The 72089-nt window shown below is 36.0% G+C and overlaps 2 protein-coding genes across 2 annotated transcripts; both read left to right on the top strand.

Annotated features, from left to right (window-relative positions):
* The first annotated feature begins 22659 nt into the window (after positions 1 to 22659).
* Positions 22660 to 41286, top strand: LOC144445603 (putative peptidase C1-like protein F26E4.3). The gene is made up of 10 exons (XM_078135211.1): positions 22660 to 22848; positions 33013 to 33292; positions 33860 to 33926; positions 34990 to 35094; positions 35705 to 35940; positions 36377 to 36527; positions 37522 to 37678; positions 38275 to 38320; positions 38983 to 39143; positions 40273 to 41286. The coding sequence occupies exons 2-10, from the start codon at positions 33046 to 33048 to the stop codon at positions 40507 to 40509; spliced, it is 1407 nt and encodes a 468-aa protein (XP_077991337.1). The 5' UTR covers positions 22660 to 22848; positions 33013 to 33045; the 3' UTR covers positions 40510 to 41286.
* Positions 41287 to 43323: 2037 nt separating this feature from the next.
* LOC144445806 (potassium voltage-gated channel subfamily B member 1-like) lies at positions 43324 to 58164 on the top strand. The gene is made up of 2 exons (XM_078135445.1): positions 43324 to 43941; positions 56410 to 58164. Exons 1-2 carry the CDS (start codon positions 43381 to 43383, stop codon positions 58162 to 58164), a joined length of 2316 nt encoding a protein of 771 aa, XP_077991571.1. The 5' UTR covers positions 43324 to 43380.
* Positions 58165 to 72089: the final 13925 nt, after the last annotated feature.

Genomic DNA, 72089 nt, shown 5'->3' with positions numbered 1-72089 from the left:
TGAACTTGATGTTTGGTTTTAGGTGTTGGATATTAATGTATCACAAGGTGGTACTGAGTGGGTGGGATATTGACTACTCAGCAATCTTTATCCGTATGTTAACACAGTGATCAGCCCATAAGCTTTAAGCTAACGAGAACCACTTTATCAGTTTGTTTTGTGTTGTACATCGTGATAACCAATGCCTTTATCGTCTTAAGGTTAAAGCTGCAATGGGGACTGTTTTTGAATATTTATTTATATATTTATGTATTGTTTTGTTAGATGTAATGACTCACTTATAATATCGTACATCCTGAACATTAGTTGATTTGTGGGTCCGCACACTAAAATTAGCGCCCCCACGGTGACAACTGCAATCTGTTACTGTAATGATTATATATGGTTCAGGATAAAATTGAATCATATTAAACATGTACAGTGTATAATTATTGGTATTTTAACACAATTCAGTGAATATATTGTTGGTTGCCTGATCAAAAAATAAATATTCAGTTGCGGGTTTAATTAACTAGGTCAGGTTTAATTAACTAGGTCAAACCTTAATCTGTTCATAGTAGATGTATTGTTTGACTTAGGGAGCCTTCAGTAATCGCGGGCGGAGGGATCATTTTTTTCACAAATGGATGGATGGATTGATGGATGGATTGATGGATGGGTGGGTGGATGGATAGACGGACGGACGAACGGACGGACGGATGGATGGATGGACGGACGGACAGACGGAGGGACGAACGAACGAACGAACGAACAAACGAACGAACGAACGAATGAATGAATGAATGAATGGCGAGTGGGCGGACAGACGGAGGAACAGACGTGTGTATTGATGGGTGGATGGTTGGTTGGTTGGTTGGTTGGTTGGTTGGTTGAATTGATGTATTAATGGATGGATGGATGGATAGGTGGTTGGTTATATCAATGAACGGATGGATGGTTGGATGGATGGTTGGATGGTTGTGTGGATATGGCTGGCTGGATGGCTGGCTGGATGGATGGATGGATGGACGAATTAATATAAGTTAATTTGATTGAATGCATTTTAAATGTCAATGTCGAGTTACTATGGAATATTAACACGGGTGTAAACCATCACGTATGAACGCCAAATGGCGATCGACGTACAGAATGTGAAAGACATCCGTAGATATGTGTGTACTGCACATCAGATAGTACTAGAACGTAGACATTACAGATTATCCTACTTGTAGATAGCGAGATATCTTAAACTATAAAAATGATGCTAAAACCAAAAACGCGATTAAAATGACAGGCAATAACAAGATAGTATCAAGAACAGACAAGATGAGAGTATACAGCTAGAGTGTTCATCGCAAATTTAAATACACTTTTAGAGGAAACGTCTAAATCTACTCACTTGACATGTTAGGCAACACATATAGCAGGTTGTTGTATTTTGTAAGATATTACCATACCTTGTTATTTGGCGATGCTTTGTTTTGGACCGGTAGTTCGCACATCACAATCTTGCGCCGAGAGCAATAAAAATCGATGAAGAATGAATGGTGTCAATATGATTAAAAATTGAACCGCAGTTCTGTCACGTTGGCAAATGTTACAGTTGAAGAGACGTTGATGTATCTTACAAACCAAAAGGAGTCGTCTGCACAAGCAGAAAGTCGAACAGATACAACACTGATATCAATTTCGCTCGTAGCTTGAAGCGGCTATGTGTAATCCGGCGATATTACAGACAGTATGGGCAAATAATTCATGAATCGTAATATTCAGGCCAAACTGACAGCATATCACTTTCTGTACATCGCCAAACGTGGCTTAGGGTCTTTTCTCTGTCGTATTCCCCATAGACTACGAAATACCTTTCCCTGTGGGTTGCTCCAAGACAGTAGTAGTCAACGCCTCTTGTATTTTCCCTTACTTACTTTTCATTTATCCCCTACTGTAAAAGAGCGGGAAGTAAAGGTCAGTTTCGACGTCATTCGAAGGGATTCTTCAGTTTATTTGCATATGCGGCTGACTTAAGACATGAATAATCGTAAATCACGTGATCACACGAAATTTGTAGTAACATGGTTGCCTTCAAAGTTGGAACTGTTTTTGTCTTGTCTTGTCTTGTTTTGTTTTGTTTTGAAAACAAGTTATCAATTGCTAGTGACTTTCGGTGTTCCTGTGATACTTGGAAGGTGATCGTCAAAGGAAGCAAAAAGTCAGGGGTAAACTTCAACTTGTTGACTTAATCATGCAAAAGAGCATCTATACACGGTACATACACCGGATATAGCTTAGCCTTTGATGTTGCCGCTATTGGCGTATCCTGTTCACTTCAGGGTCTTTGGTCTGACTTAGCGACCCCTAATGTCTGACAACCTAATGTCTGGTTATATTATTGTATAAATTGATTTATGAGTACATTATAAAATGCCATGATTTGAGATCGGTTAACCCAAAACAGCCTGTTGTCAGGCGCATATTACCAACTTCGCCATCGTACTAACATTACTACATTTTATCGTCTGGCTTCACAAAATATAGTGTATTAACTTTACTAAATTTGACCGTCTTGCTCAACAAACAAGTTGAACACTTACATGATATATTGCTATTCTGCCTAGACGAAATCTTACCAAAATTGCTACATTACTATTTACCGTCTGATGTGACAGACCAATATTACAAACTTTTCTTGTTTTGTTAGACAAAAATCTTATTAACATTGCTACATTTTATCTTCTGGCTTGACAAAAATATTACAAATATTGCTCATTACATTTCACTGTCTGGCATGACCATTGCTCCATTACAATTTATCGTCTGGCATGACATCATCTAACATTGCTACATTTTATAGGCTTGCTCCAAAAAAAAACCACCTTGTTTCAGCGATTGCTACAGTTTCTATGCATGAGACTAACTGGCGTCTGCTTTAAAGATATCAAACAACATATAAACCTTTTTATCGACATCGCTATCATTTATTCCAATGACATCTAGTTTTCCAGTGGGCATTCGTAATACACGTAGTGTGTGCTTCAAGTGTTTGTTGTATGCTGTATACGTAAATTATTCAATCATGTACATTTGAGTACAAAGGTTGTAATTGGCAAAAAGATAAAGAACGATCACTATACCCATATCAGGTGTTTCCCTAAGGATGCTATGTATTTTGTCTACATTAAAACGAAACAAGCCATTACACCTAACCGGTGCATTTAAGATGTTACCATATACTGCCTTATCCTTTTCTCATCAATTTTTCATCCATCGTCTCTTATGAATATTCTTAAGGAATGATATTGAATGTGGTAAATTACACATACTCTGGACATGAAGAATAATGAGACTGATATTTGCATCAGACGTCATCAATATTTTCTTAAAAGGTTATTTTCAGTGGATGATACACTAGTGATTCGTGAAGTCCTACTGAGATGATCGGATGACAGTATTATATATATATTCAGACTACAAGGAGTCGACTAACACTTATACACCATTCATTACTTCCTCTGATCTGCAATATTAATAGCTATACTTAATAGTTAAATATTCATTATAATAGTTTTATAACTTTTTTATCAGTAAGGATGATATACGTAAATATTAATTACCTTAAAATCTGCAATATCTCCTTTAAAATGCCCAGTTGTATATATGCATACCTGTATTTCATGTACATTACTTGTAGGTATATATAAATAGATAGCAGGTAGATAGATAGATAGATAGATAGATAGATAGATAGCAGATAGATAGATAGATAGATAGATAGATAGATAGATAGATAGATAGATAGATAGATAGATAGATAGATAGATAGATAGATAGATAGATAGATAGATAGATAGATAGATGGATGGATGGATGGATGGATGGATGGATGGATGGATGGATGGATGGATGGATGGATGGATGGATGGATGGATGGATGGATGGATGGATGGATGGATGGATGGATGGATGGATGGAAGGATGGATGGATGGATGGATGGATGGATGGATCGACCGATTGATTGATTGATTGATTGATTGATTGATTGATTGATTGATTGATTGATTGATAGAAAGACCGACCGGTAATTGTAATTTGAAAGCTTAGTTTCATATTTAATTCATATCGACAGTTTGGTCAGTAATTCCTATTTAGTCACTGAGTCATTGCCAATATAATTGCAATTATTATTAGCTAGCAGGTTAGTGACATTATTGCAATAGTTTAGAAACTAAGAATAGCTTTCCCGTGTAGATCAATCCTGGCCATGACTTGTGCATGCTTTCAGATCAAAATGTCTAAACTTTAGCCTGATACAAGGACATACAGGGGATTACAACTACTCGCGTGCGCAGAAGCATGCGCAATGCAAATCCTACCTACGTTGACTTTCACTTGTGATCTAGACTGTTTGGGTGTTTTCGATTTTCTTAGCGATTTTTTTTCTGTTTTATTGTCTGTTTCATTTACTTTAATTCTATTTTAATCAAAAGTATTGACAACTAGTCAATGTGTATGCTATCAATTAGTACAGCTTGAAGCTAAACACGTATATATGATGTAAGCCGTATATTGCTATTATACATTTATACTTAAGATGACCCCCAGGGTCAAGAAGAAGACAAGTAAGAGAGGAAAGATGGTTAAATCTAATAACGTTCTAAAAATATATAATCTAGCGCTTACGCAGTCATGTCAAGTGGCCATATGGATGCCATAATGGGTATTTAGCTTAGTTTAGATTTTTAGTTGAGAAAATAACGCTAATATCTATGTTTTGTACTTGAACACATAATGTGATATATCAAATGCAAAGTCCATACTTTTAACTCAATATATTGCAAACAGTCTTTAAAATGTCCAGACAATGTATTTGTATGTACGTACAATGGCAAACTTTAACACCCTGTTGTAGGTTTTTGCAAATTATTCACACACAAATACAGCATTACTCTAGTTTGATTAACCGTGATAATTTTTGTATTTAGAAAAAAAACCCACACAGTATGAGTTTTTAGTATAAATACTCATTTCATCCACGTAACATATAGGTCAATTTCCATCAAAAAGTCTTAGACTTTATAATATGCAGATACATAAAACTCTCTAATCATTATTATAACCCTATTGAGTACAGCAGTACAAGGTCTGTTACTAAGCATGTAAGTAAACGTTATTTGAGACGTAAAACACATCGTACTGCCTGATTGAAACTGTAGTCACTCTATCGTCGTAAACAACAGCCTCTTTTACGGCACCGTCTAAGACGTATATTTTCCGTTGCGCATGCGTCAGCGAAAAACTATGATCTGCACAGTAGGCTGTGTTTCTATTTCCAGCGTCAAGATGGCATGTTGATCACGTCCAACCTCCATTACTTATTGAGGAAAAACCTTGTGCCCGAAAGATTCGAAATTGCCCACCAACCACTCTTTGTGAATTTTCCAGAAATCATTCAGTCAGAAACATCACAAAGGGAATATTTACGGATAAATATTAATTGGCAAGACATTTAGTGTTCAAAATGCCTGCAGACACGAAAACTAATTTGTGAAATAGTAAGCCTTGCTTCCCGAAGCGGAAGATGTACTTTGAAAGTTGATCTTAATTGACTGGGCGGGACTTGATGTTACTTTCAAACTGTGAATAGCTTAGTCATGATGACGCCATCGCCAAGTTCGGTTAAAATCATCCATGTTCATCATAAATTCTTTATAAATGAATCAAATTCCAAATAATTATATATATGGATACAGGTATATTTATTTGTATATGTTTATTGTACTGTACAATAAGTAAAAACTCTACATTTGCAGCAATTGTTCTATATTGTTTCCCAAACTCGAAAGACTGACCTTGGCAACGTTAGCGACTGGAAAAAATAAATAACAAACCTAGCCGAATATATAGTATTTCAGATGAAGTCAACTTAATTAAGCAATACTACACGTTTGGCATAAACCGAAACGTGTGTATAACTCAAGAGAATATATTATAATGAAAGACTTATCAATCATTTTTATAAAACGTACATAATCTACAATTGCTTTGAACAGAACCCCCCCCCCCAAAAAAAAAAAAAAAAAAAAATGTTTGAGCAAATTTTCTCCAATTAGCTTAATTTGCATACAATCCCTTCTTTCAATAAATCGTGATGGTTTTAATACAATAGCGCCACCAGCGCTCATCTTAATTCACGCATTTGAACATCAACGTGACACCGTAGCCTGATTTCGAAGAAATCGTAGACTCAGGTTAAAAGCCAAGGTTATGCGAGCATTTTGGTGTAAGTGTGATTTTATTTCAAGTCTATAAAGATTAACGATCACCAGTTCAGGCTAGTCTTTATCATATAATCTGTTATACCTCCTGTCATTGGTGGCTGAGGTGCGTACATAATTATACATACATGCATGCATGCATGCATACATACATACATACATACATACTTACATACATACATACATACAATGTACATACATACATACATACATACATACATACATACATACATACCTACCTACCTACCTACCTACCTACATACATACACACACACACAGAGACATACATGTACGTACGTACATTACACATACATACATACATACATACATACATACATACGTACGTACGTACGTACGTACGTACATACATACATACATACATACATACATACATACATACATACATACATACATACATACATACATACATATCTCATTATGTTTATCTAACTGGGAGAACAAATCAACATCACTGTTGGATGGAATAAGGAAGATTCAAACACAAGACTGTTAATTTGTGTTCATAGTGCGATAAAATGCAATATTTCGGTGCCTAAGGTTCCTTTTTTTTGTAATTCGTCACATAAAACGTTGTGCTCATAATTGAAAGTCTAAAGTCATGTATATTGTGTACCCAACTTGACAGATTGATATCTTTCCATGTTTGAACAGATGTATATGTAACTTGACTTGGGAAAACATGAATTTGTTTAACGATTTAGTTCTTGCACGCATCGATGTTAATAGTTGATATCAGGAGCGATGGCATATGTCACTGTACATTCATCATCATTGTGTACATGTACATGATCACGTCATCTGAAAGGAAGTCTGTGAAAAACATGATGTCAATGACATCAGCATCGTAGGTGTTATTGACCTTAAAGTTATATAATAGTTCAACCATCACTAATTGACAATGAAAGACTTTGTATTTATGTTGGTTTGTGCCTTGCAGATCTAGATTATCAATCAATCAATCAATCAATCTATCTATCTATCTATCTATCTATCTATCTATCTATCTATCTATCTATCTATCTATCTATCTATCTATCTATCTATCTATCTATCTATCTATCTATCTATCTATCTGTCTGTCTGTCTGTCTGTCTGTCTGTCTGTCTGTCTGTCTGTCTGTCTGTCTGTCTGTCTGTCTGTCTGTCTGTCTGTCTGTCTGTCTACTTATTGATCTGCCTGCTCGCCTTAAATTACACCTTGTGTAAATATAAAGGAAATTTAAAGACTTGCATTAACTAGACCGGAATGAAGTTACAAGATGGAGGATAAAATCTCTTCCATAGCATCCACTGGTTTACGAGTGTACTTTTTTTTCTTCAAAATCTTAATGATGTCAACAACAATGCATTGTGCACTGTCAGCATTTTTCTGTAACAATATATTATGTCAGTATATGGTAATTTTAAATATCAAATTGGAATACCTTATGAGAATAAACTGTATCCCTTTAATATTTTTTTGATCACACAACCAGCAATATATTTACTGACAATAGACAAAATACCAATAATCAGACGTTGACCACGTCAATTAGAGATGAATTTTATCTATAAGTATAGTATTATATAGATAAGTTGAAATCGTGATATATCGGAGGTGTTGATTTATTGGGTGCGAACCCCAAATAAATTTGATTAGCTATATTGCACCATATTATGTGTTATACAAATACATGTATGTGTACCCATAGATAATCTAATAGTGTTCAGGGTGTACGACAGTACACATTATATCTAACTAAATATTTCCAAAAAACGGTTTCCCCTGAAACCCGTTTTATATTAAGATTAAAGAATCGAAATCTTTGTAACAACAATGAAGAAATTCGTAAATACGCCTAGCTAGGAAAGCGTAGGACGATTGACGCAGGTTTCTTAAAACTTTAGAGGATGCGATAAATTGTGTGTTCCCTAGTGAGTTGGAAACGTTTATAAGGAGTCGTTGTTTTGTTTTAGGTCAGTGCAAAGGGTAATAATTGTTAAGTACCTTGACTTGGCACAGTGTGGAAAAGCGGTATAACGTTATCAACATTGTTGTTAAGTGTCGGGGAAGATGGGGGTGCAATTTGTGTCTAAGACGGACCGTGTTTTCTTTGATCATACAATGTTGGCCTCCATCATTCTGAGATTGATGTGTCACGGCTTTATGAAGTTTAATACGTGCTTGCCGCGTGACGTCAGAATATGCACTGTTTTGAGACGACATTTAACATGATGTGCATTTCGACAACTTATCTATTCTTTGATGTCATTTCACCTGCATGAAATCGACACTGAGTCTTACAAGTGTTGTTAAGTAATCATTTCTTGGCCGGGTTCATAGCTGATTGCCTTTTTTACGCACGCACGCACGCACGTACATACGTACGTACGTGTGTGTGTGTGTGTGTGTGTACATGTGTATGTATGTATGTATGTATGTATGTATGTATGTATGTATGTATGTACGTACATACGTACGTACGTACGTACGTACGTACATACGTACGCACGCACGCACGCACGCATGCTTGCGTGTACATCCATGTGCATTTATTTATTAATCTTTCATATACAGACACCATTTCAGTGCATTAGCACTGTTCTCCCAATGGAACCTGCATAAGTGTATATGTGTGTGTATCTGTGTGTGAGTGCGTGAATATTGTATACGCGCGCGTGTGTGTGTGTATGTGTGTGTGTGTGTTTGTATGTATGTGTGCACGTATCACATCTACAAAGTAAGCTGTCAATGTCATTTGTGTTAGTTGAGCAGAAATAGAAAATTATGCTACATTTTTGTTTTATACGGTAAAGATCATGCAAAGCGATGAAATATAAAACGAGTAGTGACATCAACAATTTTATTTATTGAAAGCAGACTAAGGAAAGCAACCAATCAATAGACAACGTAAGCAATTTATAGCGGTGCTCTGAACATAGTGGGACAATGCCTTCAAGCTTTACAAATTTGTAACACGATAGAGTTGGGATTTTTTTTACCGCCACAAATCGTGACAGTTTCTGAGTGCAAAATTACCTTTGACAATATTATAATGTTTATATCATTGGCAAAGAATTGCTTCGAGACTTGCAAGATATACCCGGCATGCGTAGATTATATCACGGATTATGGACACACCATCTTTAAGAATAAATAGCCCAATTTATAAGTCCCAAAACCTAAATTGCCTTTAACAGTAACATTGTATATTTATTCACACATCGTACCACCTTGCTAAAGACTACCGTCTCCTAGGAAACCGACTTATTGAGATCAAATGACCTCATTTGGGGTTGGCGATAAATCACGAACTAAACGGCGCAGTAGTCTTGTAACTATATATTTACATTTACGTAAACGATAGGATATAGTCAGGAAGAACCTTAACTTCATATTTTTTGTGCGAAACGATTTGTAGGTACAGGTCGAGTCATGTATTGAACTAGCATTGGCTAGTGACAGATTTGACTTCATCATTTTGTAAATATATCATTTCTATATTTATGTGGCACAGACACTATTTAATACACTACATATTTCCACTTCTAATCACAACATACCAGCATTCCTCGAGCCCCCCACCCCCGAAAATAAAATAAGAGGGGGATCGGAAACGATAAAACGATATAAAAATATGACTAATATTGTTATATTTATAATGACATGGGAAACGTACTTTGAAACATATGCTGATCCCGAAGTGATTAGTTGGCGACTATAAAAACGCCGGTAAAGATATATGGTATCATGAAGTATGCAAGGCTTAAAGTATGGAGATACAGTAAGTGGTATCAACAGCTTTTATCAAAAGATGGGAAAATAGAACAAAATGATATTATCAACAAGAAAGAAGTTCATAAAGATATTTGATTTTTCAATTGAAGTTACTATAATTTATTTTTCATCTCTATGTGTGCTCTTGTGCTATTTAGAAATTACGAGAAATAAAATTGTCTAATGGAAACTTCGGGGATCCCCCCCCCCCCGTGATCGAGTCGGTGAGGGTCTCTTAATACTTCCCCTGTCTGTCTGTCTGTCTATCTGTGTGTGTGTCTGTCTGTCTGTCTGTCTGTCTGTCTGTCTGTCTGTCTGTCTGACTGTCTCTCCACACGCAACACATGTAATGTAGAGAATTTTTTTACTCTTCAATTTTTTGTTACGTGTGCTTCGAATTCTCCCCTTGAAAGTTCATCACGCAGTTACCACGTGGGAATCAAAGCCTACATAAACATAGATTTATCATTTTTTGAAGGTGTTGCCCCGGGAAATCACGATTGGTAACTTATTAGGCGACAAACTGCATCTTAGAAGTGCTGGACTAGAGCCCGTAAGATATAGGTTTGTCTAGCGAAGTGGGCGATGTATTATCACTACTGGCATTGCAGTCACCGTGATATATCTTACGTACTTCCAGGTGTTTTCAAAGTGATTACAACGACTGCCATTCATAGCTAAGTAGTCGAGAACACTGTTCACTGTTTCATGATGTATAAATTCTACGGTGCAGATAATATCTAGACTATGTATTTTGTTTTTTTCCTACCATTCAAGCTGTATGTTATAAAAGTCTAATGATTCATATGCTTGAGTTTAACATAAACGAATCATAAGGAAATTCAAATTGCTCGTCCATAACCTGATTACAGCGTAAAGGGGAGGGCGGGGCGGGGGGGGGGGCTTACTAGATTTCTGCTTTTATCATTAATGTTATTTTTTATATCTCTTTTAGACAATTTTTCATTGCCGTTCTGATGTTTTATGTTTAGTCACCAGAAGAATAGCATGGGCTCAAAACACAGAGCTCAAAGTCCAAAGATCTTCCGTTAGCAAGTTTTATTTAAGTTTGCTCCTTAACCAGGTCAGCATATTCAATACATATTATAATGATTTTAAGACGGGCGATTGGTTAATATTTGTGCCAAAACACTTTAACTGATTTTTAATCAGAAGTGTGATGGTCAATCCAAAGAACAGTCAGATTATTTGTAGTTGTGATAATACCTAATTATAATCTGGGGTGATTGGAAGGATAGCCTTCCTGTAAGTGTCTGGGTAACCAAGACTAGATTATTTGTAGTTGTGGTAATACCTAATCTGGGATGATTGGAAGGATAGCTTTCCTATGTGGGTCTGTGTAACCAAGACTAGTTTATTTGTAGTTTGTTGTAGTAAGACATAATCTGGGGTGATCATAGACGGAACTTCCTGTAATGGTCTAGATGACCAAACTGGACTATTTGTGATTATCAATATACAACGATTGATTCATCGTTTTTATGAAATTAATGATACTATATTTCGCATAATGCACCTTTCAAAATGGCTAGTTTATAAGCTGGGTCTCAATCAGAGTCGTACGTGAAGAAATAATCATTGTAAATTAGACAGACACAGATGAATTTCATTAAACGTTATAATAGCAATACTGCAGCTGTGACAATACCTATATGCAATACCTACTTGAAATACATAGCACGCATTCATGTGTGTACGTTCAGTACGTTTCTAAATATTAGCGAAAAAAATCTCAACAATACGTACAAACCCGTTATTTGAGAATACCCTATGCAATAAGGCGGATCAGAGCTGGGCAAAGCTTTGTCAAAGAGATAAGTTCAAGGTTAATGGAATCTTTAGCTAATTGGCCATTAAAGTGCCCTCTCTATGATATATCCGTGTACTCAGCAATTATTATTTCCAAACGTTGCAATCCGGCTTAATATTGCCATTATTATAGCGATTCGATAAGCATACATTGTATAGCTGTGTGTGTGTCCGGGTTCACAACAGTTAATCCCTGCTTATCAATTCGTAACACAGTAAGCTGTATTCAGCCAATACTCAAGTGGGAGTTTTCTGTCCTAGTATCTCTATGTAATAATGATGGTTATGTGAGACCTTATAGCTGATTAACATATGTATTTTACACACTTACGATTTTCTCTCTAACGCCGCAATACGAGTACCCCCGTCAGTCCCTCTTAATCATTACCTCGCGTTCCGAAAACCAACGCAATAGAACCGAGGTCCTTCCGACAAAGAGATATATTCAGATGAAATAATAATCTCACGGTTAGGAGCATACCAATTAGTGCTATACCCTAGGGATATGTATGAACGGTGCAATTGATTGTGATATGATCTAATATGTTATACTCCAACTACTACATATATACCGACAATTCTGTGGTGCCCTGTACACTATTTGCACAAATGATTAGTACACCGTACTGGCGCGCTAGTGAGTGATTTATTTAACTTTGCGCCATTCACGTCAAAACACAGTTTACTGTACTTTCTGGTTCATTCATATTAATCCATAATTTTGTACCTCGTCAAGGTCATTATATTTTAATCATCTCCAATTTTTGGATTTTAAAGAGTTTGGTCAACACATGTTGTGTTTGTCTTTGGTAATAGTAAATCTCTGCCGACGTCGTGACGTCACATACAGATGCTGACTGACAGATGCAGACGACACGCTATTTTTACTGAATTTTGAGGACCTGTTATAACCCTATTCCTGGTAAATCAATTTGCTTGTCATAGATCTTACATTGGCCTTTGTGTAGCAATACTTCATTTTGAGACATGTCGACACCAATTGTAGTTGTCCAGTTTGTATATTACAACCACCTGTTGATTTCCGTGGCTATCTATTTCTCAATTCAATATGCCCATTCTTTCAAGGCATTAATAATTCATTTTCATCCTCTCAGTCTCCATACATGTTGTAGATCTGTCGTATTGCCTCTTTGTTGGTCAATTTGTCTGTCTGTCTGTCTGTCTGTCTGTCTGTCTGTCTGTCTTTCTGTCTGTCTGTCTGTCGGTCTATTATCTGCGTGTCGGTCTATCATCTGACTCGATCTGACTGACTAAGTCTCCCCCCCCCTCTCTCTCTCTATCACTCGCTCGTTCTCTCTCTCTCCCTCTCTCCCCCTCTCTCTCTCTATCTATCTCTCTCTTCTCTCTCTCTCTCTCTCTCTCTCTCTCTCTCTCTCTCTCTCTCTCTCTCTCTCTCTCTCTCTCTCTCTCTCTCTCTCTCTCGTTCTCTTTCTCTATGTTAGTAACCCAGAATATTAATGCAGTCATAACGATATATGACCATACAATGTAGGTGTCAACACATGACACAGGTGTCAAAACATAACGTTTCTAAGGGCTTTGAACTGGTTTCCCTAATTTGTCTGTTTTCTGTTTTGTAGAGTTCTCTAACATGGCTATGATAGTCTGTTAGCCTAGCTGGTGTCTTTAATGTTGATTATTACCATAAGGGCAAAAACCGTTGATGTGATGTAAATGCAACTCACCTTGTTAAAACCAAGGCACTCCATCTGTACTAGTAGTTATCAGATCAGGTATTAACGATTGGCATTTTCATGTATGTTTTGAAGGTTCAGGAAATCCAACAGATAGCGACTCAGAGATACTTGACACAAATTGATAGTGTTAGGGATAGAGCGGCAATTCCTGACAAATATCGTTTCAAAAAGATTTCGATGACTGTTTCACATCGATTGTTTACGTGTCAGCTGCTATGACGAATTCCGCTTTTCGGTGACACAGATTTCGCCACCTCCTTGACAAATACCACGTTTCACTAGTGGAAGTCAATCAGAATCTGGTATATCCAAAATAACATATCCGACAGATTGACGCGGTGGGTTTCGACAGAACAATATTCAGAACTTCAAACAAACAAACATGGAATATTCTTGAATCAGTACAAGTTCTTGGTATTTGGTGACGTGTCCCTCACAAGAGGATGCGGGGTAATCGCCGTTGACAAGGTACTGAAAATTTTGGGTTTACGTCAAGTTACTTATTACTTCGCTTATTGCTGGCTAGCATATGCAGACACGTGTGCACACTTGGCGCGAACACAGTCCTGATTCAGAATACGACAGTGATCCCCTAAGTTAGTTGAAATTTGCTGATGTCAACAACGGTTAAAACCCCCGTTACGTTTTTAGCAGGCAATCTCAAAAGTTAATTTGGCCTTCGTAATGGTTTCACGGCATAACGTTAACAAAACCATCACCTACATACCTTCTCAGAATTGTATTTGATGATGTATACGGTTTTACCCGCGCCAATTCACTTGTGTGTTAGTACATACAATGTACATGACTAAGTTATATGATGACACACGCAAAGGAAGAAGTTAGCCTGGGGCAGTTTCTGGAGTAATATGTTTTCTTTCTAAATCTGTAGCGTTATTTGCATTTTCATCTCCGCTATATATGAGAAATTGAAGCCGTCGGTGTGAAAACAGCAAACGTAATCGTATGACATATCGGAGCATGAATCAATGACTTTACAGATAGATGAACAAAATTCTAGAGTAGACATGGCAATCATCATCGAGAGTGATATAGATAGAAATTATTTACATAATAACTGCTGAAATATCAGCCTGAATTCCTTACGTGATCTCTGGGCTACCGTGAATTGAAAAATGGCTTGCCTTCTAAGTTAAGTGTGTGAATTGCAGTTAGAAATAGGATAAAAGATTTATATTTGAGGACAGCTTCTCGTGTACCAGACCTACTAATTTAGCACCGGGATTTGTATGTTACATTGTAATAATGTCTGACGCTGGGTAATATATTGTTGGCATTATATTTCACTCGAAGTAACAACCATGTCAATATCACAGACAGACAAACCAGACAGACATACCAGATAGACAGACATACCAAAGAGACAGACCAGACAGACAGACAGACAGACAGACAGACAGACAGACAGACAGACAGATGAACTTGTGGATGAGATTATTACAAACATGTACAGATACACCAAGACATGACATGAGATATTTTTCTTGTAGTGTATAATAAGGATATTACTAAACAGGTTTTTGACCTCAGATCGGAGTAATTACATTGTATACACCCACTGTTACTATAGGTGATAATCTAAAATTACCTCAGTGTAAAGTGTTGACCTCAATAGTAACACGTGTCGTCTAAATCAAACAGATATGTGTACTTTTCACTGTAACCCAAGACCTTTAAACAAACTGTTTTCGCAAATATTATCAACATGTTACATATTCTATCGACATGTTTATTGTTGATATAAAAAAACAACTTGGGTTTGTTGATATAACCATTATTTCAACTTGTAAGTGGAAAGACTCCGTTTCGAATTCAGCGTCCCCTCTTAACTTTTGTGTCAGATATTACAGCAATCAGAGTGTGTTGAAATGATACACTCGATTTTCATCCATATGTTAGTATTGTATATGCGTGACAGAAAAGGATATTAACCCTGTGCTAAAAGCGTCTTAATTGTGTAACCTTCCTTTCCTTGCAGAGATTTCTGACCAGACGTCTTATATCATTATACCCTGCAAATCTCGTCTATAAATAGACGTCTACTTTGAATGGTAGCTGTGACGACATAGGTACAATATCATCGAACTTTTCTGATTCATTTTTTTTGTATTGTAACTGATTTACTCTATGCGTGGATATGACGTCATAAGTGGAGAGTGGTGACGTCATTATCAGTAATGTCAACACACATGTTGATGAAAGGAGGTTCTGTTGGGGTTAATTATTCAATGACACTACACAATGTTTGCATTTAACATTAGTTGTTACAAACATAAAATAGATGCCTAATGATACAATGGTTAATGTATTAAAGGGTAGATATGGTAATTGAGATAGTCAATTCTGTGTGTTTTTATAATAGAATTACTTGCCGAGAAATATATTAGTAACGTGGGCATCACATATTATACATAAAACACAGTATCAAGCAAGATACACAAGAGCCGTTACACTAAAATATCACAATAACAAGATACATACAAATGTCTATAAAATAAACTCAGTATAGCACTGTTTACTCCAGCATAGACATTTTACATATACTGCCAATATATATATATATATATATATATATATATATATTGGCATTATAATTTTTTATTGCCTGTCTGTTAATCAATCAAATTGACCGCAACTGGTCCAAGTTATTTGAAAGTGCATAAAATGAATTTATACAGTTTTTTCCTTATTGATATGTTGTTTTGGTAATATATAGGATGATAATTAAGTTCTCTCGCCTACCTACAATTGTATTTAAATTTAATTATTTCTTGAAACCTTAAGGAGGGATTGTCGACGTAGTCCTCATACCTAATAAAAGTGTGATAATTCATAATTGCTACTTATTTCTGTAATTCTGCAATTAACGTCATTGTTATAGTAATTATACTATATGACTACATAATTGGCATGGAAATGTACTCAGAACAACAACATAATGCAGTGAATGTAGTACTAACACGAGTTGTATTTCTGAGTACAGCCCGTTGCAGGTTACTGTTCATTGGCTCTGTTTGATCATAGACCCTCTGGTTTGATACAATAGGGAACTGGCAAACCCGCCATGTTGAATGTTGCACCATGGGAAATGGGATAATAAATGTTAATCAATTAGTATTGTAAACAATATTGTTACATTGTTTGTAACCACAGATAATCAATTCATAGTTACCCTGACCTTTGTGGGAGGTTTATTTTATCGATACCTCCTGATTAGGTATTACGATAACCACAGATAATCCCATAGTCTAAGCATGCTCAGTCTGGATTGCAAGTTCCCTATTCAGAAATCAATGACGTATACTTCATTTTCTACACGTCCAGATCTAGCAATTTCCTTCTACATTTAGACTTAATGAAATCAATCATTCCAAAACGTACAACAACTAGACGCATGCGCAGATACGTGGGCACTAATATTTTGATGTCTGCATAATGATAATGTTCGTCCATTTCATTTCAATAACTTGTCAAAAGGAACTGTACTCATTCAATCTTGGTATCTTAAAGTGTAGCATGTCTTGTTTCTTATTGGTTTTTGCATGGTTGTTTCCAGCAGAGCCAGACTGAGTGAACACTAAACTGCAACGGGCTGTATATGAATAATAGAACATGTCAACGAGGGCTGTGCCTACACAAGGGTTGGCAGTCTTTACCAACATTTTGATAATGAAAGTTTCCTTTTCATGCATGGTGCATTTGAAGATTGTACTTTATAACCATTGAATGCGTACATGATGTCAATTGTAGGAGCTTTATAGACCACACAGCTCATTTATATTCATTCAGCTTGTGCAAGAAATAAGCTTGTGTGTTTGACTGTCATGATTTTGTCATCTTGAGCGCGCAACACTAGAATACACCATTGTTGTGATGCGCAGAATAGATGCTGATCGGTCGAAATAAATCCAGCTAGCGGGCAATAATGCAGGGTAATATAGTTTCTGCACGCGCGGGTATTGTCTAGTTATTAAAAAAGGTTCGATTCGATTCTGACCAATAACAGCTTGTGTACGAAAGTTAATGTGTAATTAAGTTTGCCGCACCTCTACATAGTGGTTCAAACTTGAACCCCATTACCCCCTCCCCCAACACACACACTTTACATCATAACTTACCGGCACTGCATTGATAACGATAACTTGTGAACAGCGCTGAGTAACAATATCTCGTTGACACTTTGATACTTCTTCATAATCTGCAAGGAAAGAAAGCTGCCAGTAATCCCGCGATGATGGATACATTACTATCACTGTGGGTGAGATCCATGTGGGTTGCAATGAAAAATATCAGCCAAAAGATATATAAGTCCAAGATTGCCTCTAGCGAGCGAAAAAAACAAATCACGATAGAAACACTAAGAATGAAACCACCAGTGGGATTAGTGTTCGTCGGTGATTTCATGTCTCCAGTGTAACACGTCAGCATATATATATATAACGTACATAGAACAAGATCAGTTATCAACTTGAAAATCAGTTATTTCTGCTAATCGTTTTGTCACTTCGTCATTCAACTAATGGCTTATTTGTATGTCATATTTTAGAAATCTAACACGCACAATCCCACAGGAATAGAGTAATAAGAACTTGGAAACAGGTTCATTGTATTGGAAATCCACGGGGAACCTTTACATAACACATGTATGTCAATTTGGATGCGAAGTTGCTAATTAATGCCAGCAGTTTTCAGGGGTGTCTCTAAATTAGCTTGGTTTGGATGTATATTGCAATTATTTTGTAATTAACCAGGTCCTTCTTATTTTCTTCCATAATTTCATATTTTTTCTCTCTTCAGTGTTTTTTGATATGATATACTGGTGATTCAGTATAAGTGCTGTGTGGTATGATTAACTGACCTTATGCACACGATTCCATGGAATTCGAATCCTTCCAAGAGTTTGGTAGCACCATCATGTTGGAAGTTGTGCAAGTTTGCAAATAAAATTTAATGTTATGACTGCCTTTTCAGAATTATTTAGTTATTTGGAACGTGGCTTGTACTATCAATGAGCAGAGTTTCTTTTAAAACGAGCACATTTCTCATACGACATGGCGTATATCATTGTTGTGGCTACCTTAAAGTGGCCATATGGATGAGAATTTGGTATTTAGTTTGGATTTTTATTTGATAAAATAATTCACTATGTTTTTATACTTGAAAAAATCATGCGAAAGAGCATATACCAAGTCCATGTTCATAACTCAATACATTGCAAAAAGATGGAAAAAGTGTAAAGTTTGTTATTGCACGTACAATAATAAACATTTTATACATTGTTTAATGTTTTGCAGTTTATTGAGTTATGTACATAGACTTAGTAATGTATATGTTATTTCACATTATTTTTTCAAGTAGAAAAACATAGTGAAGCTGTTTTATCAAATAAAAATCCAAAATAAATACCAAATTCTCATCCATATGGCCACTTTAAAATATTCATTGATATATCACTCTTGATATTTCAAGATAAACGTCATCCGTTGAGTTGTAGTGTATTAACCCGGGACTACATTTTTAGAATACAGTCATCAGGATTCAAGGTACTCGCTTTGCTGCCAAACATTATTCTCGCAAACCAGAGCTGTTATATTTTCTTCTGTACACTCTTGGCGGTGAGTCGTCGACGGTGTCGTAAAAGTGGGTATGCTTTACGACGATGCCAAACGTTCACAGCCAAAGAAACTAGGAAAGGGTAAGTAAGCTAACGTGGCAGTGGAGTGAGCAACTGAGGAGGAAAAGATTCAAAGGGAATCGTCGGTCGCAACACCCTGAAGTCTTTGTTCAATGCAATCTGGCTTGATCAATAACACGAACATGTCATTAACGTTGGGGTTGTGTCAGGTGGCGGAGAAGAAAAATATATTTGAACGATAGCAGATGATAACAAATCTTTGCACATTCAATTTGGAAGAAACTACAACTGGCATGGATTTGAATATGTCACAATTTCAGCTGAGCCAAGGTTAATGTAAGATAACTACAACCGTTACAGCAATATAAACTGCTAAATAAAATATAAGGAGACAACGTTATTATAGCTACATTGCGCTATGAGATCACGCGACAGCTGGCCTGGTAAGTTCAGGTGATAAGCCCAGCACTAGTAGGCTCCCAGCTTATTCCCTATTTGTGCTGAATGTGCAAAACGAAGGTTGTACGTTGTACTTGCAAATTAGCGCACGCCTTAAGTCACATTTTAATACCTGTGTGCAAATTTTGACAAAATATTACCAGGAGAGAGTCAAATGATAACAATGTTATCACCCAAATGCAAGGCTAATTTTTTTGTGTGTGTGGGTCTGTCTTTATATTATACTGGTGATGTCGTGAGCTGCATCACATACGAGCCGAGTCAATGTGACCAGCGCCCTCTTCGCCAGGAATAACAGGAAACACCCTTCGTAATTCCTGTGTATGCAAGTATATGCATGAAGATCTCACCAATGATTTGATTAAAACCGAAGTCGCCAAATAGTAAAAGTAGTTTCTTGCCAAAGATTTCAACTAAATCATCAACTTTACAAGTAAACAGTCGTTGAAGTCAAAACATACATGAAATTATCAAACATATACTACATGTATATGTTTCATTTCCGTCTGCTCCCTGATAAGAATGTCCAAGATTTTTTTTGAAGAGTCATATAGAGTTCACAATCTCGCTTTAAGATGCATTACAGATCTGAGTACACTTGTCATTGGATAATTTATCGGCACCATAAGAAATCCTCCCACGAACCACCGTTCAACAAAACATACCTGCCATCAATACTTTCATTTACCCTCGGGCCTGAACAATCAGAGTATAGAACCTATCACACAAAATGTTCGTGCTGCTAAGGACATTAACTCTTTCAAACTCCTACGTTGGCCAATTTAAAAGAACTGCACACAAAATCCATTGTGACCTGTAAACACATCACATCATTTCGGTACTACTATTTATACGCTGAGAGAGAGAGAGAGAGAGAGAGAGAGAGAGAGAGAGAGAGAGAGAGAGAGAGAGAGAGAGAGAGAGAGAGAGAGAGAGAGAGAGAGAGAGAGAGAGAGAGAGAGAGAGAGAGAGAGACAGACAGACAGACAGACAGACAGACAGACAGACAGACAGACACAGAGTGAGAGAGAGAGACCGAGGCAGACAGACAGACAGACAGAGGGGGAGGGACGGACATACAGACAGACATACAGACAGACAGACAGACAAACAGACAGACAGACAGACAGACAGACAGACAGAGGAGGAGGGAGGGACAGAACAATGCATGTTAAGGCGGCAAACCACAACGTGTCATGTCAGAGCACTGGTGTTATTCAAGTCTAGAGTAAGTGTGCTACACTTATAAGTTTGTTAGTTCAATGCGTCATTATACAATGACGTAAAGTGAAGTATAAGAAGTACCATGTCGAGGACACAGAAAATATCAAAGTGTATTTTAAGCCCACAGTCAAGGATAGTTGAAATGTTCAAAATTCTTCTAATTCCGGCACTATCATGAGGGAACATATATGTCAATTTAAACGGTATAGCTATATAGAATCAGTGCCATACTTTCTCCTTTAACTCCGAGGGATGTTTGTCACCAGTAGTAGTTAAACCCTTTTTGTAATCCCCCACTATGCCTTTTAATCTCTGACAGATTGACAGAGACATTCACTGTATACGGAGTTGTTTTCTCGGTCATGTTTTTACTGAGTATTCAACTCCGGGCTTTATATGCCAAACTAGGGCCAGCTTTAATAGCCCAAAGATGCGGGTTCTATTCAATAAAGACACACCTCTACCTGAGTTCAAACGCCCACCTCATGTTTTCCAATCATACCAATGTTATTAACCGAATTAACATTTCTATTTCAAGTGCCTTTCCGACGACAGATTGGATGTTTTCAATTGCTAACACACTCACCAGGATTCTTACATCTCATATATACTGTTCCATGCATGATATAATGTATGTGAAATATTCTCCGGTCAATAATCAAATGCAAGTTCGATAACATCCAATAACGTGATACCATGTGAAGTCAAAACTGTATGTATGTATGTATGTATGTATGTATGTATGTATGTATGTATGTATGTATGTATGTATGTATGTATGTTCAAACATCATGAAATAATGAATGAATGAATGAATGAATGAATGAAATAATGAAAGGACGAATGAATGAATGAATGAATTAATTAATTAATGGACGAATGAATGAATGAGTGAAATAATGAATGAATGAATGAATGAGTACGTATGTGCGCATTTGATTATCTTACTATTAGCAAAGTAAACATAACATGATATAAAGACTTATTGTTCTATGTGTAAACTGTATACTCTACATATCTTGAATTCTATTGTAATCTTTTACTATGACTGTAGGCATCGCCATGTTTACCTTTACTTTCAGATCCCAGTTTGTATATTCCGATTTATCTTTTTGACATCGTTTTTAAGGTTAAACGTAGTCGAGATTGTGAGCCATGTAAACGTTATGTTATGTTTCTCGAATGGAACGTGCTTACCCTTTCGTCAATTGAATCATAAATTTCATGCACACTTAAACTCATAGAAAACAACAAACTGCTATAGTATTCTCAACGTATGAAGTAGTTTTAATAGTTCAATGATAGCGGCTACCTAAATAAAGTAATGAGTTTCAATAAGGCGTGCGCAGTAGGTTGTTGACATAAAAAGTCTGTAAAAGTAACCACGACAAAAAAAAGTTACAAGCTACATATACAATGTATGTTTCCTTCAATAACAAAGATATATTTAAGACTGAAGACAATTACACAATTCCTCCTTTTTCCCAAGGAGGAATTTAGCTGTAATGGAGTAATTATAATTACCATTTGGACAAACACGATTAACATGAAAAGCGTCAGTATCCGAGTCCATTCATCACCGTGACAATTATACATGTCGGATCTCTACACAGAAACAAAAAATATTTTCTTAGTTGCTTCTTTTGGAAACCTGACAAGAAGACATTCTCAAAAGCTGACGTCACCAACACTCTTCGGAAAGTAGAGCACGGTAAGGCCTATCACTTCACTCGGAGCAACCTGACCACACTGTCAACAGCAGCCGACTAAACCACCGAGTGGTGTTGCTCTCTGGGGCATATTGATTTAAATGTTTTGTCTTCTGATTTACGTTAGCAGCCTTCTCGTCAAGTGAGACGATTTCCTGTCGAGAAGTGGATTTGACTTAATTCAAACGATTTTTTTTTGTACACATCGGACTAGATCAATCAGGTAGGTTTCAGAATGACGTCACAAATATCTTAATAATACATTTTTGTTTCGTCCCCTGACATAATTTCGAGATTGTCGAAACAAAATATGGCATATATAGGTGCGTTCGACCTGTCGCTGGAAACGAATATCTTTGCGGACTGCGTACGGTAAATATCTTAGCAATGACTGAAACACCGCCGAGTTTGTTTTACTTATACCAGACGGCATATCTCTATTGCTGAGCGTTTAATTTACACGAGCGAAATATTTTGTTTGTACATGTAGCTAGTTTTGCCCTTTTTTATCGTAATGTAATCAAAAGGAAGACATTTCATCAAACATTCTGTAAGTATAACCATAACTTCCTGGAGATAGGATCGTCACAATCGGAACAAGTATTTATTTAGAGAGCGACTGAATTTGTAACCCGTGTCCAACGACATGCTTCACATTTCGTTTTCTCTATGAAATTAATTTGATTTCAACTTAACGCCGTTATGATCGGATTCGGATATTTTGTAATTATAAAGGGGAATAACATTATGTTACCATGGAAACCGATTTCATTGTCTCTACGTAAAACAGTAGGATTAAAAGCGGCCACTAAAAATAGTCCAGGCGTACCGGCTGCGCGGCTGTAATCCGCGCTTGAAATTCGTTACATTGTTGTTTATCGCTCTGTAGAGTTCATCGTAAGGTCACTGCTTACTCCACAGGTTTTTTAATTCAATGGATATGTTAGATTGCATACACCCTAGGGGGTTGGTAGAAAGATGACTTGATGGAAATGTTTGTCTTGAGTGGCAGTGCACGTCAACCGTGGCCTTTTGATACAAATTAGTATTATTAACCCAGCTCCAATCATACAATCTACTTTTATTCCTATGTGACTGATACATAGCTCTAGTTCGAATTCTGTATAATGTAACTAAGTTCATATCAGGACACCGTACCAGTGCTCTCTGTCGTTGATTTCAGAAAACTGTGGACAACAGTAACTTCTTTGGAAGTAACGACTTTAAAAATGATTGTTATGTGTGCGGACTACTCAGGAATTGTGTTAAAAATAGAGTTTTACTGGCTCTGTTCCAGAACAGTTCTTATAAACAGTCAACAGTTTCGATGAAAGGTTTTTATGGACTTAATTATCACGATAACTACACACTAACTGAATGAAGTAGCTTTGGTTACAGCATACGTGTCTGCGATCATGTTATAATTTACAGTTATGTTGTAATACATGTTGAAGCTTGTCACTTGGTGGATATTTGCATATTTCATTTACAGCATATACTTTCAGACCGGGTGAAGAGTGTTCAAATAATAGTTAGCTAGACTACCACATTCCTTGGAGTAGTTTTGGTAACAAATACTCAGAACACAATAGTATCTTTTTACTAGCGCTATGATATCGTTTGTTTTATTCCTAGAAGTTATTAGCCCCTCACCCACGAGCCACTCCCTGGCAGTACTTAGGTTTTGTATTTCAAGAATAGAAACGAGGTTTCACGATCTACATGTGGCTGTCTCACAAAAGACAAATAAATGGCGACATACATATTATGTACAGTAAGTTTTAAGGGAAACCAAACAAGATAAAATGCATCGACCTCAGCCGTTCTTAGCAATGTCAACTTTGATATCGTCAGTCCTTTTCTGTTCTTCTTGGGAGAACCGAGGGCGGCGAGTTGGGGCTGGGGGGTTAGTGAGACCGATAATAAGAGCATGACTTTATTATAAGTTCTAGGTACCTATAAGTAATTTATTGCTGAATATTATGACTACAGTTCATGCTATATCTCCAGACTATGTGTTGTGTCGTAATACTCTGGTTGTGGTATCTGAAAACAACTCGTAATTCAAGATACCGTGGTACCGAGACTTCAATTCTGTTCATTATTTACACTACTGCGACAAGGTTTTACGTATTTGACATCTAACAGTTCATTGTTCTTTAATCATATACATCAGTAAACTAGCGTGACAATTTGAAAAATCTTCAGAAGACTTCCATGTCCGACTCGATACCAAGGTTTTGGCTATTCCCCAAAAAATGTGTAAAATATTTTTTATTTATATATATAAACTATAAAATAAGAAGAAAAATTGTTCGTTCTATGTCTTTATAAACTTAAGGCGATTTACATGTTTTCTTAATAACATTAAAAAGAAAAAAAATTCTCACTTTTACGACCGAAAAGCAGACGTTTGATCATGGCTATGTTTAGATTGTGGATCATGTTTTGTGTGTCAGGCTTTTTAGGGGATTGCAATATTTCAAATATTACAATGTTACTACCTTCTCTGTTTACACGTACAATTGAAAAAAAAACATTTCCCACGTGTTACAAGTACAGAATACGTTCTCATGGAAAAGAAGGTTTTATTTCATATCATTGTATTAGGACAAATTATTCAGACGAACACTTCTAACAAAATTCATTCAAATCTCTTCCCTCTCCCCAATCAGGTGTAAAATTGTCTTGCGTTTTGTCTCCTCGGCTGATATTTTGTCTGAGTTGTCTCAAGAATCTCAGTTCAGAAATCTGTCGTCGGATATCTGACCCGAAGTTTTGTCTCTATGTCGTCAATATGGCAAACAACTATATATATATATTGGTCTAAACTCGGACTAAGAAATTAATACATGATGTGCGAGTTCCGACAAATAAAGAAATTGTCAGCGTTCCGTATGCCAGTTGTGGTCCGGAAACGATCAATGGGTGACATGGTCTGTTAAATTAAAATTGTCACAAATATTAGCAGGTGTCCGGATCTAATGTCTTAAGACACAAGACGTAGAAGTCAAAGAAGGTTTCAGTGATTGACAAATGACAGGTCTGTGATCGACCAATGCGCATGTCCAACAGAAGTATATTTATCCTTGGTGTGTAGCGTGATGAACTCTATCTGTGATATCTAACTACTAAACTATATATGGTCTTACACATTCTATTTTACGACAAGCACTTTGAATTTGGTTTATTCATACGATGTTTATGTTCATCTGGGGAAACGTCTTCTGTAAATTATATAATGTTCTGCCTAGAAACAAACGAGTTTGTGGCCAGATTTTTGCTTGGGATTCAGGTGAGGCACAATCATGTAAATTGGACCACTGCCCACTATGGTTTCACAAATCACATGTTATAATATAAGCAACACTTTGAATTTGATGTCATGCCTCATATTTACTGGCACTGGATGGGGGAGGGGGAGGGGAGGGGCTTGGTGAGGTTTTATATACATTCTGAATCAACATTTTGTTCGAGCATCCATAGTTACTGGACAAGTCTAGTCAGATGAAGAAATGTGGCAAATGTAGATATTTTGGTCAATGCCCTGTTTCAGGGGAAAATGTTTACAGTGTAACATAATAGAAGGGAACCAGGTGTATGAGTGCACGATGTTGGGTGTCTTTATTTACACTATATACAGAGTGGTCATTAATCCAGTCACCTGTAACGAAAAAGAAAAAAGAAATAGCACATAAACACATTTTATTCAATCATAAACTCTTTGGATTTTTAGATTTCATGATCACAACCCCCTGCAGCTAACCATCGCACCGAGTTTAATGTATAATAAATCTATTTCGTGAATGTACAGATTCTCATATCCTACTTCGATTTTGTCCAAGTTGTTTGTCATTTGAAATCGAGACAACCTCACGTACACTACGTCAAGCTTATCATAAAATATACTTCAGATAATATTGTCTACATTTTTAGAATTCTATCGATGTCTACGCCTTAACAATGACGACAAGTCGAGTCGAACCAGACCGTTGTTGCATTCGTATCGCTGCGGGGGAGAACGTGCGAACACAAGAGACAGTACGTCGTCCGTAACTGTCCTTGAAAAGCAAAGTAGGCTGAATACACATAATACACTCAAAAAGAAATTTCATGTATTTCGTCGTCACATTTTAGTAGAGTACAAACCCTAAGTGTTGTGTTTACGGCATCCATTGTAAAAAGTCGTAAGCATGTCGCAGACACAATTGTTGACCGTATAGATTTATGATTATTGGTGACCTAAGGTGAGGGCAGGAACTCACCTTTGACCTCAAAGCACCAGATGACTGAGACACGGTCCTTAACCCACGTGGAGTTCGATTATTTAAATCGCTTAATTCTGACGTGTTGAAGGACAAGCGCACCTTTCTTTTCAATTCGGCTTTCCCTTCAGTCAGCGATCGACTAAAGTACGAATTTGGTATCCTCTCAACTTTCCAAGTTGATAACCCACATTGATAAAAAAAATAGTGCAGTACTTGAAACCATTCAATGTAAATTATCAATACCAAGATTCCAATATAATCTTCCTTTAGAGTTCTCTAGAACATTAAAAGATCAGCTATTCTTCAAATGTCTGGTAACCCCATTCATCCTGCTATTGTGTTGATTTAACTACAGCTTACGAGCCAGTCCTACAAGCTTACAAGAATGCTTGTAGGTTTGAGTCATATATATTTACCATGGAGACGGCACATTGTGTTCAAAGGAGAGTGACTCTCCATATTAAGCTTGTATACTCATTTATATAATAAATACGCATGCGTCAATGTCATAAATACCAAAAAACAGAACAGTAGACCCGAGGTCCCGAACGAGTCCGACATTCTCTCAAACCTGAGCTGTTATTTCTTCCACGACACTCAAGTCTTGACGCGGTGATTTACGACGATGCGAACAAGTCCAAGTTGAAACTTGAGACATTAGTTTCCATGGTAACTATTCATTATTATTATAAAATTGTCGGAATAAAACAATAGTATTGAATACCTTATACTCGAAGCACACATATTTACATATTCACATACGAACAATATCATCAAATAGTTCTATGTGTAGTTATACCTGTCGGATATAGTTTCTATATATGTAATTTTGTGTCGACTTAGACACACACACACACACATACACCCACCCACACACCCACCCACACACACACACACACACACATACACCCCCTCACACACATACATACACATTCAGTACACATACATATACCGAGTAGTAATTTGTTGGATAATTACCATGGTAACAACAACGGTTTTCGTTCAATAACATCTGATGGATAAAAACAACTTGCTGCACAAACCATTGGATGAGTATTTAGCTGGTAAGAATAAAAATCAAACCTTATTTGAGTGCCATTTATAACAAAAAATCATTGTTTGAGTAAAACAAACCATACAAGAAAGACGTACAGTGTAAGGTTAAGAGTGATGGATCAAAAGCTATTTTACCACTATCCATAATGTAAGCTCACATTTTTCAATAATCCATGTGTATTATTCAATAATTTTATGAATATTCATAGAAAGTGGCAACTTACCCGAATAGCTAAAGTTATAGTTACATGCAGTATTATTTTCCAGCTTATAAAACGATTTAATACGATCTGCTGTACCTCAAGTAACCAACAATACGTAGTGTAAGCTGATCAAGATTGATGGAAGGAGTGTCGCAAGAGGGCGTAAGACAATGCCAGACATACTTACATATTTAGGTACTTCGCACGGGATATACAAGTTTTGTTTGGTGAAAACTGGCATATATATGGCATAACCACAACTCGAATACAAACTAAGTCAAATCACTTCATATATAAGCAGTGCTCGAAAGACATATTCAATAGCAACGAATCCCACAAATTTCATGTAGAACTGTTTTGTGAACGTAACCGCTAATATTTTTCTAATCCATTCGGCCGAATTGGAATATACCCCCTGACACAACTCCATCTTAGTATTATAATTATAGATAGGTATGGCATATGGTATAACTACAACGCGAATAGAAACTGTCAAATCGCTTCCTATGAGTTGCGCTCTCACTGACAGCAACGATTCCCACAAATGTGATGTAGAACTGATTTTTTTTGTCAACATAACTCCGCTAATACATTTCTAATGATCTATTTAGCGAAAATCGAAAAATGGTTACCACAGCCTGGGACGAATATCTCCATACGCAACAGAATATCAACTTGACATATGTATGTCAAATACTGCAATGAGATGAAAGAGTATAGTCAACACAAATCTTACTAGCACCTCAATTAAATTGTGTAGCTAATCACTACTCATTAATGCATGGTTGGATTTGACTATAGGGCTATCATGTTTGTTCATTGTTATCGTTGTAAGCTGTATAAAGTCACCTCACCTATTGCCTAGAAGTGTGATAAAGTAACCATAGTAACTTGCTCACCGGAATCACTCAATACAGACTGGAATCACGCACAGAATACACAAAATGGGCCGAGCTAGAGGGCATTGTACAAAATGGAATACATTCACATTGATGTTTCGGATATTTTTTTCAATGGTAAACGAATTTTAAATTTCGAATTTTGCGTTCTCTCTGGAATTTGTTTTCCATATTCCTGTTAAAATAGACCTTCACTCAAGAAGAATAAATTAGAGAATTGTTTTTAATTGTTAACAGAGAATACAACATACAAATACACCATTTACAAGAATACGAACTGTCCTTGTATTATAATAGTTTCATAACTACCGACATAGTCACCTAGGAAGACTATTGCATACTGAGAGAAGGAGTTGGGGATGTCTTACTAAACTACTACTACTAAAAGTATGAACTGTATGTATGTATGTATGTATGTATGTATGTATGTATGTATGTATGTATGTATGTATGTGTGTGTATGTATTTGTGTATGTATGTATGTATGTATGTATGTATGTATGTATGTATGTATGTACAGTATGTATGTATGTATGTATGTATGTATGTATGTATGTATGTATGTATGTATGTATGTATGTATGTATGTATGTATGTATGTATGTATGTGTGTGTGTATGTATTTGTGTATGTATGTATGTATGTATGTATGTATGTATGTATGTATGTATGTATGTATGTATGTGTATCTGCGTACATGAATGGGTTTGTTTGTTTGTTTGTGATCTTTTCATTAGATTGATACTCAGAAGTAACTTCAAATAAACCAATACAATGAAACCACGTGATTAAAATTACAATGGCAAACATCCTACTAGCAAGTTATTTGACCAGTGACCATTTCTGGAGGCGATTACTGAAGTTTACATTGGAATTCATCGCTAAGAAGTGTTGTCATTGTGTCAGTGTATTGTTATAGACAACTGAACTAATTTACTACAAATCAGTCAACACAATTGGCATGGAGAATTCTTAGTTGTTACGACACTGAGAAAACAATATACCCAGGGTAACAGAAAGCATTAGAGTTCTTTTGACAACAAGACGTTAAGTGTACATTCAGAGTCACTTCACAGATGATCAGAAATACACTCTCAGACTGATAGGTTAGTGGTTTTATTTCTAAATTGAGTTGTTTTTTTTGTAATACCAAACAAGAATTAGGCATTTCTGGTAGGTTAGTGGTTTTATTTATAAATTGTCTGTTTTTTTGTAATACCAAACAAGAATTGGGCATTTTTATACTAACAATTGATTAGAACGTACTATATATTGTGGTTGTCTTTTGCCTACTTCCTCTCATCAATATCCCTTTTAGAGTCATATACACAGAGTGTTATTCGTAGATTTACGTTCTAAATCTATTGTACTTTTTGATACACCACGTGTTGTTGGTGTAACTCAAAGCTGGTTTTTAGACAAACACACAATATAAACGACACTATGATGTAATTTAGTTTTCATTTTAGGCGCGTATCTAGTGTCAACGAAACAAATTCTATGTTATCGGAAGACGTGCATGATGTATTTGCGTATACTTTTAATCGTTGGAGGTAACTCGCGGACCAATTTCCCTGAAAATCAAAATTGTTAATATATTTCCAAACTTTGCCATATGAAAGCTTGTTCGTGTGTTATTTTTCAGGAATAAAATATCTTTAGGGGGTCACCATATCTTATTTCAAGGAAATCGACAAGATGATCTTTTTAATTTTCCCTAAGATAGCGTTATCAAAATATTTGGCGGCCATATTGGATTCTGAAGTGGCTACTTATTTGAGCTGAAATTTTTTTGAGAGTTTTCTTGACCACACTAACAGTAAGTTTTAAACCGTTCACTTCCGAGGTGCATATTGCGTTCGTTTTGTTTAACACACCTGAGCAAGACACTTACAAAACAGCATGACACTTTATTAACTTCGCCTTCTATGTCATTTTGATTGAAAACTTACATGAAGATTAATAATTAATGGAGGGTTTACTGGCAAATATTGGTATAACCCCACGTACTATTATAATATTACACGATTTTATTGGAAATCTTTGTCAAATTTTGCCGCGCGTAATGTTGGTGTCAAGATAAACAGAACCATTACATTTATTGTTCATAACGGTCAAACGAAAGATTCCTTCAGATTTCACCATGGAAAAACAGAGCCTGGCTATAATCCTCTTGCAAATATGTTTGACGACATGTTGTTTTTAAAAGAATAAATGGCAAGACAATGCGAGATATGTCAGTGGAATTCGTCAATAGTTGGACGTGTTATTTCGCTAAAGGAATTAGTGTGTCAATACACATACACACATTACATTTGCAACCATGCATTCACTCCAAAAGCTTTCCACTCTATCTGCCTAGGGGTGTTTCTGTTAGTTCACAATACACACGGGACTTCAGAGGAAAACTTCGTAACTAGTGTTAACAATTTATAAAAACGAGTGTCAAACTCTTCGGATAATACTTGCATGGGCCGGTTGGATATATTTAATCACACCGTATATGCTTCGTTTGTATCTATTATTTTTATAGGACTGCACACATGAATGTGCCATATGTCATGTTTATACTTCAAATACAAAAACAATTACGAAACATTAAAATAAACATCGGCCTACTCAACAAAAATCTTACTAATACTGCAGCTGCTACATGTTATCGTCTGGCTCAACAAAAATCTAACCAACAGTGTTACATTTTATCGTCTACGGTCTGGCTCAACAAAAATCAAGATATATTTGTTGAGCAAGACGGCAATACAATGTAGCATCGTTATTAGCATTTTTGTTGAGCCAGGTGATACAATGTAGCAATGTTAGTAAGATTTGTGTGCGCCAGATGATAAAATGTAGCAATGTTAGGAAGATTTGTGTGCGCCAGATGATAAAATGTAGCAATGTTAGGAAGATTGTTGTTCCGCCAGACGACGTTTTGTTTCAGGTTTCGTTTTAATTGTTTTTCAAGTTTGCAAATATACACTGAAAAACAGGTTACATGAAATAGAATGTCGTCTTACTCAGTGATACTCTAGTATACACTGCCTAAATACTTTACAGTACTAAAATTGCCACTTTTCCTTTCATTAGTGTGAACAAAAGTGGGGCCAAATAATTCAAGGTGTAAGAAAAGAAGTTTAGAAAACGTAACAGTTGTAGTCAAATTTCTCTTAGAGTAATAAGCCAAAATGTAACAATGATAGTAATATGTTTGTCGAACTAGACGGCACACTGTTTCAGGTGATGTCATTTTAGTTGTATTATAATAAAATAAGGTTTTTATAGCAATCAAGTGGTTGTTTTTATCACTCATTTATTGCTGAACATTCCATGCTCAGGCGATGCCATCTCATGCTGGATAATACTTTACGTACTCCAGTTGTGTTCCAAAGTGAAGGTGTCGGCGTACAAAGCATGTAACTTTGCAAGATTTAACCTGGTGGTCAAGATTCAAGTGCACAGCTGTGGGTAATAGACATTGAACCGATTCAAGTTAAATCGGTTCTAAGTTGGTTTTTCCTGTCCTAACTACGACAAGTTAAACCTGTTCCGAACCGATTTACTTTGAACCGAATCAAAACCACCCCCTGATGTAGTTTCGAACCGGTTCAACTAGTAAATCGATTTACAACCAGTTTAAAGGGCATATGGGGACAGGAGAACTGAATTCGATTCGAATCGAAACAGGTTCAGAATTTAGGTGGGGACAGGGTTATAGTTCATTGACCGGCAAGGGGCCGGTTAACTGGCTTTGCTGAGCGAGTAGTTTGAGGTCCCTGATTGATTGATTGATTGATTGATTGATTGATTGATCATGACTGACTGAACAGATGTTAAACTTACAGAGTACGCGAAGCCTGGTCAGACACCCCTTTGACTCCTGCTTCCTCCTGGCATCTTTTTAACACTGTCCACTAATCACAAACTATTTGTAATACTTTTACTCACAATGTTCTTTGTACAGGTGACATTAACGTGACAGTCCCATAAAGCGACGATGAAGGCAACTTTTGTCCTCGGTTTGTCATTAATCGTCTCATTAATTAACATCCACGTAACAACAGCACAATGGTGCAGTGAGCGATCACCAACCAACTGTTGCAAAGGAAGGGATGATTCGTGTACCGTGCCGTACAAGGGGATAATGTGCTACTGTGATATATTTTGTAACCATACTATTACCGACTGTTGTCCTGATTTCTTCCCTACCTGTCATGGAATAGAGAACCCACTTAAAACCCAGGGTATGGAGTTGAGTGATTCTTTTTTTTTTATCGATTGTTAGTATTCAAGGAAATTTAATGTAATTTATGATTTTAAAGTTTGTAACTTCTCCTATTGGGAGCAATGCATAATTGTGCCCCAAGGTTTTGATGTAACTCTTGATGTGATGCAATTTTACTTTTGATGATCTCTTCCATGTTTAGCATAAATTAGCATAAATTTATGTATTCACTTCTGTAAACACACTGGACAAAATAGCATGATTTACATTATATATATGTCAGATTTAAAGAGACATATCAAGGGCCAACTTGAGTATCTTTGAAACCACTCTGATGTACAGTGTACGTACACGCATGATAAATAATGAGTGTTTTTACAAAAATCCACCATGACAACTGAAATACGTTAGTTGGCTATTCAATGGATGTTATAGCAAGAAACAACTTTTAACTTTCCCTTATTTGAAGCTGTTATATCTTCATGAATAATACACATTGCTTGCCACCATGATTATAATCATTATACTCCCAGTATTCCATTGCATTCATTGTCTATGTGTATGAGATTTTTCTCTCTTTTTTCAGGTGTCTGCTATCATAATAATAAGGAATACCCAGTTGGTACTTCTATCAATGACAACTGTAATAAATGGTAAGCTTTTCAATCAATTGTGATATCAATGTTTCCCGACCATTTATCACATGGTGGTCATGGTCACCACCACCACCACAACCACCACCACCACAACCACAACCACCACCACCACCACCACCATAACCACTACCACTACCACCACCACCACTACCACCACAACCCCTACCACCACCACCGCCACCTCCACTACCATAACCACCACCACCACCACCACCACCACCACCACAACTACCACCACCACCGTCGTCGTCGTCGTCGTTGTCGTCACCATCGTCACCATTATTTCCAGAGCTACAATATAAGCTAATACAACCACAAATTCCGCCCTTCCCCATAACCAGTGTCTAATACAGCTACAATCTCCGCCCCTTCCCCATAACCACAATATCTAATACAGCCACAATCTCCGGGTTTCCCCCCCCCCCATAACCACAGTGTCTAATACAGCCACAATCTCCGGGACCCCCCCCCCCCATAACCACAGTGTCTAATACAGCCACAGTCTCCGCCCCTTCCCCACAACAACAATGTCTAATACAGCCACAATATCCGGTCCTCCCCATAACACCAATGCCTACCACAACTACAGTAACTCTTCCCCCCATAACCACAACATCTAATACAACCACAATCACCCCTCCCCTCTTCCCCCATAACGACAATGTCAATTAAAGTACTCTTTCTCCATAATCACAATATTTAGTGACTACAATCAGTTCTTTACAGGCTTTAAGTATAATCATAACGTTTATCACTTTCTCAGTCGAACTCGATCTAATCTAGATACCAATCAGAATAAACTCTGATGTGTTTAAAGCGGCTAGATGTCTTTATTCACCTCTATTTCCATCGTTTTGTGTCGTTTCGTTTGTTCTCGGTGATCGCTGCCTTCCCACAAGAAAGAAGGCATCTCAAGGCCAAGGTGGGAAGACGGAGATCACCCTCTCAAAAGAAACGACACAAAACGATTGAAATAGAGGTGAATAAAGACAACTAATCTAATCAGATTGGATTAATACAAACAATATTCTTATAATAATAATACTTTATTTCATTCCAGTATTTGTCAAAAAAATGGAGTTGACAGCTTTGCATTTAGCTGTGAAAACATTGTGTGTTTAATTCAAAGAGATCTACTCGATGACGTCAATGACGCAGACTTCGGGTAGGCACATGTATGCCCTCTACGGCAACGTTTATCAACCTGCACACATTGTACATTATTACTTTGAGCACAGATTTGAGATAAATCTTGACTTGATTTACACAGGTACAAAATGTACATTCTAGCCAGCCAATTGTAAAGCTGACATTGAGGAGATTTACTATCTGCTTGATCACTAATTGAATTGGCGTTGCTTAATAAAGTTTCAGTCCCATCCCATGTTGAAAATAATTAATGGGGGGAGCGGTGCTGTAAATATGCCATTCTAGGAAATAAAGACATTTCCATTAAAGTAGGAGTGGGTATTTATTTTCAATTTTTTAATTCATAAAATAATTTTATAGTGGCTGTCTACTTCAAAAATCGATGTGAAACAAGAATTGTCAAAGTCTGTGTTTGTAACTTTATTCACCACTTCCATGATCTCTGTACGATCTACATCTGGGCATTCCTATAGGAACACGTACAAACAGATATTTAATCCGAAAATATCATCTCTTCAATATCGTATAGCTTGTTTTAGAAGCCAATACAAATGCACATCCTTAATGTATTCGGGGTCATGGGCTCTATCGTTATGATGATACAAGTGTTGATTTCACCTATATAGATGGGAAGCTAGTAACTACACATCATTTTGGGGTATGACGTTGAAGGAGGGTGTCAAATACAGATTGGGAACCTTACAGGCCGATGGAGTAGTTGCCCGGATGACCGATATTGACATGGATTACGACGAGAGCCTAATTCCTGAAAGCTTTGATGCTCGGGAAAAGTGGCCTGGCTTAGTGCATGGAATAATGGACCAGGGAGACTGTGGATGTTCATGGGCATTTTCAACAACAGGTAATTCCTTTTTTAAAATGGACATGTCGAGTCGACAACTACTCAATAGAAACAGACGAAAACACAAGATTTCTTTGAAAAGTGAATTTTGAGGACATGTACGACTATCGACTGCATCGATTTTACTCTTAATACCATACCGTAACTAACAATACAAACAAAATTTGAATCATAATATTTCATACTAGATGTGGTTTGCTATATTCAATTTACAATATCAACTGAGAAGTAGTTCAAGTTCACGTTAAAGATAAACTTAAATATTTCATCATGCCAATTATTAAATGATATAACAATTCATCGAAATGCAATTGTTATGAATTATATTAATTCGATTATATTAAAATAATTTTATTAATAATTTCCTTACATGAAATATCCAGACCACAGAAAGTAGATATGACTAAATTTGGATATATATCTTTGATGTCTGTAGGTGTTGCGTCAGACAGGCTTTCTATCCAATCAAAGGGGTCAATGACAATGATGCTGTCGCCACAACATCTACTCTCGTGTAATACGAGACGTCAACGTGGTTGCCAAGGCGGGTACCTTGACAGAGCTTGGTGGTACATGCGAAAACGAGGGTGAGTAAATACCCATGTAGGGTTGGTCTTGGTTTTATCTACATGTACAGGTATCATCGGCATTATTTGTTTTGATATAATTATCAATTTATTAATGCAAGAACAACACACATAATTAAGCCCATTTACAGATAACTTAATTAAAGATAATTACGTCACTAAGAGGAAACGTGGGTTACACAAAATTACAATAACGCGACTGTATAGAATTAGTCCTTCCGTGATGCATAGCTTCATGGCATTGTTTGGAATTGAATTGAACATTTCGCAGACACATTACAGAGAGAGTACATACAAATATAGGTGGGAGTTACATAGACTCGGGGTTCATACATATGTAGATTTGAGTTTGGATGTCGACAATTCTTCGTAATATTAAAACTTGTCATAGAATGAAATATCAAGAAAATACTTTTGAACATATCCCCAAGATCAATATATATTAAAAACCGTACATTTCAACCCGAGTTGATGATGTGCCCTATCGATATATCCCATTTATTATTACAACACGTCGTTTTCGTACAACCCTATACTTACAAATTAGGAGTGTATCACGTGGTATGAACTAATAGTGACGTCACTTTGCATAGTGTATGCAGTAGTCTACTCTTCTCCCTAGCGTAATATTCATGAATCATGTAGCATGGGAGTCCTATCAGTTATTTGCTTTGACTATGGAACGAATATGTGTCTGAGAATATGATATGTTACTTATACAACTGTTTACACTTATTGTTTGGCCATATTCGCGGCACTAGTAGTCGCCAACTGCTCGTACAGTTATGTTATAACTACATTCTATTTCCCACCGCCTTCAGCATCTTTAATTTGGGATTGTGATTACTGCATAGCAGCCCTCGACGTCTACCAGTGCCCAAATATTGTCAGACAAAGAATACATGATATTAAAATGTCATTATCAAACTCGAAAATGACCTAAACAAATAACCTCTATAAACAACCGTTTATGTTTCATATTTATTTTTTTCAGAGTTGTTTCTCACGACTGTTATCCATACGACAACGGGCACCAAGACAAGAAAGGATCGTGTGCGATGCCATCCAAAAATGTGGGTTCTTGTCCTGGTGGTCGATGGGTTGACAACGACCTGTACCGCTGTACACCACCTTACCGGATATCTGCAAAGGTTGGTCAATGGCACAAATCTCATTAGATTCCTTTCTAACGCACTTTATCAACTAACAAATGCTTCCATTACGACAATTGCACTCAATGATGACAAAATTATAAATTGTTTACCTCTGGTACCACCTTTATATTTACATTTATGATATTTCATTTTACTTTTTTTACTTTTTACTTTTTTACTTGTGTTTGTATGATTATTTCGAATTTGAAACGTAACATAATTTTATCCAATTCAAGGGGGTTTCAATACAAATGACTTGAAATGTCTATTGGATCGTGATATGTACAAATGTAATTGCTGTCGGCGAATTTTAATTTAGGACTTGGATTCAGTAAGAAACGTCTTTTCAAAGGGACACAAGCTGATCAGAGTTTATAAGTTTTTTTTACGTCATCGGATAGTTATGAGTTATATATCATAATTATCAATGCCAGGTTCGAGTTCAGTCAATTACAAGTGGTCGTTAAGTATGCTTCAGTAAGTACAATACTGTGAGTACCTTTGAGATATGCAGCAAAAACTATGCCAAAATATGTATAAACCTAGCTTGGGCCCCTTTAATTCATTTATTATTTTGTTGATTTTTGAAACAGGAGAAAGATATTCAACATGAAATTATGGAGAATGGACCAGTGCAAGGTACATACTGTACACTACTCTTAGAATTGTGATATATACACCATATATTAGCAATTCTAGATCTCCTTTCATAATTACTAATATTATTTCCGAAATCTATTTAATACTCTCACACCTGACTTTGGCATTTATGTACAAGTATAAATGGAAAAATTTGTTTGGCAGAGCCAACCAGAAGAACGCCCTTCTCAGTCATCTCTATAATTATTCGGAAGTGTTGTCGTTGGTGGCGCTCATACAATTACAAACTCCCCAACCCGGTGGAGCGCATGGGGATTGTATCTTACATTCTGAGGCGACCCTCAGCTGGTTGTTACTAAATTCAAATAACATATAACTCCTGTAGAGAAAGTGAACTAATGTGAAGATCGAGGAATGAGTCTAGGGTTCACTGACAAAGCCAGGTTTTCGATTTTGATTTTCTCTCAAAAATCTTGATTCGTTTGTTCGGAACTTCTTGGAAACGCGCCCAGCGGTGCGGAAGTAGTCGAAAATATAATTATAAAGTGTCAAATCATACGTCATCAAGAAAGTTCTCGATCGTCTGATTACACGATGTTTGCCAACTGTTTTCCAACATCCCACTAGATTTGCCGTCTAGTAGCTTGCGTTCACGTGTTGTTCATTTCTGATCATTTCGTTGTCTCCTTTCTTTCTTTCAGCAACATTTCAAGTAAAAGAAGACTTCTTTATGTACAAAAGAGGTGTTTACCAATATACGCGATTAGCTGATAGTCATAAACGAGCTGTTGGTCACCATTCTGTTAAAATCATTGGTTGGGGTTCAGAATACAGCTATTTCGGTAAAGAACTCAAATACTGGGTAAGTGTTGAAACCATTCCTACTTTGTCGTTTCTAGTTATTACATATGTTATGTAGCTAGTAGTATGTATGTGTGATTGCACGTAGATGTGTACTCCGACGTTGCGTATTACGTACTTGTGTATTACATTCTTGCGTATCTAGTCCATATAAACACAACTGGAACTAGTTTCACGATGTAAGGTAATTCTAAACATGGACATATTCAAAACTTAATGGCATTCATTCCAATTCAATGTTGATATATTTATTGAAATTCAATAATCGTTGACTCAACAACCATATGTTTACATATATTAATCTAATAATTCAATATTACTTAGTCCTCAAAAAACTTGCCGACCCTAAACAATTTTACGTATTAGAGAAAAAAATGATAAAATCGCGAAAATTGTGAAGTCTCGCGAGAGTTCTTCCAATCTGTAAAGACTGTACATCTGATGGGAAGAAACCAATAACACAGATACCATATGGAAATCACAGAAAACATAACTACCTGAACTAGACACTCACATGAATTTAAAAAAAAATTCTAAAATAGACCGCAATCGGAACCACAATTTTTGTTAGGCCTCATGAACAATGTTTTTGTCTGTTTAGCGATTTTACACATCATATGTGCGTCACTTCAGACAACTTATCATGCTAGCTTTTACGATCAACTTTAGAGCTATTGCAACCTTACCACTCTATATGGAAAGGAATTTTATAATATAAGATATCACTAAAACCATTTTCTTTCTTTTTTATTATGTAGGACAGTTTCTCATGACTATGTATTTTTTTTTCAATCTTGCGCCCTCTACGGCAATATTAACAAACATCATAACCTCACTGTTTGTAAGGAGGCATTCCTACAAGCCCTTCCTAATCTGAGCGACTGTCTATTGCTGAAATTCGGGGCCTTTAACAAAACAAATGCATTGTTCAAATTCAAGTTTGGTATTTATTTTCATTTCTAAGTCATTGGGACTGTTAAAAGTATCATTGTAAATTAAAAGTATACATATACAGATAGAGATGATATTCTTACCTTTTTCAAACCGTTTTAAATGAAATATTTTTAACCAACCCATCCATTTTAAGGTGTTAACTAAGACTGCCTGTATCTTTATTTCCTATATTTCAGCTCTGTGCAAACTCATGGGGTACATCTTGGGGTGAAAATGGCTACTTCAAGATTGCACGAGGTGAGAACGAATGTGGTATCGAATCATTTGTCCTTGGTGTCTGGGGCAAAGTGGATGAAATGTCACGGATCGGCGGTCTGAACAAATTAACCAGGAGACCATCAAGGAAACGTAAGCGGAAGTTCAAGAGGTCAACTCTCGGCATATTTGATTGGCTGTTTGATTATGACATGTAATGTCACAAAGTTGGATTTAAATACTACATACATACTGATTGTATGGTCAAAGAAAGAACCCATGGCCATGTAACTCATTTTATGTCAAACCACTATATATACAGCAGCTTTTTGCCTTTTATTTCCTTATTTTCACCACTGTGTAATATTACATGTAAACTACAGTAACATCGACATCTACACAGACTGTCCAATACTTACATCATAGCCAAGGACATGACATAAGCTCTACTAGATAGAGCTGAAGGGACGCCATCTTGTAAAGTTTTATCTCAATTTAATAATATACTCATTTTATAGTGATCATGAAAAGTAGGATGAGCTAATACGTATAAGGTGTAATCTATACCATAGTTAGTAACACACAGTTGATCATTTAGATAAGAACAAGTGATGAAATAAAGTTTTTAAAGACAACTTTTACAAAGAATAAACATGTATATTACATTAGTTTTATTTTGTTATATGTACAACGAGGGAAACATTGTCTTTGGGGAGATTGTTGGTACGTACAATCACTGTAAACTATCACTTAATATGATTTTTTGTCTTTGAATCTAGCAGCCATTGTGCATGCTTTGTCTCGTCTTTCTGTCTCCCTCCCTCCCTTCCTCCCTTCCTTCCTCCCTGCCTGCCTGTCTGTCTGTCTGTCTGTCTGTCTGTCTGTCTGTCTGTCTGTCTGTCTGTCTGTCCGTCAATCACTGTAAACTATCACTTAATATGATTTTTTGTCTTTGAATCTAGCAGCCATTGTGCATGCTTTGTCTCGTCTTTCTGTCTCCCTCCCTCCCTTCCTCCCTTCCTTCCTCCCTGCCTGCCTGCCTGCCTGCCTGTCTGTCTGTCTGTCTGTCTGTCTGTCTGTCTGTCTGTCTGTCTGTCTGTCTGTCCGTCCGTCCGTCCGTCCGTCCGTCCGTGTATGTATGTATGTATGTATGTATGTATGTATGTATGTATGTATGTATGTATGTATGTATGTATGTATGTATGTATGTATGTATGTATTATGTCCCTCCCTCCCCTCTCTCTGTGTACGTATGTATAATACCTCTCTTTGTATATTTACTTATAATGTTAATCAATGAATGTCAATTAATAAACATTCAACCAAAATATACCAAATATTGCCAATCTTGTTTAACTATGCCATGCATTGTAACTCAAGATAATAAACCAAATACTGGTATGTGATTGCTTTATGTTATGTCTTTGCCTGCCTGTCAATCCCATAATACATAGAGGTTTGAGTTAATTGACGTGTAAATGAAACCATACAATGGTCAATGATTGCGCCACGACTATTTAGTTCTTAAAATAACCACACTGTGACACGAAACGGTCAGTTCAAAAGTTGTTATCATTTATACAAAGATGACATTTTGCAGCTGTTGACAGTAAATTTGGCATTGGAAATACTGGTTATAGCTGGATTTAAATGTGGCTGTTAGGTTTGCCTACGAGTGGATTTGCAGTGATCACGTGATACACAACAGCGAAAATAAGGTTGTTGGTGAAAAATACGCCTCCGCTCCATATCTGCAGGGCTCTCGACCAATCAGAATGCGAGATTGGTGACGTACGACATATACATATACGTAGAAATACACACGCATACACACACACACACGCACACACATACACACATACATACATACACACACATACATACACATACACACATACATACATACACATACATATATACATACATACATTCATACATACATACATACATACATACATACATACATACATACATACATACATACATACATACATGCATACATACATACATACATACATGTATACATACATACATACATACATACATACATACATACATACATACATACATGCATACATACATACATACATACATACATACATACATACATACATACATACATACATACATACATACATACATACATACACACATACATACATACATACATACATCTAGAAGAGTAATATTAAAACAAATTTAGTCTTTATGAGCCATTTCAATAAACACAAAGGTAGTGATATGCCTGGTTGGTTTCCATTCAACAGTAACTAACACTCATATATACGTTTTGACACAAACACAATAGCACATCTGACAATATATATTAGCGATGTCCTTAGTAGTAAAGATACATGTAATGTGGCTACAGTGTCTAGAAACATTGTCATAAATAGTGACAGAATATAGTATATTTTATAACATAAACAAACAAACAAACATACAAACAAACAAAGAATCAGACAGTATAGCACTTGACACACGATATTTGATAAAATATATTATGGTATCACCTTTCGTTTGGTATTCAACCTCAAGGCTCTTCTATTAATTTAGTGTAACCCCCCTGAAACCATTCTGACATATTTCTGCCTCAGTATACATAAAGGTGACAGCAGTACCAGTGTTAATGAGTCCTAAGTATCAAATCCACTTGCTTGTTGCTAGGCGTGTACTTCTAGAACACTTTCGTTGCTATGGGGTAAACGCATGAAGGATTGTCATAGCAAACTACTTTTAAAAATTTGTTTTTATTAATGAACAACATTTATTATATAAGCAACAATATGCAATTGATTACGTATACATGTAATGTACATATTTTATTATCGGGTCAGTCCACGCGAGATATCATTACGTAAAATTTCATTGATATGACTTGTACTTCCCATCGACTTATCATTCATTCTATTGCAACCTGGCTTTGCAAAGCTTTGTACTTCCCAGCGCTGGAGGCGCAATGTGGGAGGGCATAGGACGTACGGTGACTCATTGAAATGATTCTATTACCTTTACTATTGATTCATTATTTATAACGACAACTAAGGCAAGCGACGCGTTAAACGGCAGAATAACGATACTCAGCTAAGATGCTACCAAGTAGTCGTTATACCCATTCTATGACATCGCTGGCACCCGATGTTTGCACCATTATGAAGGCGAAGGGAATCAACAAACGAGTCATCGTCAACGTCGGGGGCATGAAACATGAAGTCATGTGGAAAACATTGGAACGTTTGCCCCGTTCACGTTTGGGTCGACTGAAAGAGTGTAACACCCACGAAATGATCACTGCTATCTGCGATGATTATTCACTCTCCGACAATGAGTATTTTTTTGATAGACACCCTGGTTCATTTACGTCGATTTTAAATTTCTATCGTACGGGTAGACTGCATATGATTGAAGAAACATGCCCTGTGTCATTCAGTGACGAACTCGATTATTGGGGGATTGATGAACTTTATCTTGAGCCGTGCTGCCAGCACCGATACCATGCCAAAAAAGAACAATTGAGCGAAGAACAACAGCGAATACAAGATGCGCTGCAAGAGAGAGCAGAGCAGAACTTGGATACGGGTTGGTTTGCTGAAAAAAGACGGAGAATATGGGATCTAATGGAAAAGCCGAACTCGTCGTCTGCTGCGAGGGTAGGTTCGGGTTAATGGCATTTTTGCAGATACAAAGCAACCATCACGTTGTCGTATAATGCACACAGTAAGGGGTTGACCTGAATACCCCATATTGTACCCCTACTTTTACGAGTACAATTCCCGACATTTAGGCTGCTAAACACTCTACATTATCAATTGAAAACCAAAGTTTAATTTATTCATTAATTGAAACCGTGCTTAATTTATTGTATATCATCCTTGAGAATGCAAGTTAGACAGCTGTCGTTTTATGTATCTATTGTTTATCGAACAATAGCCGGAGTCATAATTTTTTCCATACAATAATAACAATTATACTATCTGTAGGAAAATGTAGTGATGTCACTAATTTAAACAGCTTGGAATTATTAGCATAAAAATAGCGAATAGGCATATCGGAATCACACCAGGATATAAAATATTCCCCCCAAAATTATATATTTATTTAGTACATTGACCACTTGAATATTGTCTGTTTGTATACAACCATCTTCATTTATCCGAATAAATTGCAATTTCGATTTAAAATGAAAGAGTTATGGGTCTCCTATTCACCTGAGTATTATGTGGAGTAGTGGGAAATTTGACATAAAATAAGCAATCCGTAGCTGCACAGTTCCAACGGGACTGTAATCTCACAACCAGGAAGGGCAGTGCAGCATCTTAATCATTCCATGCTGCTTCCTCTGTGTATAAGGACGCGTGCTTGGAATGCAAATCAACATATGATATTTTCAACATTTCGCTAATATTGCCCTTGTGGCAGCCGGTCAATGAATAATTAACGCAGAGGTAATCAGGCCTCAATATGCAGATATTCTGTCATTGCTAATTGTAACCATTAATCACTTAGAAAAATTGAAAAAGAAAATGAATTATTTCTAGATTGACCTTCAAAAACTATCGTGAAATGTGGAGACCTTTTATGGATCTTCTGTTGATATAACACATTCATCTATTAGTTTCATCTTTTTTTGACTATTTAACATGCAATCTTCCAACAAACGTACATGTACACAATGTATGTATACGTCTAATCCAATGAAGAATCCTCAGTTTACTCTTGTTGAGTCCTTGACAAATACATGGATGTGTCCACTATCATACATCACATGTGTGCATCACTGTATCATCACATACATGTACGAGTAATATACAGTATACTGTACGTTATACCCCAGTTTCGAATATGAAGGTCAACTGTGTTATTGAATGCATCAGATACCAATGCTTCCGTTGCGCCAAAAAAACACATTATCGGTAATAAATAAAAAAGACAACTTTGTGTGTGTGTGTGTGGGGGTGTGTATGTATGTATGTATGTATGTATGTATGTATGTATGTATGTATGTATGTATGTATGTATGTATGTATACTATGTATGTATGTATGTATGTATGTATGTATGTATGTATGTATGTATGTATGTATGTATGATAATGCGTACACACACATATACATGTATATATATACATGTATATATATATATGTATATATATATATATATATATATATATTAGCAGATTGATACTCACCGAGTTATATATATATATATATATATATATATATATATATATATATATATATATATATATATATATATATATATATATATATAAAGTTTTGGTAGTACTGGAACTCTTTCTTGGTTGTAACTCGGAGTTTCACGCATAGTGCGATCGTCAGACAACTCTCCATTCATATATATATATATATATATATATATATATATATATATATATATATATATATATATATATATATATATATATATATATATATATATATATGAATGGTAATTCGTCTCTCATGCTATTCCCTATCATAAAAGTTTAAATTAGATATATTAGACTGTCCTTTCTATTTGTATAGTCTTTAGCTTCCTAAAACGACCTTGGAAAGAAAATTGAAAATAGCGCTGTTCCAAATGTAGATTTACTAGTTACATTAAGCAGCCTTACTAGTAAAATATTCAATATCTCACGGGAAAAAATGATAAATTGCATTTGCTATTAATTGGATTCGAAACGAAGCGTATCAAACGAAAAATATATGTAGGTACGACTAGTAGATAGAAAGATGGCAGCTACCTAACCCAATAATTATGGATTCTTAGTGCATTTCAATATAAATATAGTGGTCATGTATCGAGCAAAGGTATATTATCTATATATTGTGAGGTTTCCGATGTTTTAAACCGAGTTGAAAAACCCAGGAGCGTAAATAATAAATATGAGATGGCATCGTTATTGTTATTTTATTTTATTTTTGAAGTTGATTAATATATAATTATCGCAGACTATAAATACACTGTTATAGTAAATTTGTACTGTCACCTGGAGCATAGCTAAAACTGAGTTGATCCCCGACATTATGCACAAAGGTACACATTAGTAGAATTGTACATATAGTTCGTCTATTCATTTTTCAATGACTGCAGACCTTTGAATTATTTAGAGTAAATTGTTCATTCCATTCACGACAATCTAGCTATGTATTCGTGAAAAGCCTCGTATCATGATCTCATTCCTTCTTTCTTGCTTTTAGCCTTGTGTACTTTGAGCGGTTCTTGCAACGGTGTTTAACACAGTCACTAACCTCGGTTATCATATCCTGTATATTCTTTACTCACTCACTGTTGGCGACCGCCATAGGCTATTTTCTTATCATGTTACGGATTGCTGTATCAACGGCGACGTCAACTCTATGTTGCTTCTCTGCCAGGCGAAATTTATTTTTTAAAAACAACGTTATTCCAACATTTAAATAACAGAATTTGTTACATGAAACAAAAAGTCAACATGGTCTCAAAGTGATAAATATATTTAGATGGATAATAAATGTGTGATTAAATATTTATACAGACTCTAAATGCAGACACATTCTAGACTAGCTTAAAGGGTTCATTAAAGGGACAGTCTGTGTCTTTTTACAGTTATTTTGTTTGCATTTGGATATGATTTCAATAGCTTAAAATGTTGTATAATGTCTACATACTGTTACAATTTTCATAAGATATCCATATATAATATGAAAATGAGAGCTCCTGAGCATGTGTAGTTGTTACTTTGAATGGCTGATAATAGAGGGCGCGCTTGACATTATGACGTCATATTTTGGTTACCAATAAATTGAATAATCAACAAACTTTCAGTCTTTAAACCTCTCTAGAATACCGTGTCGACAAAGAATTATTTTGCTTCTCATTCACTTTTAGTGTGTGTTGCATAGTTAGAATTTCAGGTATGTTTCTTCGTTCTGTCGAGAAATATACAAACATTTAATGAAATAAGTGATATAATTATAAATGCCTAAGTTTAAACCAAGGGAAAAATTCGGGAAATATTACGGTGATTGTGAACGTCGTTTTCAAAACATATTTCAAGCACCGTACTGCAACCAATGACATAGACGAGCGATGACGTAAAACAACCAGGGTATCAATTCCGTATTTTCTATACTATTCGCACGCCGCGGATACTACTTGGATTATTCGTCGTATAATCATGATAACTGGATTTGTACACTTAAATGTGGCCTCTGGTACATTGCAGACTGTACAACTTTATAAACACTCCAGCGGTTGGCGCGAAATCATCACGCATACACTGGGTTAATCCTATCATTCATCACAACATCTACCCCCACTTAATGGGACAAGGCGGAATCTCTGTAATCACAGGACAATCAAAGAGATATACGAGGCCACTTACATGAATAGATTTGAATATTTCTGAGTTCCAACATTAACATGACGAGCCTAGAATTCCCAATGTATAGCTGTTGAGCCGAATGAATATTTGATCAGCATGTAGATTTCTCTAGCTCTGTAAGGAGCCATGTCACTGTCCATGATGATAATCTAATGTTCACTTAGTTAGTAGCGTCTACAACTAAATTCAGTGCTAGCTACTGCCAACCATCTCACCTCAGTATATGTCAATATATAGTCACTAAATACGCGGTGTGTAATTATAAGATATTTAACTGTAGACTTAAGGGCAAGTTTATACTTCAATGTAGGATGAAAAACTTTAACTTGGGGTGGGGGTGAGGTGGGGTGTAGTTCTCATCCTCCAAAAACGGTTTTACATTTAATGGACTCTGTTTTGTACCCTTAAATACAAACAAAATACATTTCACTAACATAAAGTAAAGTATCAACAAAAGAACTTCCCTATACACTAGCTGTATGTTCCTAGCACTACATACTATTACATACTGATTGTGGTCAATTTGTTGGGGAGGGAGAGGGGGGCTGAAGCCTAACTAAAAGAATTTATTCATTTTTTACCGATTTATTTTGGTCGCTTTTTTGCTGCTTAAGGTAGCCATATGGATGAGGGTTGAGTATCTATTTTAGATTATTGATTTATAAAGCAATGTTATCTACTTCCTCAACGTGAATCAACATTGACAAAATCTGAGTTTGTAATTCAATACACTGCAAGAAACTAAAAAGTGTGTAAAATGTTTGTTATTATACGTATAATAAACATTTAACACATTCATTAATCGTTTGCTATGTATTGAGTTACAAACACAGACTTGGAATGTTATTTCACATTGATTTTTCAAGTAAGAAGCCATTATAAAACTGTTTTATAAATTAAAAATCCAAAATAAATACTCAACCCTCATCCATATAGCCACTTTAAGAAATGACATACCTATACATACAAAAGCAACAGCAATTGTTATTGCATTGGCAGCACTCAATCCTGGTATCCTTATTTCAAGGGAAAGAATACATTGTGAAATCATTACATTTCATAAAAACTTGGACACTAAATGAGATTCAATCACTTTCACTTATAGTACGGACCTGGCAGTGATCAGAACTTAGGGAAAGTGACGTATGTACCTTGATTTTTCAACTTCCTGTTTGTGTTGTTATACAATTGCAATACCAATGGAAATAGTTTCATAGAAGTTGCCTATTAAAGCATATACGTCATTTCCCGCCTAATTTCTGATAGCTGTCAGATAAGTACTGATAAGCGAAGGTTAATGAAACCATAGACCCTCCACTGACGTTGGTGGAGAGTCGATGATGAAACCAATGCATTTTATTTCATTTAAGTTCCAATTTTTTATCCAACAAAAGTGAATTCGCAAGGATATTCCTTTCCTTGTAATAGAAAAAACAAGATTCAAGCACAGAGTTGAGGAACACCCCTATTGCGTAGTATGACGTCAGTTTTGCTAATGACGCCAACAAGACAAGTATCGACATTGACGTTATCTAGAAGAGTTTAATTTAGGGATTTTTGAAAGCAATTTCACCTGAGATAAATATCATATACACTCAAGATCTCTCATAAATTGTTCTCATAGAGTGTTTTGTTACGTATCGTAAAAACATAACAATCTTTATACTTACCCGTATATTGTACAATTACAACTACTGTTATATAGTAGGTATTTACATCGAGACGTTAAATAAACTTTAATGGCCTGATCAAAACCATGAAAACTATTGATATAACCTACAAAATATATCTCTAATAGTACTTACAACACAAACTCCTTAGAAGTAATCAGACCATATTCATTTTACACGTACACTTATTAAAGGATATTAAGAACCGCTTGAATGAGTATGTAAAACTGTGTGTGTTCGTAATATAAAATCAGGTACTTTACGTGATTGCAATTACGATAAGAGATGAAAATGAGACGCTGTTTTACCGTCCGTATCTTTTCTTTACTCAGGGGATAGAGGCTATCTAACTACACTCAAACTAAAATAGAGATGGAAGGCATTGAAACAAAATGGCAAAGTAAAATCCTAGGTATTATCATAGGTAAAACAGCATAATTAAAAAGATACTCTATGATGCAAATTAAACACTAGGGAAAGACTTGAATCCAACTATAGCACAGTCTGAAAAATAAACGCTTTCACGCTCGAATACCCAGAGTCGTGGACTTGTGTATTTTTAACACAACATTTATCTCTCCCCCCCCCCATAATGTAGCATTCTGAATTCCAGTCAACGTTATAAACCAAACAACACATTTTGGAAAGGCTTTCAGGCATGTACAGATCATTTATTTTCATGTTTTTTGTTACGATTTGACACTCGAATGCTCGTCTTAGAATTGTAAATATCTGTTGTCTGTATTTTAGCATCATCAAACCCTTGTAGTAGTTGCGAGTATAATGGTATGCGTATATTAGCCTTAAACTGTCAATATTGAAACGAATGACTCCCGAGAGAAATACTGGACGATTTTAGCAGATAACATGCAAGCCTTACAGTCAGCCAAATTCTTGCAAATTCACCACATTTTACATCACATCGTTTTATTCAGAAATTCGTGCCAGCAGATCAAACTGATATCATGTGACCAGATATAATTCATATAAAAGATCATACAATATAACACAATGACTGCTGCAATGGTCTGCGACAGATTTGGGTCGCCTCGGTGCAGATAGAATTAGAATCAGATTTGCAGTACATTCAGTGTGTTATGAGGGAATCGGATAACGACACTTTGCACAGCTACATTTGTATTAATCAGAAACGTCATTTGGTATTGCGATGAAAAATGCGATTAAGCTGCCGATATTTGCTATGCAAGATCCGTTGTCTACGACGGGATAAAAATTGCAATTCAAAGGTTAATCTTGTGTCGCTAAATTTTAAGGGAATGGCATAACTATGTAAATCTAGTTGTGTTCGTATTCGTTATAATTTAGTACTATCTGTTGCAATGTATCTACCTCCGTTATATATTGTGTTTGTATTCGAGATATTTTAGTCTATTGTGTAATGTATTCTAAATATGTTGCCTATCCACAGAGCAATGTATCCACGTTTACTGGAATGTATTCGTATACATTTGAATAAATTCCTATCCAGTGTGTAATGCATTCGCATCCATTGGAATGTATTCATATCCATTGTGCAATGTACTCATATCCACTGGAATGTATTCATATCCATTGGAATGTACTCATATCCACTGGAATGTATTCATATCCATTGGAATGTACTCATATCCACTGGAACGTATTCATATCCATTGGAATGTATTCATATCCATTGGAATATACTCATATCCATTGGAATGTATTCATATCCATTGGAATGTACTCATATCCACTGGAATGTATTCATATCCATTGGAATGTACTCATATCCACTGGAACGTATTCATATCCATTGGAATGTATTCATATCCATTGGAATATACTCATATCCATTGGAATGTATTCATATCCATTGTGCAATGTACTCATATCCACTGGAATGTATTCATATCCATTGGAATGTACTCATATCCACTGGAATGTATTCATATCCATTGCAATGTACTCATATCCACTGGAATGTATTCATATCCATTGGAATGTATTCATATCCATTGGAATGTATTCATATCCATTCGAATGTATTCATATCCATTGAAATGTATTCATATCCATTGTGCAATGTACTCATATCCACTGGAATGTATTCATATCCACTGGAATGTACTCATATCCATTGAAATGTATTCATATCCATTGTGCAATGTACTCATATCCACTGGAATGTATTCATATCCACTGGAATGTATTCATATCCATTGAAATGTACTCATATCCATTGGAATGTACTCATATCCATTGGAATGTATTCATATCCATTGGAATGTATTCATATCCATTGGAATGTATTCATATCCATTGACATGTATTCATATCCATTGTGCAATGTACTCATATCCATTGCAATGTACTCATATCCACTGGAATGTATTCATGTCCATTGGAATGTATTCATATCCATTGGAATGTATTCATATCCATTGGAATGTACTCATATCCATTGGAATGTATTCATATCCATTGGAACGTATTGGTATCCATTGGAATGTATTCATGTCCATTGGAATGTATTCATATCCATTGGAATGTATTCATATCCATTGGAACGTATTGGTATCCATTGGAATGTATTCATATCCATTGGAATGTACTCATATCCATTGGAATGTATTCATATCCATTGTGCAATGTACTCATATCTATTGGTATGTACTCATATCCATTGGAATGTGTTCATATCCATTGGAATGTACTCATATCCATTGGAATGTATTCATATCCATTGGAATGTATTCATATCCATTGGAATGTATTCATATCCATTGAAATGTATTCATATCCATTAGAATGTATTTATGTCCACTGTGTGATGGATTCATATCCATTGTAATGTATTCATATCCATTGTAATGTATTCATATCCATTGGAATGTATTCATATCCATTTGAATGTACTCATATCAATTGGAATGTATTCATATCCATTGAAATGTACTCATATCCATTGGAATGTATTCATATCCATTGGAATGTACTCATATCCATTGAAATGTATTCATGTCCATTGAAATGTACTCATATCAATTGAAATGTACTCATATCCATTGAAATGTATTCATATCCATTGAAATGTACTCATATCCATTGAAATGTATTCATATCCATTGAAATGTATTCATATCCATTAGATTGTATTTATGTCCACTGTGTGATGGATTCATATCCATTGGAATGCATTCTTATGTATTGGAATGTATTTCTATCCACTATGTATTCATATCTTTGGAAAGTAATCGTATCCATTGTGCAGTGTATTCATGTCCATTTTGGTACATTCATATCCGTTGTCTAATGTACCAATAATGGAATAAATTCGTATCCACTGTGCAGTGTATTCGCATCAATCAGATGTATTTCTACTCCCTGTAGAATATATGCAAATATCACACATTGTGTCTTGCAGTACCAATTAATAGTATTGAGGCAAAACTATCGATAAAAATCGTCATTTGGAGAGCTGAATGTTTCATCAGAATTTGTAATAACGTGTGTGACCAAAAGAAAATGAACCAGGTGTATCCTCAACCTCTGATCGTCGAAGACACTTCTACAATTAACTAGTATATCTTGGCGCCAACCTGTCAATGATACTTTTCTGAATAGAAAATTGGTTTGAGTTTGTGATCGTCAAATGCGAAAATTCTTGTAAATTATGTTCCTGACTTGAATAGGAAAATGTTGCACGTATAAGCTATCAGTGCTAAGTCATTAGCATGGCAAGTAGAGGTAGACTCATTAGTGTAATTTCCCTTCCACAAAGATGATATTTCCAGTAGCGCTTGAGTTACAAATACTTGATGCAGTGTAGCCAAGCTGACAAGAATACGAATCAAGTTGTTTAATTTCACCCTTAGAACCTATCATCCTGCTATGAGTATGATGTACATGTGGTCGGTATGAATGATGAACGGAATCATATCTCTTCCCAGGGTGTGATGAACCAATACTTAATGTAACACACCTATTACATTTACTGTGTTGTGATTTGTTAGTACGTGGTCACGTGGTATGTAGAGTTGTTGGGCTGTTAATTGCAAATGAGGTTTACTGGTCTACAGTTGCTCGTGCTGTTGCCTATTGACTTACGATGTCATACGCGCATGCGTACATATTTTCAAAACAAACGACCCTGGCGTGTTCCGCATATTTCTGAAGACAAACTTGCCACCACTGTGCCAGAAAAGGATTCAAAATTAACACATTTAGTAATTATTAAAGTATGGTTTTCCATATTCGTGTGTTGTTTTATGAATTATCGTCACTGTCGTCATGTGTTAACTGTACACTACCGTACGAGTGTGTTGAGAGAGTGAGAATGTAGTAGGTGTGTTACAAAACACATGTTGACTGATCGTGCTCGTGCAATATCATACGTCAGTTTCCCTCATGCCTGTGGATCATCTCAACACAGACTGTTTCCCTCAATGCTTTGACCTCGTGGAACAGTCTGTGTTGGGATAACTCGCAGTCCCTCGAGGAAACAGACGTATGATGTAGCCCTCGTGATCCGTCAATATGTGTATAATGTATATTCTGCATTAGTTTAGTATGAGTATAGGTAAATTGCTACAATCACCAACTATACATAGGACATTAAGGAGAAAGTTCTAAGGGAAGTTACTTGAACATTCGGCCATGGCGTTGAAATATTTATATATCTTCGAAAAACAAACAAACAAACAAACAAACAAACATACATGCATACAGACAGACAGACAGACAGATAGACAGACAGACAGACAGACAGACAGACAGACAGACAGACAGACAGACAAAGCTATGACATAACCTTCATTTAAGAAAGATAAAAACGAGATAGGGCGTCCTTGTCTCATCGGCAATGTTGTCTCGAAGTATTATCTAAATTATTCCATGTTATTTTATATAGTTTTCGATAACAGCTGGACATACATGAAACAAACAAACTAACAAACTAACTAACTAAGTAACTAACTAACTAACTAACTAACTAACTAACTAAGTAACTAACTAACTAACTAACTAACTAACTAACTAACTAACTAACTAACTAACGAACGAACGAACGAACGAACGAACATGTGTGAAAACATTACCCCGTCAAAGGCGGAAGTACTCGAACCATACTAATGCACAGGATGCAACTGTGGTCCCTACGAAATTGCTTGCAAACGTCGACTGTACTTCAGCGCCAAGTTGTAAAGTTCACTTTAGCCATATACATCAACGAAACAGTTTATGTCTGTAGTTATTCATAACAACACGCTAAATTTGATTAAAGTACAATCACGAATTTGTGTACGTAACAGTGCAAGCCGTTATTCATTCGGCATGAATATCAATATGGTGGATGTATTTGTTAGTTCGCTAGCTGCGGTTTCGACTTGACTGATGTTGCACGTCAGAAAACGTTACTGGTATATTTAAATCAGAACACTTCTCTATATACCATTTCATTTTGATTGGAGAATTAATGGACGGCAGGGCAAGTTTAATGAGTTAAATATTTCATCACTGATTCCATGCTAAGAATGACGCCATCGGGTATTATCATAAATCATTTCTTTGTCAATTAGTAAACGATTTAATGTATTTTATCCGTCTAAGTAAATTAACTGATAACGCCACTACATATTTTCATGAGTGTTAGTATAATTATAGGGGTGATATGCTTTTAGTTTTATGGCTTGTGATAGGTGGGGTGACGTGAAGGTCGGTTTATTTCATATTTGATCCTCCTTATGTCATTCTCCTCTCTATCATATAACTCTGTCTTTCTGTGTGTGTGTGTGTGTGTGTGTGTGTGTGTGTGTGTCTGTCTGTCTGTCTGTCTGTCTGTCTGTCTACACTCGTCCGTCTGCCTGTCTTGTTAATCAATATGCAAAATAAACTAATTAATATGCACAGTAGATATAGCCTCAAAAGCGTATATCTACTGAATTCCGTTTAATTTCATGCTGTATTCAATAAGGTAACGGAGATTAGACAGACAGACAGACAGACAGACAGACAGACAGACAAACAGACAGACAGACAGACAGACAGACACTCATCTCTCCTCCTGAGGCTGAAAATAATTCATGAAACGTTAGTATACTGAACTAAGTTGAATGTAGCAGCAGGTATAAAAACGACTATATATTCACAGAACAAAGTGAGTTTGATTAATGACCCAGGGATATTCACGAATTAATAAATTTAGTGGTCTATAAATCATACTCGGTAACCTGATGTGTTGTGAATATCAATGGCAAAATCCTATCACAAGCCGCGCGTGTTTTATGTGAGCAAAAAAGAGTTGGGCAAGCTTGACACGTTTGTGTAAGAGGGATAATTGGGTATCGGGGTAACTGCCATTTGACAATTTCTCTTAAAGTAACTGCACCAAATGCATCTGCGCATACCCCGACAAATCCACTCGACGTTTTAATGCCGGTGTGTGTATTATTACATTCTTCTATTTCAGATGCGACAATTTATACCAAGTTGTACTCATTCAAACAGAAAATACGGGGTTTATACCCTGGTCCTTCTACATCAAGACAACGGGTGTCTATATCACTGGTTCGGCGAACTTTGGGTTAAAACGTTTCAAATCGCCATTTCCACTCCGGTCCCTACCCCCGATTTTGCATAAATGGTGCATGAAAGGGTAGAATTATATTATATTATATTATATATCTATATTTTTCTCCATACTCATGATCCAAGGCCCTATAGGTCACAATTATATTCTATGACTGAATTGAAAGATGAATAATAATGGGGAATAATGTACAATTAAACTAGTCAAGCTCAATGACAAACCAAGCTGTACTCATTTTAACAGAAAATAATGTATTTATACCCTAGTCTTGCTACGTCACGACAAAGCGTGTCTACGTCAGTGGTTCTGTGGTGTTAGGAAAATCATCATCATCATCATCATCATCATCATCATCATCATCATCATCATCATCATCATCATCATCATCAACAACAACAACAACAACAACAACAACAACAACAACATTTCGCCACTGGCTTGATACACTTTGTGAATATATTACAAAGTTCATCTATATAACTGTCTTATTTAATTTTACATTTTTCTTTTCCCGCAGGTAGTTGCAATTCTTTCCATGCTGTCCATCGTTCTATCAACAATAGCTCTATCTTTGAACACCATTCCAGAATTACAAGGACAGGACCAATTTGGACAGCCATCTGACAACCCGGACTTGGCTCTTGTAGAGATGGTATGCATTGCATGGTTCACACTCGAGTATGCGTTACGAATGCTTTCTGCGCCAAACAAGTGGAAATTCGTCAAGGCGCCGCTTAACGTTATAGATCTGATTGCGATCTTACCCTTTTACGTCACCCTTTTCCTTACAGAGTCTGGTGAAAGTTATATGCAGTTTCAAAATGTGCGTCGTGTAGTACAGATATTCCGTATTATGAGAATTCTTCGGATATTGAAACTCGCGAGACATTCAACGGGACTTCAAGCATTAGGGTACACGCTAAAAAGAAGTTACAAAGAACTAGGTCTCCTAGCAATGTTTATTGCAATTGTGGTTATGCTTTTTTCAAGTTTAGCTTACTTTGCGGAGAAGGATGACCCAAACACTCTCTTTAGAAGCATACCAGTGTCATTTTGGTGGGCTGCAATCACCATGACAACAGTTGGGTACGGGGATATTTACCCAAAGACACTTCTTGGGAAACTTATCGGGGCAGTATGTTGTATTTGTGGTGTGCTAGTCATATCTTTGCCAATTCCGATTATAGTCAACAATTTCTCTGATTACTACCGAGAGCAAAAGCAACATGAAAAGGCTATGAAACGTCGCGAAGCCCTGGAGAAAGCCAAACGAGAGGGCAATCTAACTGCCGTGAACATGCGAGAGGCGTGTCTAGAAATGTCTACTGTCGTGACAGGGAAGTACAAACAGCCTCTAAAAATACAAGGACGAAGTATGTCTGACATTTCAACACGACCAAACATGAAGCAATCTGGAAGATTAGACAATCAGCATCGAAATGTCTTTGAGATGCATAGCCTGCCGTCCGGTATCGGGCGCCATTACCATTCTAGTCAAAGATTAGCTGCGCGTAATTGTAATAACGATCAATGTGGTGTAATTCCATATATGGATCATTCTACAAGAGATGTCTCCAAAAGCCTCACGTCAGGAATATTTTTGAGTCCATTTGAACAAGATCACGAGTCTGCCATAATTCCAGCAATAGACGAGAGTGAAGCCCGGGCATGCGCAAATGAAACAGATTCAGATGAAAGTAATACGAAATCAACAGATAAAAGTAGAGGTCGTAAAAAGGGAGGTGACATAGGTCAAAGGTCACGGAAAAAGTTAAAAAATAAAGAAAGTACAGTTGTAGATATACCGGATATTACTGTAACAGATGAAGATGAATTAAATAGTCCACCAATGGAAGACGACAAACTAATCTGCGATTCAAGTAGTCCCAGGTGTGGTAAAAAGGTAGAAGGGGAGGGTGACAACACAACAGAAAAAGATGGAAAACTGAATGACGCTGCCAAAGAAATCCCGTTTCAACATGAATCACAACAAACAGATGATGATCGCCAGAGTGTATCATCAAGTGATTCTGCAGGAAGCAAGAAGGCGGAGAAACGCGTTAAAAAACCTCTTCTGCATGGAAGATTCAAGAGACCAAAACTTCCTTCAGTTCTGTCAGCTAGCACAAGTCTAGCTGCCGCAAAACGTTTTGCATATTTTAGAAGCAGGGATACTGGGGCGGATAACAAATCGTCTAAATCTAGTGAATCTGAAAGTCAAAATGTAGAAAAGAAACAACACGGGGTTCTAGACGACAAATCTAAGAAATAAAACACAAGTATTATAACTTTATTATAGCAACCATTCTTCCTCTAACTTCATGTCACAGCTCATCATAACTTCATAGTAAGTTTTCATGGCAAATAGCCAACAGCTTCTAATAACAGGTGATAACTAATAGCTAATAGTAGGTGTCGCTGACCCGAGGACACACTTTGTGTTAATATATGGGAATCCAAACATTTAGATAATCCTAGGTGGTCAGAAAGAGTTAGCACGAACTTGGGTGGTCAGAAAGATGTAACACGTTTGTGTACTTAACGTGTTTATGTATTCAGCACACTATACGACCTGTACAGAATGCGACAACAGAACAAATATGACGAAACATTGAAAGAAATCAATAAACGACCGGTCGAATATTATTTTCCTTATTCTTGTCCAACCAATGCAATTACACATGTATATGTATGTATCGTACATTTTTAGAACAATGTTCTCAAAGTCATTCATAAAACATATTTGTTTATTTATGTGGTTACCAAGGAAACAACTAATAATATAATAATGATTTATTTCGAGAACCATCACATACTTTTAAAATTGCACAAAACAAACACACACACACACACACACACACACACACACACACACACACACACACACACACAAAAGACTAATTTACAGCACATAGTTAAAAACAGTCCATCAAAAATGAACTTCAGTTTACTATATTTATCTATATGTATTTGTATACTATGCAAATGTTTTAAAATTGTCGCAAAACACATGCCCCTTTACGGAAACATGGGACGTTCCCCCTAAAAATTGGTATGGTTTGCTAGAATAATGAAACCACGTGAAATGGCTGAAACGGATCAACTGTTTAGTTATTCTGAAAAAAGTGAAACGTATATTTATCATTAGGTATTACATGTAAACCAACTTATTAATAGTAAACCCCATATCAAAATTAAAAAGAAAAGAGTGTGTGTGGATTGACATGACTTGATATAGTACATAATGGGAAAACATTTGACCTGGATTCGACAGTGATATATCGAAAGACACTGTCAATATAAATGATTGAGCGATAATGTACGACCCTTGACCCCTGGCTGGTGTCATGTGATCATTCGGCACGTGTAGTGAATCCTTTGTTATGTCGATGACGAAAATTTGGGTGCAAATTTGAAAATTTCTGATCAAAATTTTATTGTAGGGTGGCCAAAATGATTTCCCCTGGAGTCCTATTTGATCTGTGCAATGTAACCTCTATAAATCATATCACTATGATATGTTCTATAAGTATGATAAAGCTGTGGTGGGCTTTCTCATAAAATGAGCTCAATAAATAACACCATATAAATAACACAATACAACTTCAATCACAATCCTAAACTGAATCTGGTTTTTTTTCTGTGCATTTAAGGACGATCGCACAATGTCATAGTTAGCACATTAAAATACTAATGAAAACACGGCACAGTAAGCTTATATCACAGTAGCAGTACATTTGAAGAAACTTGGCAACATCTCAGTAGTAAATACTGAACCTGTTATTATTGAAGGCATTAAGTTTTCTAAATTTGGATAGGAGTGTGAAAATTAAGTTCAGCAATCGCATTGACACCAGAACCCCCTGTCCCCTCCTCCCCTAATTCGTTTATTGAGCTTGTGTCACATCCACGGTGTGATCGTCCCTTAGCTGCGCACAAGACTAGCCAATCGGTTTTTAAAATCACTACGTGCAATCGTATCAAATGGACGTATAGACTCTTCAAATTTTGAACAGCTTAAGAACTTCTTTTAAACTAATAAAATGTTGGCATCAGAATTAATAGTAATATATTCCAGTAGTGGATTAATAACAAGATTGATACATTTAATGGTCCAATTTGCATACTGTATATAAATATAAAGTTTGTTTATGTTATTGTATCATATGTATATATAACAATTTATCAGATGTACTGTCATCTCCTTACAATTAACTCCTCCCAGTCTCTAGCCTAGTGTGGGATTGTTTGACAAACAGTTTGTTCACACAGTCTGTGGACTCAGTATTTTAAATTTAGTATTGTTAGCATGGCCTCATTATGCAAAAAATCGGATTATAGTTATATTACCTAGTTTATTTGTACAAAGGTCACATTTCATTTCAAATAGGCCATATCCTTGTAACTTGACACAATCAACATAATATAAAATCATCTAACATAATGAACATAATATAGGCATCATGTGATTTATTCAACCAATCAGCTTCAATACATGCTATCACTGAATAATACTACATTTGTAATACTGAATTCGCAAACTATACAGAGAGAATGCTTGCCAGGTCCATAGACAAGGACAACATGTTTCATTGTCTTTGACTGGTTAACCATTCAACCCTCTATTGAGGCTATTTAGTCTTCTATGCATACAGAATTTTTTCAGATCTTTAGACTGCTAAATATTGCATTAAAATCGAATCGAGGGTTGTGTATTAGATAACACCTCCTAGTCGGGTAAAAGATAGAATGAAAATCTTTTCAGAACTATGTAAATACACTTTTTGCATTCACCTTTATTACGCTACTGACGTCTGTCATTATCTCAAGCAGATTTAGGAACTAGTAATAGTAAGATAGAATCTTTAAAAAATGATAATTAACTTAATACGCATAAGTCGGTTTCTAATCTATTTATCTTCAATTAATACTTCAACTATGCATGGTATTCAGATTCCATTCCTACATAATCCAACTATTTCGTTGACATTGTAAATAAATTAAGTAAAATTGGCATCGATTGTAACTGTACAGTTCAAGGGACTCTTTGCGCATGCTCAATTTCCTCAGTGTGAGCTCTGAACATGCGCACAGAGATTATGTCAACAAGGCTGTCTTTAACAGCGAGTTGGATTTTACAAACCGTTCATGTATCTTTAAAATACAAATGATTTTCAAAAGAATTATTGACATCAATTTGACACTGAACAAATTGTATGCATTGCTGTCTGGAGTATATTTTGCTCAGTGTTTTTTTAGTCGTGAGGGGTCACTCCAGCGACACACTATACCACTTCAACAATGTCTTCCGTATTATTGTTTGTGCGGGAAATTTGCCCGTTACTTTTCTGCTATTAATTTTAGCAAGTCTTTCTGTAAAGTTTGGCAAGTTTATGTGCGACAGCAATTAATGTTATTAATTTATATGAACGTATACACACAGCAACAATCAAGTAACAAAGAGAATCATACACATACACATATATGTACAAACATTGCTATACATATTTGTATGTATAAAGTTATGTGTACACACATGCACACACATAAATATATATATATATATATATATATATATATATATATATATATATATATATATATAATGCTGTGTATATGCATTTATGTGTATGTATATACATCATATACATCTACATTGTACTTGAAATACAGTATATATGCAACACGACGTTTGAGGCCAAACAGTCGAAGGCAATGCCAAGAATACGAGTACACATTTACAAACAGAGAGCAGGGGCCACTCTATTCAGTATGCGGTTTGTATCATACGAACACAGTTATGAACTGTGTTCATTCATGACTATTTTATTTGAACCTGTGCACTGTTTTGCCAACCACCTATATTTTGTATAATTAACACTTAACTGTGTAATTAATCAATGAACTAATTGATTGTATGTTTAATACTTAAATTGATACAGGGAACATTTTTTGATAAGCGCAATTATCTCTATATGAGTACTATTATCAACAACATATGCAAATTATAACGGTGCTGGTTAGTACATTCTTATTGTACGTTGTGTCAATGTCATTGTCAATTTTAATATTAAAGTCATCTGATATCTGTCTTAATTATCTTTTCTTTCAGTTTGTAAATTCATACATGTATACGTTATCGTGCGTGTATATTAAACTATATTGTACTATTTTCAGTTATTTCGTCACTTCTATTTATTCTGTCAAGGCATGTTACTCTCAGGCATCCTTTTCCCATTTTCTATCAGCTGTATATAGTTTTAGTTATGCCTTTATATCATCTTCGCAAATTGTGGGTGGAAGGATCAATTTTGAAATACATAAGGACTTTAATTCCGATTCTAACTTCACTTGTCTTGGCCCTTGATAACGCAGCGTGCGTGATGTTCGTGGATATCACACGCCCCCACACGGCCATAATTTGCTATTATCCAATTATTTATCTTTGACAAGGCTCGTCGAAACTGATACATTTGCAGAATTTGTCGTTCCGCATTAAAAAAAACGATTATTTTCTTACATTGACGCCCACATAACTAATCTATGTATAAAGCAATTTTGTGATTGCCTCCTTTCAGATAAGCCCTATGGGGGCATGATGCATAAACGAAAATTCACCAAGTCTCTTCACTGAGGGGTCGAGGTGAAGTTGGAATTGGAGTTAAGGAAGAATGCGTCTCGCAAACATTTGTTCATGTTATTTAAATTCAAATAAAGAAAACAAATCAAGAAGTGCATAGAAGTCACCTTGCAAATGTTTTAAATATTAGTCAACTTAAATGATCTTAATATTGGCCTATTTTAGAGTATAATTTGGCCGCCAATACTATGCAGTTCAACTCTAAAACAATGTAATTGACAGTCGATTTCCTTAGAAACAAGAGAGTGGAGTCCATAAGTGTGAGAACCAGAAGCAAGCCTGTATGTGGCAAAATGTTTGAGGGGTTTAAATAACTCTGCGCAAGCGCAGCGCATTCTGCCTTAAATCATAACATCACTATACGAAAAGTCAAATTTACCCACCTTTATCCAACCTTTACCCTTGGTGAGACCCACCTAACCACCATCTCTGTCCAGGGGTAGTACGAGACGCAGTACCACTTTTGACTGTCTATAACCCCCAAGTGAGAGATTACCGGGGGTAAATTAAGTCAAAGGTGGTACTTCGTCTCATACTACCTACATTTACACATCCTCTGCCCATGATTTACCCCGGTGGAAACATATGGTCAAATATGACTTTTCGTATAGTGCATGTGACACTATACTGATCGAGTCTCTTAAAAGTAAAAGGTCTTGGCATATATTGTGTCACCTGTCACGCTATATGATTGATAGTTTAGGTCTCACTGTATCATGTCATGTTACACAATTAATGTTACAAGTGTCACTGCAAATTAAGAGTCTCGTTGTATAGTTAATGTAACGTGTCTGCTTAGCTGCACATTGTATGATTAATGATGTACACTCGTTGTAATGTCACAGGTCTGACTATAACGAGTCACGTGCCAAGTCACGTGCCAACATGTCACGTAGTTCATTCGCTCTACAATGTCAATATAGATCAAAATTGTATAAGTTCTTCTCAAGTTTTCAAAGGTTGACCCTCGAACCAGTGTTTACACATGGTACATATACGGTGTAGCCGTAACTGCAATGATGCGTCTGCTAGCATGTATTTAAGTTTAGGTTTCGTCACAATTGGAAATTACGATTTCTTTAACAGCTGTGGCATATTCCAACATGTATAAACATCACGTGACCCACCGAGACAAGTAGTTTTCATTCATCTAATGATAAACATACTGTCAACACTATACATAGAAATCAAACATTAAACTGAAATCGGCTGTGATTTGAAAATGTAAACAGTATAAAATTAAATTCCGCCATGTTTTTGTTTATATGGATCATAAAGATTATTATTGTAATAAGGTTATGTCAGACGAAACGAACGTGAGAATAACAAGATGACGTCAGAATATTTTGATGGTCTAGCTTTACTACATGATTAGGCCGACTATTTGTATGCAAGTACGGGACTGACTTTTAAAAAGATGAGGAGCAAAATGTGTATTTTTAATTACCACCATTTATCACTATTTTTATTGAATTCTCAGAAAGCAACAATTCTAAGTGTACTGAAAAAGGATACGTTATATTCAATCATGATATTGGTTTAATTTTCATCATCGACAAAAAATATCAAAATTTCAGTTATCTATAAATGTTACAAGAGACGATTCTTCGTTGAGGAGTAAGTCTAACTGCGTGAGCGCCCTCAGCGACAAATCTTTCGATCTGGTCAGCACAACACCAGTGACGTGTTGGTATGGCACATACTTTAAACCTACCTCCACGACATTAAAGAGTGTAAACCCAACACGTCCGTGATTTTATTATTTTTACCGTCTGTATGATCTACATTAGAATGTTACTTGACAACACAATATTGATCTATTTTAGCTTTCATCTGCTAATACAAACGAAAGAAAAAGAACAGACTGAGTGATGAAATCTGGATAATTAGATATATTAAGATATACTTTACAATCTGGTACTTTTTGATGTGCAGATGTATCAAATCATCAATATTCTTCACCACTTACAAGAATGTAGTGAAAAAAAATCCTAGACTAAAACACAACTGGAAAAACAGAGCCAAAACAACCGACCATGATGAAATATAACACAATGTTTCTTCCTTAATTGAAACAAAGACCAGCTACATCAGTTCAATATTGTCCACATCTTCAAATGTTCAAAGGCAGAACTGTCTGTGTATTCTGGCTACTACACGTATGTCTATCATTTTGACATTCATATCTTTTTGCAAATAACTAACCATTTTTTGCAGATTTCGAAGCTTTTCGTGTGCAGATCACAAATAAACACGCATATTTACTTTTGTACAAATGTCCGAACCCTTATAGATAATCCCCCATTTACAATAACATCCAAAAAGAATCTTAGACTTGTATCAATTTGAATCGTCTTGTTCTATGGATCAGCGCTTACTAATCAAAAAATGCAATTGGAGTGATATTTACTCTTTGACAATATTTATATACACTAATGGTAACCTAGCAACAAGGACATCTGGTAGAAAATTTAACTCAGTTTACATCAAGACTTTCAGGATAAATTATTAAGTGTAAGAATTGGAGAAAAAAAACTTTTATTGTGGTTCCAACAAAGTGCTAGACCATTATGATTGTGTGTAAATAAATATTTAGTGGCAATAAAGGTTTCTTGAAACTTTGAATGTTTTATATTATGCATTGCTTCACTATACATGTATGTATATTTCATTTTTGTTTGCATTTCTAATCTAGCTAGATGTATGTATGTATGTATGTATGTATGTATGTATGTATGTATGTATGTATGTATGTATGTATGTATGTATGTATGTATGTATGTATGTATGTATGTATGTATGTATGTATGTATGTATGAATGTATGTATGTATGTATGTATGTATGTATGTATGAATGTATGTATGTATGTATGTATGTATGTATGTATGTATGTATGTATGTATGTATGTATGTATGTATGTATGTATGTATGTATGTATGTATGTATGTATGTATGTATGAATGTATGTATGTATGTATGTATGTATGTATGTATGTATGTATGTATGTATGTATGTATGTATGTATGTATGTATGTATGTATGTATGTATGTATGTATGAATGTATGTATGTATGTATGTATGTATGTATGTATGTATGTATGTATGAATGTATGTATGTATGTATGTATGTATGTATGTATGTATGTATGTATGTATGTATGTATGTATGTATGTATGTATGTATGAATGTATGTATGTATGTATGTATGTATGTATGTATGTATGTATGTATGTTTGTGTGTGTGTGTGTGTGTGTGTGTGTGTGCGTGCGTGCGTGCGTGCGTGCGTGCGTGCGTGCGTGCGTGCGTGCGTATGTATGTATGTATGTATGTATGTATGTATGTGGGTATGTATGTATGTATGTATGTATGTATGTATGTGTGTGTGTGTGTTTGTGTTTGTGTGTGAGTGAGTGCGTGCGTGTGTGTGTGTGTGTGTGTGTGTGTGTGTGTGTGTGTGTGTGTGCTAAGTCATGTATGATTGATTTTCAATGCGCTTTACTGGTATAGCATTAATTATTGTCGTTGTTGTTGTTGTTGTTGTACCAATGTCTTGACTGGTATGAAAGGACATCAATCACATATCAAATCTTAATATGCATTGTATCGGATAAAACAATAGTCAATACACATCATAGTTGAATGTGACTTATGATGGCGTGATAACAATATGTGTCAGCTTCTAAAACGCATGATTTTATATAAATTTAGTTACACGATTGTCATGTGAATAGGTTGTGTGTGTATGTGACCGTGTGTGTGTACATGTGTATGTGCGTGTGTCGTATGTCTGTGTGAGTGCGTGCTTGCATGAATATATATACTATTACATCTGCGTATGTATGGTTGTGTGGGGAGCTGGTATGTTGTTTTGCGATGCATTAGTGAGCTAGAGATACAAAGAATGAGAGAGGGGGAGAGAGAGAAAGAGAGAGAGACAGAGAGAGAGAGGGGGGGGGAGGGGGAGCGAGAGAGAGAGAGAGCCGTTAAACACATCGTTCTACCAACCATTGTAACTGACAACTACACTATTTATTGATTTAAACGCGTCAAGTAGTTAGAGCCGCCTCCTTGATTTATGAACATATGCCATGGTTTCTATTTGCTAGATTACTCACATAACGGCATATATGCAATGAATTACTGCCAAAATAAGTGTTACCGGGGGACGCCACACCTACTACATCATATTGCAATATAAGCACTTGGTCGTTACTGTTAATTGACACCAGACTTCAAGGAAGAAGTCTGGGTCAATCATTTCAACTTGAGATACTTGATAATAGGTGCATTCCCCCGATAGACCACGACGACGCACGTACACTCTACCGACACCTGTACATAACAGAACAACCCACGACTCGGACCTCCATAAAACCGCTTGCCTTGATATCACTGTTCATCCTATTTTACAGATTCCAGAGTACAACAGGTGAGTATCATGGTTACACTTTAAGCTGTGAGACAGTAAATTTGGAAGTCATAAACGGTCAGATCAGGAACTCAAGTTGACTCAGAGGTACCCTGGCACAGTCTGTAACTATGGATAAATGTCGAACTATAAGTATATAAACACAATTTTGGAGCAAGCAGCAGTTAAATTGGTTGGTCGTCATTGTACAAGACCTAATTGTTACAATTTTTTATGTTCGAAAAAAAAAGTTTCAATTCGATGTTCTTTTCCGTTTCCTCAATTGCAGTCTTATCTGTATTGATTTTATACTGTTATGAATTATCAGAGTTTAAAGTCTCTCACTATCGTTGCTACGTCACAATAAATAAATGTCATATTGTTCTATTTATCATCTTGTTGAGTAAACACTTGAAATATATATCACGTACACGACTCATACGTCTACCATTTGACAACGTGAATCAAACTCAGATCTACGAGAGAGAACACTTAATGTTTATAGTTTAAGTGCCAGCTTATATCATCAGGAACAAATCAGGATTTGATGCAGTCTTCAATCATAGACAGATAGATAGATAGATAGATAGATAGATAGATAGATAGATAGATAGATAGATAGATAGATAGATAGATAGATAGATAGATAGATAGATAGATAGATAGATAGAGAGAGAGAGATAGATAGATAGATAGATAGATAGATAGATAGATAGATAGATAGATAGATAGATAGATAGATAGATAGATAGATAGATAGATAGATAGATAGATAGATAGATAGATAGATAGATAGATAGATAGATAACAGACAGGAATGCAGAAAGACAAGACACAAGCAGGCAGAGAGGACATATACATAGACACATTTGTACGCATTCAACACAAACAAATATGTACCCAGTCTTCTGAACGAAACATCACTTTACATTCAACAACCAAATCTTTACTAGTTTTCAAGACTTAGTAACGTTTTAAATACTCGATGTCATATTGGTAGCAATACAATGATTCGATGAGATATTCAATATCCCAATTGCAATTATCCAGACCAATCAAAATACTTGACAACACACACACCGTCCACACACACACACACACACACACACACACACACACACACACACACACACACACACACACACACACACACAGAAAATAAATGTCTTTTTTTTCTTTATTACTTTCAGTACCTTTAAACATTACTATTATCTGAGATGGATCCGTACCCAAAACAAGCTCCCCCACCGGCATCTTATCCAACACAGACAAACTATTCCACGTCGGCTAATTACTCGGCGAGTGGCTTTGGTCAACAGACTCAAGTGGGCGCTGCAACAGTTGTTTTCTCACAGCCGACAGGTAATTTAAAGTCAACAGCGTATTTTCAGTATTTGGGATCTGTACTTGTATTAAGATAGATTACTCTCGAACACATATAAGACATTCTGATAACAGTAGGTGATTGTCACAATTTTGGCAGTTCTGCCGTAAACTCACTTTATTGTAAAATTCGCTTTAATTAACAGCACTACTGCATCTGGGACATTTTTTCCTTTAAATAACCAAATACATATTCACTGATAATTTATAAATCATTTATATAAAAAAAGACTCTGTATCCACTGATCAGTGGGCAGTATTATTTGTAAGTAGTGTAATAGCAAGTTTAAATCTCTGGACGAATACTTTGTTTTGAATTTGTCACCATGTTAAAACTGTACCAGTTGTAACTGGAGTATCATTTTTAGATTAGGCAACCACAATACAAAGTTTCACTCAAAACCGTTAATCATTTTTCTATATAATCCATAAGCAGTACAGAAATAAGTTGAAATCGTGATCACCGTTGAGGGCGCTGATTTGTGGATTTTATTTAATCTCCTTGACTATGTGCTTCTGACATTTCCCCGGGTAACATGTAGTTTAGTTCACAACATATGTACATTAATATAAAATCAATGCTCTTGACTGTCTATCGTTTGTTCTGGTCCCGTAGTGATTGGTCAACCCATGTACCGAGACTGCCCTGTAAATCAAAGATGTCCATCTTGTAATACAGATATTACGACTAGAATAGAATACAGCATTGGTTCGATGGCTTGGTTGATTGCTGGCATTATCTGTTTGATGGGGTGAGTAAAAAACAACATTGGTAGTATGGTTTGGTTGGTTGCTGGTATACTCTGTTTGTTTGGGTAAGTAGTATGCGGTGTGTGCCCATCGTCATCGTCACCGTCATCATCATCGTCGTCGTCGTTGTCGTTGTCGTTGTCGTCGTCGTCGTTGTTGTTGTTGTTGTTGTTGTTGTTGTTGTTGTTGTTGTTGTTGTTTTAAAGGGACTACACGTTTTGGATTTGGGGGCTTTATTTCTGCTGTATATTAAAAGACACCTGTTGTAAAAGTATATCTATAATCAACCACCATTTGATATTGACACTGTGACAACTCACAGCTGGTACTCAGGTATAACTGATTCGATGACGTCATTTATTTGCCAAGGAAACCACTACAACTCGTATGTCAAGTGTGTTAAACGATGGTAGAATACGATTTGAGTGCGATTGTAGTAGCACTCTTGATTTCTACAGTTTAATCTATGACAAATTGCATGTCTTACTTGAGATCTTGAAAACGACAAAGTGATACAAAGGAATAATGGTGTCATTTTGCTATCACGTACAGTTGCAGTAGGGATGACGCAATTTGTCAAGGATTGGCAATGGAACTTTTGGACGTTATTCAACAATATGATTTTTCTTCGTTCAGTCAAGGAAAGTACGAGTGACCTAAGGGGCCTTTATAAGTCCTCGTCTAGCGACTCATAGTGGCAACCCTGAGTTCACGAGTATTTTCCGTCTGAATGAAGAAAATATTGGAGGGTAACATAATTATACCAGCACCAGCAATATTAGAGAAAAATGAGAGAAAGTAGTGACAATTTTGAATGAATGTTTGCCTCATATTTCGAACAAAGCAGAACCAATGACGTAGACACGCGTTGTCATGACATGGACACGCTTTCTCGTGACATAGACGCGCTACGTCGTTATGTCGAACGACGAGAGTATATATTCCATATTTTTTGTTCGACGTGCATTGTACACTGTCTCATACATTATATATATACAGTATATATACAGTTACCAGGCTTAATCGATGTTTTCTGAGATTTTCAATTTTATGTAGTGGTGGTAGATTTTATATCTTTATCATTATTCCTTGTTTTCTTTCAGGTTATGGTTGTTTTGTTGTTTGATACCATTCTGCATTACATCGCTGAAGGATGTCTCCCACCATTGCCCTAACTGTAATACACTTCTTGGAAAATACAACCGGGCATGATTGGTACACAGATGTCAGTTTTCACAAAAAATCATTGAAAGGTATTATATCCAGACCCAATATAATAGTCAGGTGTCATAAACGGAAAGTTCAGACGCTGTAAAAGCTCTTCTAAACATAGTCTTCCTACATATGATGATGTTGATTGCAGCTATCGAACTAGCGCCTACAACGTTCAATTTTTCAGGCTATTTTGTTTTTCAGTGTCACATGCGAGTTTGACGTGCCATCCAAAGTCAACGCTTTTTCTCTGTATACGTACATGTATGTATATACACTGTGTGAACGGTATCAGAACATTCCAGATCTACATTCTACTGTAACAGTCATTAGTATTAATAGTCTAGATTGAAATCAACCAAGAACGTGAAACAACGTCAGAGTGAGCGCACATTATTATTGTCAAGGGAGACATTTTTTAACTTCATAATTTTATAACAAAATACTCTTTCAATGATGATTTTGTTCACATCGATGAATCATGATATGCAGAATGTTTAAGTAGACACAACATTCAGGTTAAAATGATCACTTTAGGATTTTTTTGTAGAAATAATCTTTAAACTCTATTACGCTAATTGTCTTGTATTAGATGTTTGATTTGTTGTATTTATTGTCAAGTTTATAAACTGTAAATGGACCAACATATAGCATGATTGAATAATTTTAGAAATGATATTTGAATAATGCAACAATAAAAGAATCTCTGAAATGGTAGCAATTCAAAAAAATATTTATTCAAGACTCCCTCCACACACACACCACACATACATATACCACACACACACACACACACACACATACACACACACACACACACACACCACATACCACAGACATACCACATACACACATACACACACATACCACACACACACCATACACCCATATACCACACACACAGACACATACCACACATACCACACACACACACACACACACACACACACACATACATACATACATACATATCAGCAATATGGTCTACAATTATTTTCAAATGATAGTCAACAGTGTAGTCTAGAATTAGTTGCAAACGATATAGTCAATTGTACTGGCACTATATAACTTACATTACATATAATACAATCACAATTAGTATTGTACAGCACAAAATACATATCATAGATATGATCTCCATCATTATCATATTTACTCGACAGTTCAATTGTGGGTTCGGCAGTATTAGTACGGCTATCTCTATAAACTAAATTGCACCCAAATGGGTATACAAGTTGCCAACTTTTAAATGTAATATCCACTGGATTAGAAAAAATGTGTCAAAAATAAGACAACGCCAAAATTGGATAACACGTTGTATCTTTTTCCGAATACTATATATTATTATAAACAATAAATTATTTCATATATCTCCTATTTATAAATCGTCTCTTTAAGCCATCACGATTTCCTGACGATGGCACTCAAGTTAAATCCTTATAATGGCATCTTAAAATGTGGTTAAAGTTAAGGAGGCTTCGGTAATTACAAAAGGGAGGCGGGGGGTGTCAATCGTGTTCTGTAACATAAATTTTGACACTTCTCCGATTCCGTGTTCAACATTGTGGCCCTCCCTCAAATTCTTGAATATGACCTCGTTTTATCAAATACTAATATTTCTGTCAGTATGTGTAACCGATGTTTGTGTTTGTTGAAAAAAATGGTAAATACATTGAACCATTAGTATGTTCAGTCCTTTTATATTTTTCATATATAGGGGGCCTTTGTGGATGGATAATTTGATCAATATTTTAATTCGCATATCGTAATATGAATTATGGGCAATTCAGTTTCGTC

Source organism: Glandiceps talaboti, chromosome 14 (assembly GCF_964340395.1).
Source record: "Glandiceps talaboti chromosome 14, keGlaTala1.1, whole genome shotgun sequence".
NCBI classification, from domain to species: Eukaryota; Metazoa; Hemichordata; class Enteropneusta; family Spengelidae; genus Glandiceps; species Glandiceps talaboti.
This window is presented reverse-complemented; position numbering and strand designations above follow the sequence as displayed.

Coding starts and splice junctions, on each gene's coding strand:
- LOC144445806 (XM_078135445.1), top strand. CDS start 43,381: ATGCTACCAAGTAGTCGTTATACCCATTCTATGACATCGCTGGCACCC. Junction 43,942..56,409: donor ACTCGTCGTCTGCTGCGAGG/GTAGGTTCGGGT, acceptor CTTTTCCCGCAG/GTAGTTGCAATTCTTTCCAT.
- LOC144445603 (XM_078135211.1), top strand. CDS start 33,046: ATGAAGGCAACTTTTGTCCTCGGTTTGTCATTAATCGTCTCATTAATT. Junction 38,321..38,982: donor GGAGAATGGACCAGTGCAAG/GTACATACTGTA, acceptor TCTTTCTTTCAG/CAACATTTCAAGTAAAAGAA. Junction 39,144..40,272: donor GTAAAGAACTCAAATACTGG/GTAAGTGTTGAA, acceptor CCTATATTTCAG/CTCTGTGCAAACTCATGGGG.